A 72,089-nucleotide genomic window follows, 5' to 3' on the forward strand; every position below is an offset into this window, starting at 1 on the left:
ATCTATTCCAAACATGAGAGCACCACCTGACCCTAGAGCTGGAAACAGACATTGACTCATAGAGCTTCTTAATGGAGAAACTTGGAGAATACAACCATTGAGAAGAGTGAAGGGATTATGTGATGGTGTTTTTGACAGAACACACATACTTAACCACCCAACTTGCTGCTGCAGGAGCAAAAAATTCCTCCCATGTTTTGCCTTTAACATAAACTGCATGTACCCATTTCACCCAAAAGTTATCTTGTTTTTTGGCAATTGCCCAAGCCTGTTTGCTAACTGCAGCCTGATTCCATAGCATGATATTCCTGAACCCAAGACCACCATGACTCTTAGGTTGACATAACTTATTCCAGGCTACTGAACCTGGTCTGTTGTCTTCAAAAGTACCATACCAAAGAAAGGTTCTGCAAATGGTATTGATCCTCTTCAGGGCAGCTTTAGGAAAAACAAACAATTGAGACCAATACACACAAATGCTCATGAGTACAGAGTTAATCAACTGAGCCCTTCCTGCAAAAGACAAATGCTTGGAGCTCCAGATCTTAATTCTGTGAGTCATTTTGTCCACCAAGCAGTCACAATCACCAGATTTGAGTTTCCAGGGGCTAACAGGCACCCCCAAGTATTTAAAAGGCAACTTGCCTACTTGAAAACCAGAAAGGTTCACAATATCACTTATAGTATTATCATTCATTCCACAGCAATAGAGAGACGATTTGGCTGAGTTAACTTGCAAACCAGTGGTGTCAGCAAACAGTTTGAACCCTTGGAGCAATATTTGGATTACTGACTTGTCCCCCTTGCAGAACATAAGGAGATCATCAGCAAAGCAAAGGTGATTCAGTTTTAGGCTCCTGCATCTAGAATGGAATTGGAAAAGGGGATGTTCCCCAACTGTGGCCATGGCCCTGGAAAAATATTCCATACATAGTGTAAAAAGAAGGGGAGAGAGGGGGTCTCCTTGCCTTAACCCTCTCTTAGGCTGAATGAGAGCAGTTGGGGCTCCATTAATCAGAATAGAGTACTGAGTTGTAGTAAGGCAGGTCATGATGAGCTGAATGAAGTGAGAAGGGAACCCCAGTTCTTCCATGATTTCACCAATGAAGGCCCATTCTACTGTGTCATAAGCTTTTTTCAAATCCAGCTTCATAAAACAATTGGCCTGTTTTTGCCATTTTCTGTACATTTTAATGATGTCCTGACATACCAGAACATTGTGTAAAATTGATCTACCAGCTACAAAAGCACCCTGGTTTGGAGATATGATATCAGGAAATACTGAGTTGAGTTTGGTACAAAGGAGCTTTGAGATACATTTGTAAACCACAGAGCAGCAGGCAATTGGTCTAAAGTCACTCACTGAAGATGGAACACTCACTTTTGGAGAAGGTGACACGTGCAATTGATGTAATAATGGTTTGAGTTTTTAAATACTACTAGGTATAGATTAGAAAAATGACAAAATAACTGATCCACTTGCTTTTCCTGTACCTTGTTTCTTAATAATGTGAAAAATATGATTTGGGAGCCATGTACGTTTTGGAGACGGAGGAAGTATACAATAAACGAAAATAATAAAGGTTGCAACATGCGACCTTTAAAACGTGTTACAATGATGACATGTCATGCTTATGTGTCATGATTTAAATTGAAAACTAAAATATTTAACTTATATTTCCCCGTCCCAGATTAGTTGCTACACTTTTCTCCGTCCCATATTAGTTGTTACACTTCTAAATTATGAATGATCTCACAATTATTATATTGTCGCTCTTTTCCCACTAATTTTTTTTGTTCCCACACCCTCTCTCATTCAATTAAAAAAATACCCCTCATTAACTCCTATCACATCTACATTTTCAATAAAATAACAATTGATAATCAAACAATCACTTATCACCTAAAACTTTGTGCAAAGGTAAATGTAAAAACTAATCTGGGACGGATGGAGTATATCATATTATACATGTTTCAAATAAAGGTAGGAAAATCTTAATATTCTAATTTGTTTCCTTCTTTATATCGACTATCTTATTTACAAATTTATATTGTAAATATATTGTATTGATAGTAAAAATATTATGATGACGCATAGCCTACATGGCTTATATATGCACCAATTAAACTCTGATATGTAAAATTATGACAACTAAATGTTGTCTCAACTTACAACCTTTATTATTACCGTGCGATAAAACATGAGATGGACTCAAGTCCTATCTAAATCAATGTCATTCGCGCGCTATACTGTTTTTGAAAAAGACATGTTAGAAATGAATAATTGGATGCATGGATAATGCTAGTTGCTGCACTGGTAATCTGGTATGTCCAAATTGAGTGCATGAAATAGTATCTTTGAATTGATGTGCAGATGTCGTCTCGTGTGTTGCTTGCGTCTGTGCATAGAAGTTGCTATAAATTCCATCTTCAGGTGGTGCTTTTCTTGCGCAGAGCACACTCTTTCATTTCATTATTTCGCCATTTCCGCAAAAGTGCTTTCCCACTCAGCTATCCATTTTATTTATTGTTTGTCCCTACCTAGCTACCTTGTTATTATTTCAGTGCTAATTTTTTGTATCCCAACTTGTAACAATATCTCTATCTCAAATTAAATATTCATTTGAATCACTCGTAAACAATATCTTTATCTCAAATTAGATCTCATTTGAATAACCCGTGAACACGCACTACAACATATAAGATCAAAGAGGGCGAAAAAAGTCGCCCTCTTTGATCAAAATATCGCCCTGTTAAGCTAAAAGGGCGACCATAAAATCGCCCTCAAGGTCGCCCTGTTAAAACCGTTGTATTAGCTTTTCAGGGCAAATATTAAAAATCGCCCTCTTTGGTTGAGACCTAACATGGCAGTTTTTGTCGCCCTGTTTGTTATATTCAAGAAAGGCATCCGTACTCGCCCTCTTTGGTAGGAATCAAGGACGGCATAATACATTTGCTCGCCCTCTTAAATCATGTCAACAAGGGCAATTGTTTCGCCCTCTTTGTTCAAAATCAAATACAACAACTACAGTCGCCCTCTTTGATAATTATTTTATTTTTAAAAAAATAATCTGATGGCTAGGCAGGAACGTGAGATAGAACAATAGAAATAATTCAAACCATAAAGTATTACAAATATTGCACATTTCTTTCGAAAGTTTCTTTCACAGCCTCCAAAAAAATCAATTTCCTGACTGCAGCAAGCAATGCCTTTACATCCTGATTACAAAAATATAGTTCTTACAACTTCATAAAATAGTTCTTACAACTTCATAAAACAGTTCTTACAAAATAGTTCCTAAGCGTAACTGAGTATGTGAACCTAGCAGGAAAACCAACTTCCCATGCAATAAAAGATGTACCAATCAGCAGACTCGTCAAGTCCAAAAATAACATATTTCCTGAACAAATATAGAACAATTAGTTTCAGGTATTCACTCTCTGGTAAACACAAATAAAGGGAGACCGTGAAGTCATATGTTTTCATGGACAAAAAACAATAGGGTCGGTGGTTACAGAAAATGTAACTAAAAAGGTAATTTCAATTCCTACAAATTTTTACACCACTACAACAATTTTAAGAAAACATCCAAAACTAAGATTGATGTTCTGAAAATATCCAGAACTAAGATTGATGTTCTGAAAATATCCAGACTAAGATTGATGTTCTGAAAATATCCAGACTTATTTATAGTTGTCCAAAATTTCTCAACAGTGTTCAATTACATTTTAGTAAACCATCAGAATTGCACTTTGCAGCCCCAGCTGCGTCCCTCTGACCTGTTATCATTTCATGTCTACCATTGTACCCTCTATAGTAACCAATAATTGTATGCATTTAGAAGAAACATAGTGCAAGAAGCATATGATTATGTTATACCTGGCCGTCCCGAACCTGAATTTTAACGAGCAACTCGTGAGCTGTGCTTAAAAACCAAAATACCTAAGCTAGTCAAGATCAAACAAGCTAATCAAAAGGTCGGTTGAGCTTAGCTCGAGCTTCAGATTTTCTCTCTAATATATAAAAGTTGATGTATCATTTAACGACCTTTAACGACCTCGCGCATGCATGTACATATTTTTTACATACTACGGAGTAGCTTATGTATATCGCGCGGTATTAAGGTTGGTTGAATTCCACTTGAGCTCGTGAATGAAAATTGATGTATCCTTTTTTCAAGAATAATATATAGCTTACCCATTAACGAGCTCGCCCACGCACATATTTGATGTATATAAGCTGATGTACGGAGTATATCGTAGGGTATTTTAATAACATTGCTTCCAAGTTCATAGGGTTCCTTAATTAGGAGAATAAATGTTGTACTCCCTAACACAAATGTTGTTCTTTTTAACACAAATTTGTGAACTGTTGCATAGAAAAACACAAAATTTAGATTTTTTTTTTTTTTGTTAGTTATAAACTTTTAAATTATATGCAAGCTAGTTTTCCATTGTTATATACTTTCTCCGTCCCGGAATACTCGCAACGTTTTGACTGGACACGCTTGTTAATGCACAACTTTGTCCACCAATATCTTTAACTACATATTATAAAAACCTATAAAATATTAATATTTGAAAATATATATTAAGATGAAGCCAACAATATATATATATATATATATATATATATATATATATATATATATATATATATATATATATATATATATATATATATATATATATATATATATATTAACATTTATTTTCATATACCTAAAATAAAATATATAGGGTCAAAGTGAATTATGTGAATAGTGCAAAAAGTCAAACCGTTTCGAGTATTCCAGGATGGAGGGTGTACAACTCAATTTATATCGTTTTGTTTTAGGAATTTCTTCCCATTTAATAGGTGATAATTGATAATATGACAAGCACTCAAAGTCCTTCATCTATTACATAGATATTTATCAGCGCGTCTCATGTGTGACCAGCCACACTATCAACTTGATGGTGTGACGCGCGTAGCTAATATGGACAAAGTTATTGACAATTGTTACTTGACTTTCTATGCTGGTGTTACTTATACATTCTATTCGCTGTTACGTTTCTTATTTTTCTGCAGTTTCTTGATTTTCAAGTTAGAGGTTTCTTGTATAGACTGGTATTACTTGATTTTCTATGTTGGTGTTACTTTTACATCGTATTCGTTGTTACTTTTCTTGTTTTATTGCAGTTTCATGTTAGAGGTTCCTTGTATATAGACCGGTGTTACTTGACTTTCTATGATAATGTTACTTATATGTTGTATTCGTTGTTATTTTTTTGTTTTACTACAATTTCTGGAATTTCTTGTTCGAGGTTCCTTATATAAACTGGTGTTACTTTACTTTTTATGTTGGTGTTACCTTTTAGTTATTGCAGTTTATTCAATTTCATGTTAGAGGTTTATTATATAACTGATGTTACTTGACTTTTTATGCTAGTGTTACTTATACATTGTTTTCGCTGTTACTTTTCTTGTTTTATTGCAATTTCTTCAATTTCATGTTAAGGTTCTTTGTATATACTGATGTTACTTTATTTTCTATTTATGCTGATGTTACTTTATTTTCTGGGCTTTAAACACGTTGGGCTTATTTATAAGTGTGAACATGTCACACCATCAAGTTGATAGTGTGGCTGGTCAGATATAAGACTTGAGGGATATTTATTTTATTTTTGCACAATAATGATTTATTTATCCTTATTTGTATTTAAAACTTTTGGTGTAAATTAAAGAGAAACATACGCTAGGTCAATCGAGATTCGATTGGTCTTGCCTATGTACCAAGTAACTAGTAGCCATGCATATTATAAGAAAATGTTTGAGACAATACGAGATCGATCTAAAGTATACTTGTATTCTAGCAGCAGATCATGATTTACAAGGATTAGAATATTCATGTGTGATTATACATGAAGAACAAGATAATCACACATGAACAATCGAATATTATTACTGCATTGTGCTTTAGTATTATGGTGATCGGTGCTCAAGAATGAAGATAGTAACTAATAATTAAATTAATGAGACGTTAAGAAGATGTTACCTTGAAACATTGGCTTCACTATTCAAAACCAAACCAATACGTACATAAAATCAACTTTTTCTAAGTAATAATTGATTGATTTTTGACCAAATAAAGCAACTATATATCTATCTTGTTCTTCATGTACAATCACCCATAAATTATTACTTTTGCTTTAATTTCCATAAGACATATAATTAGTGGTTTATCTTGGTGGAAAAATCCCACTAAAATATATCCCTACCACGTACCACCACTGCACCCTTATAAATCCCCCCATGCATGCACCCTTATATTGCAACATAGATTTTACATGAATGTAACTTAATTAATCTATGTTTTTATTATTTAATTATTATGGAAACTAAACAAACAAGTTACACTCCGACCAAGTTGGAAATAGTAAGACCATCAGTTAATGATGAAGAAAGTCAAATTAAGCAATTAGGTGATGATTTAGACTACTCAAAACGTTCACAGTGGCTAAGGGCCGCAGTCTTAGGAGCCAACGATGGGCTTGTTTCAACAGCAGCACTCATGATGGGAATTGGTGCGGTAAAACAAGACGTCAAGGCTATGATCCTTACTGGATTTGCTGGCCTAGTTGCTGGGGCTTGTAGCATGGCTATAGGTGAGTTTGTGTCTGTGTATTCTCAGCTCGATATTGAAGTTGCTCAGATAAAAAGAGAGAAAATGAGGGGAGGAGAAAGGGAGGAAGTAGAGGAGAAGGAGAACTTGCCGAACCCGTTACAAGCAGCTTTTGCCTCAGCCCTTGCCTTTTCTTTAGGGGCTTTGGTACCGCTATCAGCTGCATCATTTATTAAGGATTATAAGGTGAGGCTTGGGGTGGTTGTCGCGGCGGTGACTATGGCTCTAGGAATGTTTGGGTGGTTAGGGGCATTTCTAGGAAAAGCACCCGTTGTAAAGGCTTCTTTAAGGGTTTTGTTGGGTGGTTGGCTTGCTATGGCCATTACCTTTGGCCTAACCAAGTTGATTGGCTCATATGGTTTCTAAATTTTATTACAAATAATGTAAGTAATAAGTATGTTTCTAGTAGTTTGCCGGGTAGGGTTATACGTCTTTATAACTAAACTAGTTACTGTCGTCCTCGGCATTTTGGGTCATAATTTATTGGAAAATTTGAAATGAGATTTTCATCCCTAATCTATGTTATAATAACAAGGGGGGATATATCCACCAAAATATCCTAAACTTTTTTTATATATATATGTTATTTTAAAATTACTACCTACCATTTGTACATATATATAGTTATACCATGTGTACATGTGTATTACCGACTTTAGTCTGCAACTCTAGACCAAGTGTATTATCAATAACATTTGGGTTTTGGATCCTCTAAAATTCTAAAATAACTTTGCTCCAATTTTGAACATTTGAAATATTAGGAATTCAGATGCCCCTATGACTTTGAATATTGTATATATTGAAGGAGTAGCCACTAGCCACCAAATAATTGATAGTTTGTATGGAAATACTATGACACGGGAATAAGACATTAAGACTTGAAACCGATAGAGATACGAGTTCTTAAGAAACACTTATTCAAGGGTGTACGTAAATTCAATGCATGAATCATTTTCGGACAATAATCCGAACATGCATCTAATTAGGAAGGTTGAGCATGCTTGAATTTAGAACATTGTATCTAGAATTCGATGATCACTTTGAATTAGTTAGAGGTTGTTGGAGGTACAATGTTCAAATCTTAGCTTCCTTAATTTTATACTTGGTTTTTTTTTCATTGTTATAAAATTATATGCTACGTTTCGGCCCCCCTAGCCGTCCATAAGGACAGTACCCTTATGCACCTTGATCATCCTACAAGATATAGTGTTATTGTTCAATTGTTTGTTTGCTTGTAGCATCAACATGTTCAAATGGCCGGGATATTCTAAGCAAGATTAATTAAGATATATCTTATCGCAAGTAGGCATTGGGATCATTGTAAACCACCTAATACAAATAATATTACATGTATTTGAGAGATTAATTTAAGTAGATGAGGTAGCAAACGATATTGTACAGACTAATAATTCAAATAATGCTTAGTTGTTTACATTGTTCGCTTATTGTCAATGAGTCACAGTTATGATCGAGTTGTTTAGAATTGATATAAAAAATATCCGCATTCGGCAATATGATCGATGGAGTTGTTTAGAATTGATATCACCACCGGACTTAGTTAGTCCGATAAAAACCATGTGCGCACGATGCCCCCATATTAATGTTTATGAATTCCTAAACTTTTTGCTTTCTCATAAAAGGTAGGGTAAATTTTTCCCTTAAGGCAGTAACAATTGAATCCTAATTGAATCTCTCAGCAGCGCTAAGCCTAACTCTATTCTCTCTCCACCATAAATCGGCTGCATCTTTCAAATACATGACAACTTGATCCACTCTCATATTCTCAGGACAGTTCAAAACCCCAAATAATTTCTCAAACTCTCCAACCCGGTTTTCTAAAAAGATAGGGTCAACTTTTCCGCCAAGAGGCGAATAACAGCAGCTGGGTCATTATTGTTGGCCATTCTATAACACGACCTGAAATTAATATACTCTATCTTAGGTTCTAAACACCACTTACACGTCATTCTATATCAAGCAATATTTGATTTGACCATAGAGATCGCCTCAATAAACAATATTCACATAAAATCATTTACGAAGGTGCAACAATCATTTACGAAAGTGCAATAATTATTGCAAAATAATCCTCCTCGATCATTCGTGAACGACATTCACATAAAGGACATCCAATCGAGGGAAAACAAATCAAATTCAATCATCACAAATAATAATAATAATAATAATAATAATAATAATAATAATAAAAGAAATTATTCCTCTTCGCGTGCCCAAACTAAATCATTGACCACTTGGATATTTAACTTTAATTCCTCAAAAGAAACTTTTATTCCTCAAAAGAATATTAATAACAATTTCTAAACCATAATAACGTATTTGTCCAAAAATAAAATAAAAGCACTATGCAATAAATTTAAACTACCGTTGGGCGACTTGTCCCACCTTATTCCCAACATAAATAAATAATGAAACAATCTTAGAGGGAAACATTATCAATCTTGTTCTTTGATTCCTTATAGCTTTCTGGAATAAATGACTCGTATTTAAACTCATCCTCATCCTCGGTATTAAAATATTAAGCTAGTTTTCTCTGCCTTGTGGATCTTCGTAGACTTTGAGACTGATGTCATCTTCCTCTGGTTCAGTCTCACTACATTATAAATATCAACTCTAGTATGCACTCTAGCACGGTCAAACTCACAAAGGAGTTCTCCATCCCTATCAGGGTCTCCTGTTCTTAATATATGACGCATAGTGCATTCAAAACTGGTGTAACTATTAACGTCAGACTCATAATCCATTTCATTCTCCTTATCACTTAGTACTATTGGGTTGCTCTTGAATCCTAGCAAGATATTCACATCTAAACACCACTTTCTTCACAAAAATATCAGTGGTCTCTATATCGATCTTTCTCGAGAGATCCTATATTGGTGTACTTGAAAAGAAATATTTTATTCAATTCCAGGTCTCACTAATGACTTCCCAACCAAATCATAATCAAAATTCAATAACACGATAAGTTTGGTGGAAGCAAACAATTTCTATTATGCACATATAATTGCAACATTTAAACAATAAACACATGCATGTACATAACAATTAATTTCTTATGCTAGCATTAACTAGCTACTAATGCACATGTAATTCTATCTTATATGCCCTTCTTATACTACCCATCTCTCGTAAACTAAAACATTGAAGTAAGTTAAATAATACAATAAAACGAGAAAAATGATAGAAAAATAAGAAAATCAAATAATAAATAAACAAAAATATAAAATTAATAAAATAAAATAAATTAAGAAAATTCGTAGCGAGTAAAGTCGTAAATGAAGTTATTAATTCGAAAAAAAGAATTTATATTTCCTAAAACAAAGACTTATAACCTCTTAAAGCAACTAAAAATTTCGAACTTCTTTAAAAGAATTGTACCAATTTTTTTGAATAATAAATAATAAGAAAACTAAAAATTTCAAAACTATCACTTTAATTCGAATAAATAAGTTAATGTTATATACTTTCAAACAAGATAAAAGGAATTCGGCCCCCCAAAAAAAGTACCAATTTTTTTAACACTATAATACGTAGGAGCTCGATTTAAGAAATTTATTTTAAATACTAGGTAGTTAGGCGCCTAAAAATTTATTAAAGTAAAACCTTAGCTTCTAGATACCACTTTGTAACACCCAGACAATTCCCTTTTTCTAAAATAACCCTTTTTAAAAATATAACTATAGAGAATTATCAAAGTATTATCGCCCGTGTGAAAACGTAACGGCTTATTAAGAATTTTGCAGCGGAAAACAAAAAACTAACTTTTAGGTTTATAAATAATTAATTACATATTAAATCCAAAAACCAATTAACGAAAATAAGGAAATATAAATAGTACGACAAGTTTCAAGTCTAAATTAACAAAACAAGTCACTTAGCAAAACAAAAATAAATACAAGCTCTCAAATCCCGATCCCAATGATGCATCATTTTCAAACCTGTAGCTGGGCAACGCTTATTGATCCTTAGAGACTGCTCACCAAAATGGGTCATCACAGGATCAATAAGGCATAGCCATGATCAACACACACAAACAAAGCACGTAATCAGCAACGCTGAGTACTACATACTAAAACAATAGCAATCCTAACATGATACTATTAAACGAACAATCCTAACATGATACTAATGAACATAAATAAGGGCAGACCAAACATGTTAATTTGACGACCATACTTGACTAGACTAGGCTAGACTAGACTAGACTTTTATAATAACAATGTTATTTTAATTGAGATAGTCAATGGACCGAGTTTTCCAGCCAGAAACTTTTTCACTAAGGAAGACGAGGTACGGGCGCGACTCCGTAAACCCCAATGACCTGCGATATCGAGGGACTTTTAAATAAAATAGAACACGGTGATCAATCCGGTCCGAGAAAAGGCCATGGGCTACCACCATGAACCCCAACTCATGTTTTTCCGTCACTTCAGACGTGCACAGTCTAAAGCTATTGCTATTCAGTTTCACTTTACATGATTTACATATTAAAACTCTGTTAGACTCAACATTCACATAAGTCATACAATCAACAATTGTTCACAATTATTTTTATCTTGGAATTAAGTAAAGTGATCACAAAGGTATCAATCAAGACTAATTCCAATTAAATTCAACCTTTCCTTTAATACTGATCAACCCCTCTATATGGGTATAAGGTTTCAACTTACTAAACAAGGTCCACGACCCTCATAAAGCAGTGAAAAGCGAAAAGGGAACAACGATCAATCGATCTGAATCAATATATATATAATAATCTAGTGTTCCCAACCAACATGTCTGTATCAATCATCCATACTAACATGCTATAATTCTCATAATGAAATATATGTTCAACATGTCCATCCAACAGTATTAAACATGTAAATTCAACATAACCAAGTTCATCAACAATTTCAACATGTTTTCAACAAATAACACACATTCCAAGCACACAGGTATGTACGTACCTTGTGTAAACAAACTGATAGGCCACTTTAACACTTTCAAAAGTCGCCTAAAGAGAATTCTCCTCCTAAAACAACCAACAAATAATCCCAATCAATTTCTAATCATTGGCAACGATAATAAAGCATTCTAAATGCATCCTAAACATATTTAGAACATTCCTCAATATCAAAACTTAAACCTTTGATTTCCTAGCATCATAATTATTGAATTAGTGATTGAAATTCGTTGAAAACTTTTTGCAAACATCGTACTTTAAATTTTCAGCAATATAAATTCATTTAAAAACTTCACTAAGACCAATTAACGTTCTTAGAACGTTGAAACAATCAATTTCAAAATCCCTAATCATCCCACCATGATTTCCAACCATTAAAGACTTAAAATTCCCGCTTTAACTAATTCAAAATCTCGTTTCAATCAATTTGTGAAATCTGAAAATCGATAATTTAATTATGCAACACTACAATTTGAAATTCATAAATAAGTCATAAAAGTCATAAATTTAATTCAATCCAACATAGATTAAATTAATAACATATAATTAAAATTAGATTAGCTTTAGGTTTTCAAGAATTAACCAACAAGGGATGACGAAGGTGGCAGGCGGTGTGAGGTGCGGCCGGCGGCGGAAGAACTGCTCGGCGACAGCGAAGGAGTGGTTGCACGACTCGGTGGCGGTTGTGCAAAAATCGAAATAGGAGGAGGGTAAGAAATGAAATAACGTGAGAAAGAAGAAAAACGAATGAGAAAAAGAAAAGGAAAAACGACTGAGAGGAAAGAAGGACGAAGGTGTGGAGAGAGTTACCGATGGAGGACGACCGGTGGTCTTGGTCGCTGGCAGTCGAGCTCGGTGGCTGATGTGGTTGCTGTGAGGAAAACGAAATACTCGAGTGAAGAGAAGAGCACGAAAACAACGAAAGACAAAAGAAGAAGACGAAGGAAAGGAGGAGGAGTTACTGTGCAGCGGCGACGACGGAGGAGCGCCGGCGGTGGTGGCGGCGGCGAGGACATCAACATGAGGGAGAAGGGAAGCAACGTGAGAGAAGAAGGGAAACAACGTGAGAGGAGAAGGATTTTGTGTTTTGATTTTTCACGTGAAATTGAAAAGGGGAGAAAGGAGAGAGTTTTGGGTTTGCTATTTTGGGATTCACCCAATTGAGCTAGAATTAGGATTTAGTTTGTTTGAATCCAAAACGGTTAGAATTGTTTTCCAAATTCGATCGAACGTGTTTTCGTAATTCAATTCTTTTCAACATAAAAATTCTAAAATTATTTTTGATTTCATAAACCGTTAAAATACTTAAAATGTAATTAAATAAAATAAATCAACGTTAATTATATATTTATTACTAAAATTCGTAAATTCTATTTAAAATATAAATAACTATACGTTAAAATATATTAATAAAATTTATAAATTTACGGGGGATTACATGTCACTTGCCAAGTCATCGCGACACATGGAGATGGAGAGATGTCATGGAATTCCTTGTATATATAGATGTTACGTGTTACATTTGTATTGTACAGTTAGCTATTTATGTATTAACTAGCTTTTGGCCCATTCTACCCACGGGCTATATTTTAGGAAACTCAATTCAAAAAATGGTAATATGACATACCAAAACGATAAAGGTATAAATGTATGTTACTTCACTAAAAACTTTCACTAATAATTTTGATAGTATGTAGACAAACTAAAATTTTCAAGATTTATTGGGTAAAAGCATTACTTTTATGGAGTATTATGAGCTCTCACAAGACCACAAATACATTATTAGTTTAGGAAGTATATCTTTTTATCCAAGGGGTTTTTTAAAAAAATGAGAATAAGAGAAATATGCTAGTACGGAGTAACTAAGTTAAGCATATCACTACAAGAATTTGTATCTTTAACGACAACCTATTTACGACGGGTCAAAAATCCTGTCGCAAAAGCCTTTTGCGACGGGGCTAACAACCAAACAATGACGGGAATAACCGTCGCAAATGTCTTTTACGACGGGTTTACGACGGTTTTACGACGGGATTTCTATTAACGACGGCCCCCTTTTATGACGGGTTCGCGACAGGAAATCCCGTCGTTAATCAACGATTATTGGCCTTTCGCGACGGGATTTCCCGTCGTTAATAGTACAATTTCTTGTAGTGTATATATTCTTTGGATTAAACCAAAGAGATCCACAAATCTTCAATATGCTAAGAAATTCACCATCGTTGTTTGTTGCATTAAAAACTATGTTTCAGTTGCCAAGTATACATGAAGTTTCGCACCCTATCAATTGCATCACAATCATGAAAACTACCAAAAAGGAAAATGACTTAAGAATTAAGAGTTGATGATCAAGCTAACCAAACCTGATATGTCAAAATTCTGGAAAATACCAAAGACTGGACCATTTTTTTTAAAATTCGAAATTATGCTTATAGAGTTAGGGGTGTGGTAGTAGTAGATGTCATACAGAATTCAAAACAAAAATGCATCCATATTTGTCGAATTCTTGAGTAGTTTGTAAAAGAACTTGAAATATGATGAAGACTGAGGCAAGTCAGGCTACAGGATGCAAAGAAGATGCACCGTAGATTTAAATGGGCTAAAAAAATGAATATAGTGATAACATTAACTAATACCAACATCATTAAAAGAAATATTTTTCCAGAAAACAATGGGGTGGACATGAATTAGAAGTTCATAACATAAATTTAACTTCCATCCACCTATAATTCTTCATAATGAAGAAATTTCGCAAATTAAATAAGTCAAGGAGGAATATCGGTCTATAAAAAACTGTAAACATGTAGGTTTAATAAATAGTTAAATTCATTAACCCGAGAATTATAACTATCTGAAACGTTTCTCATTCTTGATTAACCATAACCGCCAATGTATTAATCTATGTCTCTAATTAAATTATTCTAAATGGTTAAACTAAAATTGAAAAGGGAAGGATGAAAGGTTGAGGTGACTTATTATGTATTAAATGAAGAATTGATTTAGAAGGGAGAAGTGGAAGTGGAAGTGGAAGTGGAAGAAGCAAGACATTGGCAGGAGTATATGTTTTCCATTCGCGTGAAATTAACAATGTTTGGTAAATAAATAACTTATTCACATAAATTTAGAGAATGACACATGACTTTTATAGTTTTTATTTTTTAAATATTAGGTACGTGTCTTCTAAATGGTGATAAATATGTGTACGTTACGTATCTTCTAAATAGTGATAAATATGTGTCCGCCACACGTCTTCAAAATAATGTTGCTTACGTGTCTTTAAAATGAAGTTGGTTTTCTTTTTTAAATACTAGGTATTGATTGATTAAGGCAATGAGCGTTTTTTTTTTTTTTTTACTTACGGTTTTTTCTTTTAATCTCAACTAGGAGATTATTTTCTTTTTTTTTTAATTTATTTTCAACTAGGGGCTTATTTTTATCAATACACGCATTTGATTTTTCACTATCTTTAAGAATGCTTTCAACGTTATGAAAATATAATATTTTGAACTTGAACAAAGAGAGAAGTCCAATAAGATTCCACATGTCTACGTGAATGTATTTTTTTTCTTCTTATACAATATATTTGTGTATAATCATTGTAAAAGTTTCTTTATGTTCAAATGGGACATGTATTCCAAAGCCAAAATTTGTTTTGTTTTTGTTAACACAAGTAGGCATTGTGATAATGGTAAACCACCTAATACATACGCATAATATTACATGTACTTGGAATCTGATTAATTTAAGTAGATGATCGAGGTAGAATACAGATTTATGTATTGTAAAGAGTAATATTACAAATAATGTTTAGTTGTTTACATTGTTCTCTTATTCACAATGAGTCAGAAACTCACAATTATGATCGAGTTGTTTAGAATTGATATAAAAAATATCCGCATTCGGCAATATGATCGATGTTGTTTAGAATTGATATCACCACCGGACTTAGTTAGTCCGATAACAACCATGTGCGCACGATGCCCCGACCCGTGATACGCTCAACATTATTAGATCTTTCTGTAATTTTATACTCATCCAGCTCAATGTCTCACAATATTCCCTCAATAATTATACAAATTATGCCTAGATCGAATTGTATCTATAAATAGCTCAATTCTGATGTTAATTAGTTTCATCATCCAAACAAACAAACTATTTACTTGTTATTTTGAGTTTGCATTTAAGAAGTAAATCAAAGTTTGTAGAAATGGCCGCCTCAAAAAGCACAGCCTCCATCGCCCTCTTTCTTGCATTGAACCTTGTATTGTTGAACATAGCTTTGGCTAATAATTCATATGTAGCCCGACCTCTAAAGTCATGCCCCTTAGATACACTTAAGTTGAATGTGTGTGCAGATGTGCTCGATATAGTTCACCTTCGAATTGGGTCTCCTAAAAAGGCAGAATGTTGTAGTCTTGTTGGTAACCTCATTAACCTCAACGCTGCTGCTTGCCTTTGCACAGCTGTTCATGCTAATATATTAGGTCTTGTTCACCTCAACCTCAAACTTGATCTTACAGCTCTCGTCAACTATTGTGATTGCAAGCTCCCTACTGATTTCATCTGCCATGTCTAATTTGCTTGATTCTGATTTTTAAATTTGTAATTTCTTCAGTGTATGGCATGTGTGTTTTGCATCATATCCTTCAAGTGTTTTTCCGTTTAACCGTACCCTTCGATCTACTGTCATCCACTTTATATATTGGTGAAATCAAGGGTGCGTACATTTTGCTAAATTATGCTTTTTTATATGTGATCTTGTTCGAGTTCATAATAATACGGCTTCTTTTATATCGTCTTACTTTACTACGTAGTACGTAGTATATTATTCATAGCATTCTTATGTGAATTACACTATTTGAATAGTACGTTCAACAAACAGAAACGTGCATTGCGACTAAATCTTAACGTATGGACGGAGTACATTATAATATATTTTAACCATTCATTATATATATTACTTGCTATTAGTCGAGTTGGAACACTTTAAGACGAGGGGTGAATTGTACTAGAAATTTATAGTCAAAATAATTGCAGAATCTAAATGCAAAAGCTCTAGAAACACAATGTACAAGAGAGATTTTCACGAGTAAACTCTAAATGGCTTAACTGGAAAGAAATCTTCGACCCACTAGAGATTAGTACTAAAATTATTAATTATTGTTCTTATATGCACGCAATGCGTGCGATATTAAATTGAAACGTCACATTAATCTAATAAACTCAAATAATAAATAAGAAAATTTGTTCATAAAGTTCCTCTACACAAACATTTCACTATTGTAAATAGAGTGATTGTATTTTTTTATACACATATAAAGCGATGCCACTAATTATATAATGAATATAGTAGGGAAAGCATTATATCTATTTTTAATAATCTCAATATTCCAAGCTAAATATAATCACGACAATCCACATTCGCCTTAACTCATATCCGGCTATCAAGCCGCGTGGTTGATTTCATTTCCCTGTCTTCGGGGCCTTAATTTCTTACTCTTATCATCTAATGGGATAAATAATACGGAGTATTATAAATATATTAAATAAAGAGTGCTTGAGAAACCTAAATCTGTTTAATTAATTGTTGGATAAAATTGAAGATATTATGTGTATAATTTAAGAACCCAGCTCATATTCAATAGGCTTGTAATCACTTTTGCGTATCTTTGCTGTTGAAATGGTGTTTCCGGTAGGGTTGACTAATTGTCATTAACAACGTACTTTCATTTTTATTCCTTTAAAGCATCTTTTCTAGGTAATCAGCCAACTCATATTCAATAATCATTTAGTCACTTTTTTCCCAATGCAAATAAAATGTTTTCGGAGTAGTATTAACTATTAAGATGCTTCGTGCTCATTGTCGTCGATGCCCACCAGAAGTCAGGAGGAACAACACTACCTTTTATGACTTTCGAGTCTCTCTAGACCAACATTTTCTCATATCATACCGCCTGTTACTTGTATTGTTTATCTGTCATACATACCATGTTCAATAGCATGTCAGCTGAGTAGGTGTTGTGTTGTGTAGTTTGTGGTGCAAGTATTTGACGCTGCGTCGCATGTCGTTCCTTCGGTTTCGTCCCCGGCTCGGATAGATACTTCTTTATCCAAGAATCGGGTACTTTACTTTTTGTTTTACTCTTTCTTCTTTGTTCTCCTTTGGGTGCTGATGCTTGCTTTCCTTCTCTAGGAACAGAAGAAGAGGAAGGGTAGCGCCTTGCCGAAGTCTTCTGTGCATCCGAAGAAAACAAAGACTTCCCAAGCTTCGGAAGAGGTATTATTTTCGTCATTTGTAGCATTTTCTTGGGTTTTTTTGTTTGTCTGAAGTTAACCTTCGTTGATTTACTTTTTGTAGAAAACGGCTTCGGAGGATATGCCTCCCCCGAAGAGTCTTCTGGATCTCATGCCTCTGCCTGGGCAACCTGACCAAGGCAAGGGGACGAAGAGACGTCGTGAGACGTTGGGCTCTACTTCCACCTCGGCTTTGGATAGGCTGATCCACGCTGATCCCTGTTCGGAGGTTCCTCTGAAGAGAATCCCTGAGGAAGTGAGGGAGGCGATGGCTCGGTACGCCCAGCCTTCGATCATGGGAGAGGATCCTTCGGCTCACGCAGGCTCTGTGGTAGGTCCCGAAGCTGCGAGGGAGAATATTCTTCGGGCCAACCTTCAGTGGCGAGTTCCCGGGGCCGAGGAGAGACAACCAACCATGATGGCTCAGTACTATCCGAATGAGGTATGTGTCATCATTTGGTCTATATTATTCCATTTCATTTTGTCCGTATCTTGACTTGCTGTCTTTTCAGGCCGTTTTTTGGTCTTCGTTCGCTGCGGAGTGCAGCTCGGTTGAGGAGCGACAACTGAAGAAGTATCAGGAGGCTTATGCTCGTGATATTTTGAAGGAAATATGTCCTTCACCCAAGGTGCATTAAGTCTAATACCAAGGTTCAGATTAATTGCGAACAATTAATTCAGTGAGATCAAGTGATCGGAACAGCTAGCTGGAGCAATGCTTCCGATCAGTGAGTTCTAATGGATATTGAACTCACAACTTACTCTTGACTGAACCTACAAGGTCACACCAATGACACGTAACAGATCACCGGATTAAATGAATCGGAAATTCATTTAATAGCTTTTCGGGAATTAGTTGGAAACGTATTATACGATACGACCTTTGTCGAAATCGTATATCGTATCGTGAATATTCGTAAGCTGGGTGACACGAATAAATCGTATCGTACGACGGTGATTCGCCGTATACCAAACGATAAATAATATATCGGAAATATATTAAATCGCGAATATGAAGGGCATCGGAGTTGCCGGCCCGTCGAGCCAAGCACGTAAGTGTGCAAGGCCCAACGAGCCAGCAAGCTCGCGAGCAAAGGCGAGCAAAGCTAGCCAATTGGGCGCGAGCATGCAACAGCGCACAGCAGCGACGAGCGAGCAAGGCCCACGACCCAGCTGCTCGGCGCGCGCGCTGTGGGCTTCGGCCTGCAGTGTGTCGCTGGGCGCGGGCGTGCAGTCCGTGTGACTTGGCGTGCAAGGCTTGCTAGCCGGCCTTGCCTCTTGGCTTGGTCGGTTAGTAAGGTTATGTAAATAACCTTACAACCTAATTTCCAACTTAACCCAATTCATATTACTCAAACCCTAGAGACACAGAGAACCCTAATTCTCTCTTTGCCTCCAAAGTGAGTTCTTCCCAAAAGCAAAGTATCTTGATCAATTGTCTAAGCTACGATAATCAAGACGGATCTGATCGTGTCGGTGAACCAAGTAGAAGAACGACAAGTGGAGTTCTTTGTTCGTGTTCGTTGACAGATTATTGTGGATAACACGCTTCGAATATAAGTTTGCTTAATCTGTGCTTTATACATGTTTCCTGGCTTTGGGGATTGTTCCGCACATGTTATTATGTTTAACCGTATTCCCCTACAGTGGTATCACAGCCTTATGTATTCAAAGCATGAATTAGCATGATTATTATTGTTTTTGCATTTGTCGAAAATTTGGATTTTTTATTGATTTTTCGGAATTTTTACGAATTATTGGATGAATTGCGTAATAATCAGGTCCGAAATCAAAAATCTTCGCGTTTTCGATTTTTAAAACCTAATCTGATGGAAAACGATTTTCTAAGATCAACTCATGAGAATAGAATTGCGAAAACAGGCCTCGAAGGATCGTTTTTTGGGCGTTTTTGTTAATTTTTCATTAAAAATTAAAACTGTCGGACAGTAATTCAACTAAATGGTCAACCTAAACTACTCTGAATTGCTTGAAATTTTGACACAATGTTGTTGGGTACATGCTTGATCAATGATAAAAATATCAGAATTTTCCGATAAGTATAAACCCTAATTTTGCCTTTCCCCAATTCGTAAAATTTGAAAACCTAATTGAATTTTAATTAATTTTGGTTTAATAATTCGGTTAATTGGGAAAGGGGATATAATTTCATGGGTCAGTGGCTAATTTTAAAAATTATTGGATTAAAATTTTGAATGGTTTCGTTAATTTTAATCGCACTTAAACCAAATTATTAAAAATCTGAAATTTAATTGTTAGGAACGATTTAATACTTCGGATTTTATTAATTAAAAGTTCAAACTTTAATGTTGATTCGTTCGTTCATAAAGAATATTATTAGCCCTTGATTTATTAATTTTACGAAATTGGATTGTCGTTAAAGTTTATTAAATCGTTAAAAATCGTTGTTTTTCGAAAATAAAAATCGTAACTTTTTTGAAAAATAAAATTAATGCAAGTTCGTGAATTAAATTTAATTTTAATTAATTTGGTCCGTATTACGAACCAAAGGCACGAACATGAGCATGGTGGACGTATGGCTCGTCGAGCCATACGAGGCCATTGTGCTTGGACCGAGCCGCATGCGACACGGGCAGCAACAGCTACGCTGCGTGCCTCGTGCGCGCTGGGCGAGGAAGGGCAGGCGGGTGAGCCTGCGGGGCTGCGACGAAGCAAGGCGCAAGCCTTGCGACGTGCAGCACACACACACGATGCACAACACGCACGCAGGGGCAGCATGGCTGCGGGGACGCAGTGCGCGCGCGCGATGGGGCTGGGGTGTGCGAGCCTTGCTCGTGCGCTCTTGCCTCACGCAAGGCAAGGGATGGGCGCAAGCCTAGCCCGACTAAGTAATTGGACATTTTTTGTTAAAAATCGTTTAATTCGTTGGGCTTCGTATGTTTGCATTAATTTGGGCTAACGGGATATTTAATTTAATATTTTATTTGCTTGGGTCGGGCCGCGAGTTTTAATTTAATATTTCATAATTAATTATCCGGAATAATTATTGGTTTGAGTGGGAGCCACTAAATGAAATTAAAATGAAATAATTATTTTAATTATTTTCGTAGGTCGCATTATTTTAATTAAATTCAATTTTAATTAGAATAAAGTCTAAGGATTAATAATTTGGAAATTGATTAATCTTTTAGGACGCGTTTATTTGAACGTGAATTTTAATTAATTCACGTAAATACTTGCATATTAATATGGGCCATTCGTTTTAGCATACGAATGGGTGAATGCATAGAATATATATTTTATGTAATGCAGGTACTCCAAGTGACTAGTATGGCCAATTTAGGATAGTTAAATACGGTCTGCGTATCGTTCTATCTTTGAATGTAAAGTTTTAAATATGGTATGCGTACCATGGAAATTTTGATGTAATTTTATTATTTTCAAGTATTTCTAAGTTTAGAACTTTAAGTTAGCATTTGAACGAAGATTCAAGACGATGCCAAGCTAACAAGGAGGTGATGAAGATTGGATGCTTCAAGACAAGATGTTTTGGGCCATACTAGATCACCATTTATTTATGCACTTCTATATATATATTATGCGTGAATGTATGAATGTATGTATGCTTTGCATGAACAGGTTGTTTCCTATGAATCGATTAGTTTTAAGTTCACTTAATAATCGAACCAACATAGAAACAACTAGGTCCAAGTAATATTGAGTTTAAAAATTGTCTTCCAAATCAACACTTACAAAAATCTAGGGATCTAAGATAGTAGGTTTACGCTAAAGCGAGGTGCTATTTTAGTTGACTTAGGTGGTAAGGCGTCCTAAAGGAGCACGTTGATTGTGGTTACAACTCAAACAACAATGGCATTAAGTTGTGGCAATGGGATAAATTATGGCATTAATTTATTAACCAAGAGTAATTTGGAGATTACTAGCAATAGGTTTTGCTTACCTGAAATCTTAAACTACTTAAGACATGCTAAAGCTGCTTAAGGATTTAGGACTTTTGGGGTCTTGGAATCGTTTCATTCATTTTGGACCATGTTTTTGCTTTTTGCATGAATGAAATGTTTTAATAGCTTTAATGATTGCATGTTTTGCTTTTATTTCAAAGTTATTGAATTGTATGAATGGTTATTTATTGCAAATTCTTTTCGATGGTAGTAATCAATATGGCCGCGATCAAAACAAAACTCAAAGTAACTGAAATTCTGGATGTAAAATTGAACCTATCAAATTTTCTTGATTGGGAGAGGAAGCTTCGGCAAGTCCTCAGGTGGAACAACATTGAATATGTAGTTGACCATCCCATCCCCAGCTATTACTCAAAGGATATGACTCCAGAAAAGCACTATATGTGGGCAAGCCACGTGTCGCTAGTGATGGATCTTATTCTTGGCTCTATCCCCAATGATTGGAGTGAAAGGTTCGTTGCATACGAGCTATGGGCACTCCTAAGGCATCTTAGGGATATATGTCGTGGTAGATTCCAACATGGTGGTCAACATGTCGACCAAAATGTTTTTGAATTGGTAAATTCATTTGAGGATCTAAAGCTTAACGCTTCACTGGGTTGTTGCTTTGACGTCGAAAGACAAAAAGCAAGGGAAAGGGTCATTGATCTTGAAATGACAGAACGGACGCCAAACAGAACTCATACAAAGAAAATGGTTGGGCTTCTCAACCGGCTTGAGTTACTTGGTGATCCATTCCCAGACTCTGCAGCTGCGGGAATACTTTTGAATTCTCTTCACCCTGGTTATAAGAAATTCAAACTACTCTATTTCTCCAAGAAAAGGGAGAATACTCTTAGTGAACTAATATACTTGCTTCATCAGTACGAATTGGACTTTGTAAGTGATAAGCAAGCATCGCTAAAAGTAAAGAGTAAGAAAATCAAGAAAAAGGTTCCGGGGAAGATCCAAAGCAAGGGTGCATCTCCATCTACTTCAGGAAGGCAAGTGGCGCCATCCAAGAAGAAGATGAAGAAGGATCATTCTCCATCTACATCGCAATGCTTCAATTGTAATGAAATTGGTCATTACAAGCGAGATTGCCCCAAACTAAAGGAAGAGAAGAAGGACGGAAACGTTGCTTCTCCTTCAGGTATGTATGTTATACATTGTAATCTTGCTAATTCTACTTCTTGGGTATTAGATACTGGTTGTGGCTCACACTTATGTTCCAATTCACAGGGACTAAGGAGAAGTAGAAGGCTTGATAAAGGCGAGATGGATCTACGCGTGGGAAATGGAGCACGGATTGCTGCATTAGCCGTAGGATCTTATTTTATTTCTTTGTCTAGTGGGTTTGTTTTGGAACTAGAAAACTGTTACTATGTTCCTAGTATCACCAGAAACATCATTTCCGTTTCAAGTTTGGATTCTAAAGGTTTTAGTTTTCAATTTAAAGACAATAGTTGTTCTTTTTCTTTGAATGGAATGTTTTATGGTTCAGCACAACAAGAAAACGGTCTTTATGTGCTAGATACGAGCAAACACATTTATAACCTAAATACCAAAAAGGCTAAAACTGGTGATTCGGATCTCACATTTCTGTGGCATTGTCGATTAGGCCATATAAACATAAAGCGCATGGAATTACTTCAACGGAAAGGAATTCTAGAAGCATTCGACTTAGAAAAGATTGATCAATGCGAGTCTTGTTTACTTGGCAAAATGACAAAGAAACCTTTCTCAAAGGTGGGAGAAAGAGCAAGTGAACTACTAGGGCTAATACATACGGACGTATGTGGGCCTATGAGTACGAAAGCTAGAGGTGAGTTCAGCTATTTCATAACGTTTACGGACGACTTCAGTAGATATGGCTATATTTACTTAATGAAGCACAAGTCTAAATCGTTTGAGAAATTCAGAGAATTTCAAAATGAAGTAGAGAATCAACATGGCAAGAAAATCAAAGCTCTAAGATCGGATCGAGGAGGTGAATATCTGAGCCACGAGTTTGATGACCATCTAAAATAATGCGGTATTCTTTCTGAATTGACTGCTCGGGGGACACCTCAATGGAATGGAGGGTCGGAACGGAGAAACAGGACCTTACTCGATATGGTCAGGTCAATGATGGGTCAGGCCGAACTCCTTTACAGTTCTGGGGACATGCGTTGCAAACTGCACCACTCACACTGAATCGTGCTCCGTCAAAAGCTGTTGAAAAGACTCCATACGAATTATGGACTGGGAAACTTCCAAAGTTGTCTTTTCTGAAGATTTGGGGTTGCGAAGCATATGTCAAGCGATTAATTTCGGACAAGCTACAACCTAAATCTGACAAATGTTTCTTCGTTGGGTATCCAAAAGAAACTATGGGGTATTACTTCTACAACACTTCAGACAACAAGGTATTCGTTGCTCGTGACAGTCTCTTTTTGGAAAGAAATCATATTTCCAAATTGACAAGTGGGAGAATAATAGACCTCGAAGAGATTCGAGACGAACAACGAACTCAGAACTCTTTAGAAGCAGTTCAAGTTGATGAACCTCCAAGGTCTTTAGAAGAGCCAGTGGGAGTAGTTCCTCAAAACGTTGTTGCCCCTCGTAGGTCAAATAGAACTATTTTTCAGCCGGACAGATGGACAGGCGTCCTCTTGACTGAAAACTTAGACGTTCTCATATTGGATAGTGATGAACCTTTGACTTACAATTAGCAAGCTATGACGAGCCCAAGCTCCATTAAATGGTTAGAGGCCATGCAATTTGAAATAGACTCCATGTCTGAAAATCAAGTCTGGGATTTGGTTGATTTGCCGGATGGGTTCACACCTATCGGATGCAAATGGGTCTTCAAGTTGAAGAAAGATAAAGATGGAATTGTATACATATACAAGGCTAGATTGGTAGCAAAAGGTTACAGGCAAGTTCACGGCGTTGACTACGATGTACCCTTTTCTCCAGTCGCGATGCTTAAGTATATTCGGATAATCCTTGCGATTGCCGCTTTTCATGACTATGAAATATGGCAAATGGATGTCAGAACTGCCTTCTTGAACGGTGTTCTTAAAGAGACTGTGTTTATGACACATCTGGAGGGTTTTGTCGATCAAAAGAACCAAGGAAAGGTAAGCAAGCTTAAGAAGTCCATCTACGAACTAAAGCAGGCATCAAGGAGTTGGAATAAATGATTTGATAAAGCAGTCAATAAGTTTGGCTTCATCAAGAATCAGGACGAATCTTGTGTATACAAGAAGGTCAGTGGGAGTAAAATTGCATTCCTAGTCTTGTATGTTGACGACATACTGCTTATTGGAAACGACATTCCTATGTTGGAGTCTGTAAAGACTTGGCTCGGGAAGTGTTTCTCAATGAAGGACTTAGGAGAGGCACAGTACATATTGGGCACCAAGATCTATAGGGATAGATCTAAGAGGATGATTGGACTAAGCCAAAGCACTTACATTGACAAAGTGCTAGCTAGGTTCAATATGATGGAAGTCAAGAGAGGGCATCTACCCATGTCACATGGCATATATCTAAGCAAGAATCAGTGTCCCAAAACATCTGATGAGCGTAGAAAGATGAGTGGGATTCCATACGCTTTGGCTATTGGATCCATCATGTATGCTATCATTTGTACAAGGCCGGATGTTTCGTTCGCACTCAGTGCAAACGAGCAGGTACCAGTCAGAACCAGGTGAGGCGCATTGGACTACTACCAAGAACATCCTAAAGTACCTCAAAAGGACTAAGGATCAGTTTCTGGTTTATGGTGGTACAAATGAGTTGATTGTTAAGGGCTATACGGACGCAAGCTTTCAAACCGACATAGATGATTTCAGATCACAGTCTGGGTTTGTGTTCTGCCTCAATGGCGGAGCAGTAAGCTGGAAAAGTGCTAAGCAAAGCACTATTGCGGATTCTACAACTGAAGCCGAGTACATTGCTGCCTCAGAAGCAGCAAAGGAAGCTGTTTGGATTCGGAAGTTCATCGAAGAACTTGGTGTTGTCCCCTCCATTAAAGGACCAGTGGCTTTGTATTGCGACAATAGCGGAGCCATTGCCCAAGCAAAGGAGCTTAGGAGCCACCAGAAGTCCTAGCACGTACTACGGCGATTTCATATACTTCGAGAGATCGTTGAAAGAAAGGAAATCGAGATTTGCAAGGTTGGAACTGACGACAACGTCGCGGATCCATTGACTAAACCGTTGCCACAAGTGAAACACAACGCACATGTAGCAACCATGGGAATCAAGCATGTTGGAGGATGGCTTTGATTTTCTAAGTATTGTTTTAGAAAATCTGTTAGATCTATGTTTAAAACAATTGGTTTAACCATTTCATATTTATGAAATTTATTTATTTCATATTCATTTAATTGTGGTTTAGAATTAAATGATAAGTCCATGTGATCATTCAAATGGGATGTCAAGATGGATTCTTCGACAAAGAAACACCCATAAGTGAACTTGAATATTGAAGTCACAAAGGATCCCTAATCCAGGTCATTGAAAGGTGGACGACCAATGACTAATGAAGATTAGATTGCAAGTAGATTACTTAGTTCTGTTTCTTGAACTAGAGTGACTGGATGTCAGAATCTTTTGCATAGATACTTATTGGATCTTGTATCGGATTGACCATGAGAACACTTTAAGAGATTAACACTAGTAGAAAAAACCCTTATTGCAGCGGGCTTTTAGACCCCTGTTGCAGCGTACATCGTATGCTGCAACTGGGGGGCCTGCAACAAGTCTGAACTTGTTGCAGCGTACAAGTTCGCTGCAAAAAGTGATTTGTTGCAGCGGGCTTTTAGATGTACGCTGCAACAAGTGCCAATAATTGGCAAAAATTTAGACTTGTTGCAGCGTACATATATATGTACGCTGCAAAAGACTCAACTTTTTGCAGCGTACATTTATTTGTACGCTGCAACAAGTCTGAATTTTTGCGAAATTTTTTTCCCTTGTTGCAGCGTACAATATATATGTACGCTGCAACAAAGCACTTTTGGCGGGAAAATTCTAATTTTGTTTAGGGATACCTAGAGTGCCTTGCACCAAATATAGAAACCTGTCAAAACAATAATAGAATAACGCAACCTGTATAACAAATATAAAAACAACAACTGGAGTTTTGTATACTATATATCCCAAAACCAAATTAAGTGCACATATTACATTTAAATATATGTTCCAATTTCAACATAAACATACATTTTAATATAAAATTTATTCTATAACAACTAAACCAACTCGATCAAGCGCGCTAAAGCCAATAATAAATACTTGCTGGTAAAAAACTTGGCCCATTGCTCACGAACCACATCAAATTCCTCGCATAAGGCGCAATCCTCGGAGTGTAGACCTTTACAAAAACAGAAATTTAAATTAAACATTAGATTAAATACAAATTAAATATCACATTTTAACATTCAAGAAACTAATGACAATGTCCTAATAGTCTAAAATGAGTCCTTAGGTTCTTTAGTTCAAAGTTAGGAGCGAAAATGTCATTTTAGCCTAAATATGACCTATAATGACCCAATGAGCCTATAGGTGCATAAATAGATTGGAACGAGTCTTAGATCGTTAAAATTATGCATATTAAACATGTAATAAGTTTTAAATGAGTCCTTAGGTTCTTTATTTTAAAATTGGGAGCGAAAATGCCTTATTTTAGCCTAGATATGACCTATAACGATCAAACAAGCATTAAATGGGTATAAGTAGATTAGAATAAGTCCTAGAAACTCAAAACTAAGCTTATTAATCATATAATAATTTAAAAATGAGTCCTTAGGTTCTTAAGTTCAAAGTTGGGAGCGAAAATGTCATTTTAGCCTAAATATGACCTAAAACGACACAATGAGCCTTAAATGGGCATAAATGGATTGGAATGAGTCCTAGAAAGTTAAAACTAGAATATAAAACATTTAGTAGGTTTAAAATGAGTCCTTAGGTTCTTTAGTTCATAGTTGGGAGCGAAAATGTCATTTTAGCCTAAATATGACCTACAACGACCTAATGAGCCTTAAAGGTGCATAAATAGATTGGAACGAGTCTTATAAAGTTAAAATTATGCATATTAAACATGTATTAAGTTTAAAATGAGTACTTAGGTTCTTTATTTTAAAGTTGGGAGCGAAAATGCCTTATTTTAGCCTAGATATGACCTATAACGATCAAACAAGCATTAAATGGGTATAAGTAGATTAGAATAAGTCCTAGAAACTCAAAAATAAGCTTATTAATCATATAATAATTTAAAAATGAGTCCTTAGGTTCTTAAGTTCAAAGTTGGGAGCGAAAATGTCATTTTAGCCTAAATATGACCTAAAACGACACAATGAGCCTTAAATGGGCATAAATGGATTGGAATGAGTCCTAGAAAGTTAAAACTAGAATATAAAACATTTAGTAGGTTTAAAATGAGTCCTTAGGTTCTTTAGTTCATAGTTGGGAGCGAAAATGTCATTTTAGCCTAAATATGACCTACAACGACCTAATGAGCCTTAAAGGTGCATAAATAGATTGGAACGAGTCTTATAAAGTTAAAATTATGCATATTAAACATGTATTAAGTTTAAAATGAGTGCTTAGGTTCTTTATTTTAAAGTTAGGAGCGAAAATGCCTCATTTTAGCCTAAATATGACCTATAACTATCAAACAAGCATTAAATGTGCATAAATAGATTAGAATAAGTCTTAGAAACTTAAAACTAAGCATATTAATCATATAATAAGTTTAAAATGAGTCATTAGGTTCTTAAGTTCAAAGTTGGGAGCGAAAATGGCACTTTAGCCTAAATATGACCTACAACGACCTAATGAGCCTTAAAGGTGCATAAATAGATTGGAACGAGTCTTATAAAGTTAAAATTATGCATATTAAACATGTATTAAGTTTAAAATGAGTGCTTAGGTTCTTTATTTTAAAGTTGGGAGTGAAAATGCCTCATTTTAGCCTAAATATGACCTATAACGATAAAACAAACATTAAATGTGCATAAATAGATTAAAATTAGTCTTAGAAACTTAAAACTAAGCATATTTATCATATAATAAGTTAAAAATGAGTCATTAGGTTCTTAAGTTCAAAGTTGGGAGCGAAAATGTCATTTTAGCCTAAATATGATCTATAACGACACAATGAGCCTTAAATGTGCATAAATGGATTGGAATGAGTCCTAGAAAGTTAAAAATAAGCATATAAAACATTTAGTAAGTTTAAAATGAGTCCTTAGGTTCTTTGGTTCATAGTTGGGAGCGAAAATGTCATTTTAGCCTAAATATGTCCTATAACGACCAAACAAGCCTTAAATGTGTATAAGTAGTTAAAATAAGTCTTAGAAACTTAAAACTAAGCATATTAAACATGTAATAAGTTTAAAATAAGTCCTTAGGTTCTTTATTTTAAAGTTGGGAGCGAAAATACCTTATTTTATCCTAAATATGACCTACAACGATAAAACAAGCATTAAATGTGCATAAATAGATTATAATAAGTCTAAGAAACTTAAAACTAAGCATATTTATCATATAATAAGTTTAAAATGAGCTATTAGGTTCTTAAGTTCAAAGTTGGGAGCGAAAATGTCATTTTAGCCTGGGGTTGGATAATTTTAAACACATACTAATTCCAAAATATGCTAAACCAAATAGATTGGATTAAGTCTTGGAAAGTTGAAACTAATCATATGAATCATGTATTTAAGTTTGACATGAGTTTTTAGGTTCGTTAGTTCAAAGTTGGGAACGAAAGTGACATTTTAGCCTATATATGACCTATAACGGCAAAAGAAGTCTCGAATGTGCAGAGATAGATTGGAACGAGTGTTGGAAATTTAAAACTAATCATATTAATCATGTAATAAGTTTGAAATGAATCCTTAGGTTATCTAGTTATGAATTGGGAGCGAAAATGACTTATTTTAGCCTAACTATGACCTATAACGACCAAAGTCTCAAATGTGCATACATAGATTAGAATGAGTTTTATAAAGTTAATACTATGCATATTAATCATGTAATAAGAATAAAATGAGTCATTAGGTTCGTTAGTTCAAAGTTGGGAGCGAAAAATGTCATTTTACCCTAATTATGACCTATAATGGCCAAACAAGTCTCAAATGTGCATAAATAGATTGGATTGAGTCTTGGAAAGTTAAAGCTAATCATATAAATCATATAGTAAGTTTGAAATGAGTTCTTAGGTTCATTAGTTCAAAGTTGGGAGCGAAAATGTCATTTTAGCCTAAATATGACCTATATAGCCAAACAAGTCTCAAATGTACATAAATAGATTGGATTGAGTCTTGGAAAGTTACAACTAATCATATGCCTATTTCCACCCAAATCCAAGAACAACCTATGCCTATTTCCAAAAAAGAAAAAGGGAGGGAAAGAAAAAGAAAGATAATACAAGAGCATGTTAAAGACCAAAAAATAAAAACAAGTAGAAACTTAGCCGATTTTCATATTAGCTTTATGACTTATTTTTTCCCCACATGGAATCCTTCTTCAGCTAATTCCATTAATTAATTAAATGAGAAAACAAATTAAATAATTAACCAACACCAAAGTACATGCAAGAAACAAAATTATATGTCTTACTTTTTTCCTCAACCGGCTTTTCCTTGCTGCCTCACGGTTCTGAGCAAGCCTTCGTAGAGTCTATAATAATAAATCTTTAAAGATGTTACAAAAATGAAGCTACAAGATGTCAAATAGCATGAAAAGAGAAGAGTGAACAACTTCTAACCTTATGATCAGTCTACTTCGATCTGTCACTCGAATGATAATGACATTGCTTCTGCCCCCACCGTCTCTGAGCTTCCACCGTCACGAAATACAACCAGGCCTTTATTGAGTTTGTCGTCCCAAGATTCAAGTTCAGCCTCTCTCCAAATGCTAGCTCCATTCCCTGAAACTGCCAAAATGCTAGCTCCTACAAATGGTTGCCCCCAACTAGGTGACACATACTTCTTCAGGGAAGACAGGGACATTAGTGTTCCTGTAGCAGATAACAATACAATATTTAGGTAAGATAACAGCTGGAATTACCAAAATGGCCTGCAATATATATATATGGGGATTTTGAACTACATATTGGAAATCTACAAGTAAAGAATCTGGAAACAGATGCAGAGATTGTACTTTTATATCACAAAAGAAGATTAGTACGTAAACCTGGAAAATCTAGATTGGTCAAATAGACAAAACAAATCACTGATGACTGAAATAAGACACTAAAACAAGAATAAACAGAGGTTTACATTATTATCTTGGTCGATTATACGAAATGCTTTCATTAATTCTTCCTTAGTGTCTCTTTCTCCGATTTTAGCAGTCATCATGTGACAAAATTCATCGAAATCAATGGCACCACTTCCATCCTTGTCAACATCCGCAATCATTTGATTGATTTGCTGAAATAACACAAAAAGTCAAGCACAGTAGCTGTTATAACAAACCGCAGTCCCCTTAATCAATTACCTTTCCCTTCCTTTATTGCAACCAGAGCAAAAATGGTGAGTAAATATAATCTATAAAAAGGATACCTTAAAATAAATTTCAGGTGGCCCATATATGATATATGGGAACTATGAGAGAGGCTGGATGTACTGTAATTTGTCGCTGACATAATTAAATAAGCTCAGAGAAAGGGGCTGGCACTAGCAGTTACTGCACTCAAGATAGTTTCAGGAGGTGGCCTAAAAACTTAAATGATGCATTTGAATCTCAAGTAAAACATGAACATTTTATAAGAGTATAATCATCTATGTTACTTGGACATGGGTACGAGTGTCGAGTACAAGTGTACATGTCCAAGTGCCAGGGCAAGATAGGTGTCATAAAATTAAACACGGGGATGGGGACATGACATAACAAGTATAAGAAACATATCCTCACTCTAAAATACCTTTTCTTTTTCAGATCCGGTTGTAATTGTAGATACATAAATACACAACACAATTCAGGTTGACTTGTTTGCTAATTCTTGTATGAAGTCTCATTTCAAGCTCATTTGTGAGTATACATATGCACAACTTTCTCTTCATTATCCCTCTCTTGTTTTATTTTTCTAATTTTCTCTATGAATATGTGGTTCGAGATGGTTGAGCCGTTGAGGTATTATGAGACTCTGGGTAAATATTGAAGTGTCAGTTAAGGAGGCCACACCCTTGTCTGAGTGTCTTAGAACCCAGAGAAGAAAAAGAATAGTGGAAGGAACATAGGTTATCTTTTTGCAAGTATTCAGAGAAGAAATATTTCAATCGTAATCAACAAAAAACCAACAAAATGACAGATTTTCACTACTAAAAAAGTTAGAATAAGTGACACTGAATAGAGAACGCTTAAGTGTGGTAGGCGTTTCTCAGGAGAATATAGAACGCATTTCCCTGATAACTGTTCCATGGAAAAAGAATATAGAGCGCTTGCCTTACTTAACAGTTTCGTATTTTTTACCATGATAAAAAAAAAATTAAAATAAATAAATACATATATGCGACTAATAACATATAAAGCGGTGTTTGTAATTACTGCCAAAAAAAAAAAAAAAAAAAAAAAAACATATAAAGCGGTAATGATAGATGCGTACTATCAACCTTGACGGCAGAATGAAATTAAAACCAAATCTAATTAACTGAACAAAAATTTAAATTTTAGGGTTAACCCAAAACCAAATACAAATGAAACTCGAATCAGTAAAACTCAACTACTCGTATTACTAGTGTTTCACATAATACAAACCCCAAAATCCATCTCCCGCAAAACCAAATCCCAAAACCGTGCACCACTACCCGTTCTCCCTCGCTGTGCCGCTGTACTGCCGTACTGCAATACCGCCGCCGCTCCTTTTCAACATCCGGTGAACGCCGATCGACTCCCCACCACTCCAAATTTTAAGGTTGGTATCCTTAATTTTGTTCTGCATATTTATCCTTCAACTAATAACCCTAGGGATTATGAATATTGTTAATTATCAAATTGCAATGTCAAAGTATGGAATTTTATATGTGGAAGAAACTTTCATTCAAGTTTTAGATCGAATCATTGATGCTTGATTAATAATTAAGCCGAACAATTCATGATTTTTTGCCGAATAAATCTGATAAACTAAGTCCTTTAAACTGATTTTGTTTTAAGTTAATATGATTTAAGTCGAGTTATATTGAAATTCCCAGTTAAAGAAAGAAAGAGGAGGAGGGGGAAATACTTTTTTGGAATAAATTTTATATTTGATCAGATGATTTGTTTATCTGAAGTTTTAGGCATTAACGAAGAAATTTGTGTAATTCTAGCAACATATTACGAAAATTAGTTTGTGTAGATGATGATGATGATGCAAGCTTGTCATTTTACCATAACTATGCTTATAGATGAAACTGTAGCCTTGAGGTTCACAAGGGATTTTGAATCTGCATTTTTCATTTTACAAACTCCTGTCAAATTAGTTCTGTAAACCTAAAGGTGGGATTTATTTGTCTTTTGTTTTCATCTGTTTCAATTAAGGCACCTAGTTGTTTTCATCTGTTTCAATTAAGACACCTGGTTATTATACAAAATGTGTTAGGCGGGAAAGTAACCAGTTTGGTTGATGAAAGGGAATGCACGTATCCAATCCTCATAACCCTTTTTCTGCCCTTGCCTTGAGTTGAGGTGGTCTGTTATAAAGGTGGTTGTCTTGTTGAGGTTAATATGATGTTTACAAATTACAATGTTGGTTGCTCCCAGGTTCTAATACTGCAATGTGCTAGGATCATTGTAATTTGCATTCTTGCTATTTACAGTGATGAGAATAATGTGCTCGGAGAGAACATTGTTGGTCCAGAGAAGAAAAACGCAGATGTTTCCGAGGAGACGAAGCATTTAGTAGCATATCATGGTGGGTTAAGATAAGATGATCAAGCCTAGTAAACTTCTCGCCTGATAGTGCTAACCTATAGGTTGTAACTGTTTTAAGCTTTCCTTTTTGTGTAGAGGCCGGCCATGCCTTAGTGGGCGCTCTCATGCCTGAATATGATCGTGTACCCAAAATTTCAATCTGATTTTTCTTTCTTAAATTTACAGCAAGTGATATTTTCTGCTGATAAAACAAAACTCACATTGGTAAATCACGACCTCCTTTGTTTTTTACGCTTCTCCAATGGTTAGTTGCCTTAAATTTTCTATTATTGTGAATTATTTGGGTTCAGGTTAACATTTACAAATAACAGATAAGTTATGGTAAATTCATGTTATGATTATTGTACTTATTCAAGTTGTGCTTTGAGATGTGTTTGGAGGCATGGTTGCCTGTAGTGGACTAATACGAGTACTTGCTATTTTTTCTGGTGATTAGATTATATCCTAGCAATCAATCATTGTAGTCTTGTTCTTTTTGTAAAGAGTTCTTTGCTTGAACAAAATTGTGATGGTCCTTTCTCTTTTAGTTTTTACTTTCTCCTCTATAAGTAGATGTTTTTAACTTACAGTATATTTGATATCTTTTTACCTTCTATAATGGTTCAGGTCAACGATACAGTTGGAACCCTAGCTAGAGGTAGGTACCATAAAGATGTAATTGCTGCTGTTATATTGGGTACTGGAATAAACGCAGCTTATGTCGAACGTGCTAGTGAAATTCACAAGTGGCATATTGGCATGGTCCTTTTCCCAAATCAGGGGAGATGGTGAGTCTTTTCTGCTATCCTTGATTCTTTGTTTCCCCCTCAACGTTCCAAATTTATCCTCTTCTTTTTCTGTCCTCTTTATTTCTCTCGTGACCCTCAAATCTGCGTATTCCTTTTATCTTACAAACTCTAAACAATATCCACATATTGTGACAGATATTTGAGAAAATGATATCAGGAATGTACTTGGGTGAGATTGTGCGAAGAGTCTTGTATAGGATGGCAGATGAGGCCAGCCTTTTTGGTGATACAGTCCCATCAAAATTGAAAACTCCATTCATCTTAAGGTGCATTTTCTATCTTATGTTAGGTTTAGTAATTACTAATTAGTATATTTGATATCCTTTTTGACGATGATCTAGTGTGACTTAAGCTAGCTCAAGGAGATGGTTAATTACCTCAGTTCATTCCTGCAGACGAACTGCCAAGCTAGTCTACCACCAGTAGACAATTGCACCGATATTGTCCCTACTGTTGCTGCAGAAGCTGTTGTTGCTGCAGAAGTTGTTCTTGCTTCAGAAGCTGCTATTGTTGCTGCTACACCATCCCCAGTTGCTGCTGCTATACAATCCCCAATACGTTGTTGCTGCTACCATTCTACCAAAGCTCTTCCGCTACAATTTTTTTATTTTTTTATTTTTTTATTGATATTGGATTTTGTTTTTGCCGTACTTGTGTAGATCATTTATATTTTGTCAATGAATAATAGGATTTTTTTATTGAATGAACAATATTATTTTATTATTGAATGAAATTATTTTCAGAAAGATCGCGTGGATATCATTTCTATTTTATCTATTAAGATTTGGTTTACATATAGGACCTAGAATCGTAATATCCTATTTTAGGGACGCGTGTGCAGCTATAATATAAAAAAAAGGGTAGAATATAGAACGGTTGTGTAGGGAAACTGCTTTTTATTTTTATATTAAACAGGAAGTATATAATACGCCTATGTACGCAAGGTGTTATGTATCTCAATATTTAACAGGAAGAATAGAGGACGGTTATGTACGGAAGGCGCGCATTATTATAGAGTATAAGAGACGGTTATGTACGTTAACCGTTCTATATTTCTTCTTTATTTTCTGATTTTAGGAAGGGAATAGAGGACGCTTATCTCTTATCACTGTACTTTATGACTAGCTATATAAAACGCTTCTTTTACCCGTTTTATAAACTTTATAGCGCGTTAAGTTGGAGAACGCCTCTAAGGCGTCCTATAAAGTGTATTTCAACAGTACTCTATGCCCTTTTTTGTATTAGTGTTTATACCTCTTCGGTCATCTCAAAACCCAGAGCCCTGCAATGATGCAGTTTTAGGTCAGGTAACTGTGTTAAGTGTGTAGTGGTATATCAAAACCTTAGGATTTACAAAGAATAATACCTCATAGCAACATTCAACTCCTTGGCATCAATAGTTCCTGAAAATAACAATTTGAATCAAACATGCGAGATTGCGAGAACAAACTAAATGGTTTGACATATAAAATTCGAAACACTAAACAGATTCAAAACCTGAGCCATCAGTGTCAAACAGTTCAAAAGCTTCCTTTATCTCTTGCCTCTTCTGTTGAGTGAGACCATGATGACGCCCACGTGGCTTATCTTTCCTCACCGTCCTAGCACTTGACTGATAGTATTTACCAAATCAAGAAAATCAAAGTCAACAAAATTCACTAGAAAAATACACACCAACATCTAACAGATATTTCACTACTTAGAGCACACTATTGGCCGGTGTCTCAGTTCCTATCCAAACAGTTCGAACTCAAGACGGTCTAATAACTCAATTAATTCTTACACACTAACAGGAAACTAACCAGCTATATATCGTGCCAGTAAGAATAGAAACAGATACATAAACAAAACACAAATAAAGCAGAACCATAGTAAGAGCATATACTAAATAGAAAATCATCAAAGTGATATAGTAATTCATAGGGTACCAAATATTATCCACTTTAGGGTTGACATTCAAAATCGGAAAAAAATCGGAAAAAAATAAAACCCTAACAATCAAAATCGGAAAAAATGTATCAATTAACACAAAAAATAAGAATAATTTATATAATCAAACCCTAAAAATACGAAATTAGGGGAAAAATCAAGAATTGACTGAAAGCAAACCCTAAAAATACGAAATTAGGGGGAGATGAGGCGAGAACACAGACCCATCGGCGAAGACAGCGACGCAGGGCCGAGCAACGCCTGAGTTGCTGAGTTCGACGGCGGCTGAGTTCGAAGGCTGAGGTCGAAGGCCAGATGCTTGGAGAGAAGGAGTCGAGCAAATTTTCACAAAAACCAAGACGAATTGTCACCCAATTTCAACAATTACTTGCAAAAAACCCAAAAAAACCACGAATTAGAGAGAGAAAGAGAGCAGATGAAGAAGAAGAAGAATGAGGAGGTGAGAGAGTACGCAGGGAAAGCTGAGGGAAGAAGAGGGAGTACTGAGCGTGGAAATGGTCCTTAGGTTTGAGATGAAATGTTTTTCTTAATTAATTAGCTTTGCAGCGAAATTTTTTTATTGCAGGGGGCTTTTATCTGTACGCTGCAAAATAAATGGGCTATTGCAGGGGGCTTTTACTTTGTACGCTGCAAAAAACTCTCTTGCTGCGGGCAATTAATTTGTACGCTGCAACAACCCTTTATAAAGTTTGACCCGCGTTGACCTACTGGTTGTTGAAGCGTATTATTACATGTACGCTGCAACAAGGGGGTTGCAACAGGGGTTTTTTCTACTAGTGTAAAGTCATGTCATAGGTAGTTCTCATTAATGGTGATTAGAAACCGTTCCTCAGAACATGAGCGATTATGTCTGCTCGTTTGAGAATTAGTTCGCTTTGATACTAGCTAAACGTCGCACCGTAAAAGGAGGCTATAAAAGCAGTTATTGGGCGTACTATGAATCAAAGTGAGTGTTCATAGATTGCAAGAATGGATTGTCCTCCTATCTTTGATAGGATATGGTGTTGTTTTGTAACAAGTTTGACAGTTGAACTCTGTAATCCGAGAAACACTTCTGGACCTAATAAGGATGGCTTGGATCTTACCTTATGTTCAGTAAGTAACACTAAGTGACAAACGAATGTGGATGCACACTTGTCTGAATGACAAGTGGGAGATTGAAGGAAATATGTCCTTCACCCAAGGTGCATTAAGTCTAATACCAAGGTTCAGATTAATTGCGAACAACTAATTCAGTGAGATCAAGTGATCGAAACAGCTAGCTGGAGCAATGCTTCCGATAAGTGAGTTCTACTGGATATTGAACTCACAACTTACTCTTGACTGAACCTACAAGGTCACACCAATGACACGTAACATATCACCGGATTAAATGAATCGGAAATTCATTTAATAGCTTTTCGGGAATTAGTTGGAAACGTATTATACGATACGACCTTTGTCGAAATCGTATATCGTATCGCGAATATTCGTAAGCTAGGCGACACGAATAAATCGTATTGTCCGACGGTGATTCTTCGTATACGAAACGATAAATAATATATCGGAAATATATTAAATCGCGAATACGAAGGGCATCGGAGTTGCCGGCCCATCGAGCCAAGCACGTAAGCGTGCAAGGCCCAACGAGCCAGCAAGCTCGCGAGCAAAGGCGAGCAAGGCCAGCGCATTGGGAGCGAGCATGCAACAGCACGCAACAGCGCACAACAGCGACGAGCGAGCAAGGCCCATGTCCCAGCTGCTCGGCGCGCGCGCTGTGGGCTTCGGCCTGCAGTGTGTCGCTGGGCGCGGGCGTGCGGTCCGTGTGACTTGGCGTGCAAGCTTGCTAGCCGGCCTTGCCTCTTGGCTTGGTCGGTTAGTAAGGTTATGTAAATAACCTTACAACCTAATTTCCAACTTAACACAATTCATATTACTCAAACCCTAGAGACACAGAGAACCCTAATTCTCTCTGTGCCTCCAAAGTGAGTTCTTCCCAAAAGCAAAGTATCTTGATCAATTGTCTAAGCTACGATAATCAAGACGGATTTGATCGTGTCGGTGAACCAAGTAGAGGAACGACAAGTGGAGTTCTTTGTTCGTGTTCGTTGACAGATTATTGTGGAAAACACGCTTCGAATGTAAGTTTGCTTAATCTGTGCTTTATACATGTTTCTGGCTTTGGGGATTGTTCCGCACATGTTATTATGTTTAACTGTATTCCCCTACATATGTTTAACTGTATTCCCCTACATATTTCTACCTTGGATCAGAAAAATTGTAAACAACAAGAACATGTATTTAAATCTTCACAACTCACTGTGGAGAAAAATTCATTCTCATAAGAGAAACTATCCAAATTTCAAAATCTACAAAATTCAATTACGAATAACAAAATAGCAGCATAACTTTCAAATCAATTGAAGACTAACGAACAAGATTGAAGAAAATAATCACCCGAAAACTATGCGGACTTGTGATAATCTAAGCCCTTGAGATGAATGAAATCAAAATGAAACACCACCAGAGTTATCAAACCATTTCCTGTTGTTAACGAGTAAGAGCTCTCTCGCTAGGATTTCGAGTGAGAATTGGGTTCAGAATTTGGGGAGAATCAAGTTGAGTTCCTAAACCTAGATCCAGAAGAAATGGCGCTGAAATAGGTAAGCGAAGAGGGAAATGAATTTTTTGAGCGAAATTCGCCTAAGAGAAGGGCGGGTAGTATAATTGGGTATTAGTTTTGAGTTAAATTCGTGAAAAGTGGGCGGGTAGTCTAATTGGATTTTATTCGATCTCTATTATTGGAGCTTAATATGACAATTTCAAACTAATATGATTTTTAATATTATATTTATTATCTTTTCTTTATTTAGAAATAGTTGTATTATTTTAATTTTTATATTTGTCGATATAGAACTTTTGTTGTTAATATCTTATCTTTTTTTTTTTTTATCAATTTATGTACATGTAAAAAGAGAATCAAAGTTAATATATGAATAGTGCACAATGTCAAAACGGGCTATTGAAATGAATTCCAGCGGCATTAGCGAGCTCCTTAAAACTAATTACGGTGTTTTGTGGAGTATATGATTTATTATAGCTAGAAGAAAATTTCCGCTTAAATTTTATCTAAAAGAGTACGACTTGCGGACGTATTATTTAGGGTTAACATATACCACTTGTGGTCATCTTTTTTCTATTTGTTTATTACGTACTCTCATGTCCAGAGCAAAATCGATATGTCTAGATCATATCATCCAGGTCATGTCAAAATCAGAATCAATTTGTCCATATCATGTCCAGACCAAAACCAATATCTCCATATCATATCATCTAAGTCATGTCAAAATCAGAACTAGTATGTCCAGATCATGTCCACACAAGAACCGATATGTCCAAACCAGGAAAAAAATTGTCTACATCAGAACTGTTATATTCATCTCAATTTTACGTGTTGCCTATACTGGTTTATTTGTAGGAAGTTGAACAAAGAGAAGAGTATGAGGAGAGAAAAAGAAATGTACGAGAATAGAGAAGAAAATGTGGCGTTTATGTTCATAATGTTATGTTTTGGAAACGCGAAATGTGTTTGAAAACATCTCAAACGTGTCTTATCGATCTTTGAAAATAAACATTATGCAATTGTGTCCTATATTATAATTTTATTTTTCTCTCCGATCATAATGTTATTTTTATGATTGAAACATTTATTGAAGGTTTTGTTTGTGTGTTTTTTTGATAAAATTGTTATTTAGGCATCCTATTGAGATAATCGACAATAAACTATAGAATGAATGTAAGTCCTGCAGCCTCTTGTTGAAGCTTTCAAGGAACTCTTCAACTTATGAGATTATGTTAGACGCTTGGTATATGAAAGCATCAAGTAATTATTGCAAAAATAGGAACCTTATGTGTGAAGTACTTAATTAAACCTTGTATTGAGCATATAGGGAAACATCAAAATTATCCATTCTGTTTTTTCTCAATGTTAATGTTGCTTAAGTTGAGTATTTATTAGATGAGAAAATTATGTGTTTGCTTAATTGAGTAATGTTGTTCAGAAATTGAACTTTTTCCAGAAACAGAAACATGATTCATGACGGAAATACAAATATTATCGAAGTCGAAAATACTGCCGCAAACGGAAAAATAATTCATTTCGGAAAATATTAAACGGAAATAGAAATATTGTCAGAATTAGAAATATTACCGGAATCGGAAATATTGTGTAAATATTGTTCGAACCGAAAATAAATTTCGGAATCAGAAAACTAATCGGGAGCACGACGAGCGACAGGCCGCCAAGTGAGTTAGCCCATCACTCGACGAGCCAGCGCCGAGCAAAAGGCCTAGAGCCAGGGCCAGGCCCAACGCCCATCGCATGGCTTGCGATCATTAGCGTGGGCGGCAAGCCAACGAGCAGCCCGCAATAGTGGCGTGGGCGGCAAACCAGCGAGCAGCCAATAGCCTTGGCGTGTGCGGCAAGCTACGCTTGGGCACCAAGAGTACTTGCGCGACAAGTAGCTTGGGCCACAAGCTATCCGTTTTCCTTATCCTACATGATTAAGAGTTTTATGATTATCCTAATACTTAAGTGTTTGGATTATCCTAAAGTCTACAAATTTTTGATTAACCTAAATCCTAATTCTAAGGGTTTTGGTTATCTTAATTCTAGTAGGATACGACTATCTATTCTCCTATAAATATATGACAATAGTTATGAGATAACAATCAATAGTCATGAGATAAATACATAACCTCATAGAATGGGTCGAGATTAATAATCTAATGTGAGTTGTTATACCTTGCACGTTAGCTTGTAATATGTTGAGTTATTGTGAGCAGTTCAGTAGATTATCATGTAGTGGTTGTTTCATTTATATTCCTACAACAAATTTTAATTTGCCAAACTTTTTTAGTTTACAGAGATAAGACTCATAGTTTTCAAACCCTGTTAATCCATTAATCTACATTAAAATTTCCATGAACTTTTACCGGTAAGAATTAAAGCGAAGTGAACCTATAGAGCAGGCATATTAACAATCATTGATCTGCATATTGTTGCAATTTTTCCGACTGTTTTCAGTTTTCAGTAGTACTAGACTTATAGTTCTCCTACCCTACAAATTTCACCAGATGAATGTTTCCGACTTAAGTATGGAAAATTCACAAGTTTGTTATACAATCATATGAGTTTGGGTAGAACTTGTATAATCACTAGTTGAAAAATCGTCGAGTACGACTCATTTAGTAAAATTACAGTACTTGAAAACACTTTTAAAATAAAATAAAAATGCATTTTCACATTTAAAAACTCATTTTGAAAAATGGTTAGTAATTGAGTTCAAGTACGGGCTTTGATCTCGAGTGTTGCTCGTTTAGAAACGAGTCGCACAAAGTTCTCTAAAAATAGAGGCATCACAAACTTGGTTTCTAAACAAAGTAAGAGGCGATTTTTTCTCATTTTCCCGCTCCTCCTTCCTTCACATTCTTTCTTTTCTAGAGCGCGACCTTGAAGAAAAATCACAGCCTACACTAACCCTTATCTGCCTCGCCGCCCTCCTCTGTCGTGACTCCGCTGCTCTCTGCTCCTCCTCCCCCACCGCCGCCGCGCTCTACTCTCCCCTTATCGCTTCAAGGTTTGTAATTTTAAACCTAACTTTTATTGATTTGCATTAGTTTCAAGTTTATATCATAGGTTTTCTAAATTAGTATCTGATTACGGTGTAGATCTTAGGTTTTATACGTTCTTAATTTTGTTTGACAAGATATATGTTCTTAATTCAGGTGGGTTTTTCAGACCTTACCTGTAATTGCAGAACTCAAAATTGATGATGGGAGACGATTAATAACCGGCGATGGTGATGGGAATAGCAGTAGAAAAACAGATCCGGAGTTCTCATATCAACATTGACTCTTCCGGCATCCATGACAATTCTGCTAAATCTAGCCCTTTCGTTTATTCTTCCCACCATTATGGGTGAGAGGTCATTCTTTTTCTCTCCTTTTTGTTCGATTTATCTGGGAATTTCTTAAATCTTACTGGTTTTTATTCAATTTGTCATTTGCCTTCGGGAAATTTAATGTATTTGGATTTTCTGAAGCAAAAAAGCTCTGTGAAGGGTGACTCGAGTCCACAATCGAGTCCCTTTCCTTACCCAGGTAAGTTTTCTAACCCTTTTTTAATTGAGCAATTCTCCAATTTGGTCGATCTTTGAGGGCATTTTTTATGACTCCAATGTTTTTTGTGAGACTTTTCCTTATCTAAATTGGAATTTATCATATGTTTTTCATCTGAATGATTTCAATTTTCTTTCTGGTTGGTAAAACTGCAAAACCTAAAACAAAGAAGCAAAATTTAAGCAGTTAATATGGCTAATATTGATAATTAATGTTAAAATTGACTTGATTTGGCTGTAAATCTGTAATCCTACTAGTCTTGCACCTCTCTAGGTTAATTTTATGTTGTTTTGGAATGGAAATCATTTAATTTGAAGTTACTGGAGAATTTAATTATGGTACCAGTTATTGTATCAAATGTCCAATTGTTTCCAAGAACATTTCAAATTTAATTTGGCTCTGTGTTGTTGGATTATAATAGTTGGCTGAATTACTTGAATAGCGGACCAATTTTGATGTCAACTGTGAGTAAGTAAGTTTGTTAGTAGTTAGACTCCAGTTGCATAACATACCGTCCTCGACATATCATTACAACAATTTTTTGCTAACTTATGCTTGTGCACTGCAGAGTTCAAGAAAAACGAAGCGCTCAAGTATGGTGTATATAGAGTCCGACAAGTCCAGGAACCTCGTCCTCTAAAGGTTGGCGTATCAATAAGCAGCCAACCTTATGAATTGATTTGGTGTTCAGATATGCTACTTTTTCTTTATACTTAGTCTCTTTCCCACTTCTTTTTAGTACTACTTTTGGTTTTATTGCAGATTTATACTTGTTTTAGCTTATTTAGTGTATTTGAATGCTTTCTTTTTTAATTTAATTTACGAGCAAGTAATTTTGGTGGGGTTAGCTGTTGGTATTTGGGTTTTCTTTGTTTTTTTAATTGTTTTTGTCCCCTCTTGTAAATTGAATTTATATGAATTTGGGTTTGCTCATTTTGTTCGAATTGATATCATGGTTTAGACGCTAGTTGGATTTGTAGCTTAATTGCATTGTCAAATTTGTCATTTTGGCACAACTTGGTTATTAATTCTGTTTGTCATGCCCGTTGATTTTTGGGTTTTACCAGTTTTGTGTTCAGCTTATCCAGCAAGATCTAGCAATCATGTGGCTGCAGTTTGGTTGACTTTTTGCTGAGTTTTTATGACTTTAGTTGACTTGTGTGTTAGATGGGTCTACTTTGCTGAGTTAGGCTAGTGCTTTGTTGCATCTATCTTGTTTTGGTGGCAAGGGAGTCTGGCTGCACCATGCCTCAAGGTATTCGATACTTCAAGGTAAATGTTATGTCAACTTCCTCCTAACAGTAGTTGTTGATTATATTTTGGTAAGGGTTGGGTGAGTGCTTCTATTTCTCTTAGTCATAGAGGACATTCACACCAGAGACTCCATGAACTACATATCACAACATTTTCTTCTAATTGGTTTCTAACGTACCTTACTTTTCTAGTTCGATCACATCAATGGTATTTGTTGACTTTTTCTGCTATATGGACCTTGTCTTTGCAGTCTACAGTGTTGCATTCCCAATCGAAATATGCATAAATAACTGATGTTTCCTGAAATTTCCCTGGAATTCTTCATAGATTCAACCCTTCACATTGGATGTAAAATCTCGTATGTTGACTATCCTCCTTTATTCAGTCACCCAAGAATTTTTCTTTTCTCTGCAATGAACAATCATTAACTTTCTCATTAGGTTGATTGATGGCTGTTCTTTTATGGCTGAATGAGACTGTAATTTCAGCATATACCAGAATAAGATTAGCTATGTAATAACCTTGTGTTTCTCATGTCAGATGCTCACAACTCTTTTCTGTAAAGGTGTAAAGATAAAGACATGAAGCTGGTCACCAAACATGAAGCGGGTGAAGAAAATAACATCTTATTTTAGATCTATAATTCTAAATGAGAACTTATTTCCTATTTTCTTTGGTTTTAATAATTAGTCATGTACTTATCTCGATATTAAGCGATGTACATAGTTCGTGGTTTGTCCGTGACAGTTTTTTAGGGTACTAATTATGTAATGACTTCATATATTTGTTAATAAAACAATTGATTTTCATGAAATTTGTTTATTTACTTTTGCTATTTTTATTATGGTTACTTCTTTTAGGTGATTGTACTTGAAAATGTATGAAATAATATGCAGAATATATTTCTTATTTTAGTGCCTCTAAAAACATTTCATGACAAAATCTCATATTGCACCTAAAAGATAATTTATTTGCAATATAATAAATTGCCTCTAATAATTTTTTGAGGCAAAATTATATGGTTGCCCCTAAATATGTGGTTTTTAGAACAACATTTTATATTGCCTCTAATTATATTTCGAGGCAAACTTATAGAGTTGCCCCTAAATATGTGGTTTTCAGAAGCATTTTTTATATTGCCTCTAATTATATTTTGAGGCAAATTTATATGGTTGCCCCTAAAAACATGTGGTTTTTAGAAGCTACTTTTTATATTGCCTCTAATTATATTTTGAGGCAAGATTATACGCTTGCCTCTAAATGTATGTGTTTTTAGAAGCAACTTATTAAATTGCCTCAAAAAGGGTCTTTAGAGGCAACCATTAATTAGCGACGGACTTATTAGAGGCATCCACTTTTTTGCTTCAAAAACTCATTAGAGGCTACATCCCCGTTTTTAGAGGCAACTTTGACTTGCCCCTGTATGCAATTTTTCTAGTAGTGATGTGTTTCTTGGACCTCCATCCTATAATACATGTTAGGAGAACTAACCTTTAGACCAGACATTGATTCAATCAACTCATTGACGTTTAGGTCCCTGTCCTTCGTGCTTCCACGACAGATATCCCTCAGATTCTTGATGAGCGTAAAAGGTTCGTAAGCTACAAACCTTCTAGCCCATTCATCAGGGATATTGTTCAGCATGAACCTCATAACCTTTTTGAGATCCGCATCCCAGGCGGCAAATCTTTCAGGGGTCATGTCTCTGACATAGTAGCTTGGCATGGGATGTAACAGTACATACCCAAGTCCATTGAGTCTGACTATTTCAACTAGCTTAGCTTCCCATTCAAGAAAAATTTTTAGGTTCAGCTTGACCATAAGCTCAGAACCCATGATGATGTTTTGATTGTTGTTTTCCATAGTAAAACTACAATAGAACAAGAATAAACAAATAAATAATCATTCACAGTTTCTCTTAATAAACTTAAATTCTAGCATACATGCATAATTTAATGTTCATTAAGCATTTTCTTCAAGTTATGTGTTCCGGCAGGTGTGAATAAAATGATTCCAAGACCCTAAAACCCATTGAAGAATTAAGCACATAATGTATTTTGACTCAATTCTAAAATCTTATAGGTAAGCAAAAGCCTTTTGCTAATAGTCTAGAAACTACTCTTGGTTGATAGGTACGTCTAAGAACTTATTAGGTAAACCTATCGATTTTGCCACGACATAAAAGGACTCCTTACTTATATCGTTGAGTTTCACCAAAACTAACATGTACTCACAATTGTTTGTGTACCTTACCCCTTTAGGATCAATAAGTAACACCTCGCTGAGCGTAAAACTATTACTAGATAGATGTAAAGGTTATCCAAGTAAGTGTTATTTTGGCCTGGCACCTTTTAACTCAATTTTTAAGTTTGGAACTTAAGTCTCTTACTATGTTGGTTAGATTTTAAGTGAACTAAAATCCTTAATCATGCAACATAATCAAGCCATAATCTCATGCATATTTAAGACATATTTAAAGCAATAAATAACTTAAAGCATGCATAAGATAAATGTGATCTAGTATGGCCCGACTTCATCTTGAAGCTTCAACTTCAAAGTCCGTCTTGAAAATGGATTGGAAACTCTGTCTTGAATTTCACTGTTGGAGGCGCCATTTTCTTCAAATAGGATCAGCTATAATTAAACTAATTACAACTATTTGATGGTACGCAGACCATATTTGAATTGAAAAAACAAACTTTGGCGCATTAGACCAATTACATTCAAATTAATGGTACGCAGACCATATTTTCTATCCTATTTGGGCCATACTAGTCACTTCATAACCTGCAAAATAGTACATATACAATATATACCATTCACCCATTCATTATCATGAATGGCCCACATGGCTGGTTAATAAAACACATTGTTATGCATCACATAAATATTTGCAGCAATTAATCAAGGGCACCAATAATATACCAATTATTCAGTCCTTATTAATTCTAATCAAGTTGTTTTAACCTTAAAGGATTTGTAGACCTAATCAAGAGTTTATGACTAAAAATGCTCCCACTTAAACCAATATTTTATATGCTTTACTAATTTTAAACATAAAAATGTATTTCTAGTCTAACCGGAAACATACAAGTTTAATTAAAATTTAAAGCTCATATAAAATTATAATCGAATCCATTAATTTATTTTCATTTGAATTAAACGAATTTAAATTAATTCAAGGTTTAATTTTAGTAAAATAATTAGTATAAATTAAAATTTATAATAATTATAATAATTAAATCCCGAGAAAACAATTTAAATCATTAATTTTAAAATTAATTAAAATTATTTCCGAACTGAAAATTCAAAATTAAAAACAAAACGTATCAATCGTCGCAAGACGAGGCACTTGGTCTTGCGCCCAAGCCCCATCGAGCCACGAGGCAGCTACGCCTCGCTCGATCGATCGTTGCACAAGGCACACACAGTCGTACGCCACACGCAGCCACACGCCACACGCACACGCAGCCATCGCTGGCCACGCTGCGTGCAGCCTCTGTGCTGTGTCACGTCTGCTGCTGCTTTCCCTCGCGAGGCATCGCTCGCTGCACGCGAGCCATCGCTCGTTGCGCGAGCCATTGCTCGCTGGCGCGAGGCAGTGCGCGCTGTGGCGCAGCACGCTTGTTGCCCACACGCGACTGCTCGCAGTGCCTTGCCTATTGCCCACGCCCATCGCATAGCACACACGGCCAGCACCTTTTCCTCGCGCGCGCGCCATGCTATGTTGCTCGCTGCATTCGTACCGCACGGGCGACGAGCTCCCTTGCTCGTCGTCGCGTGCCCGCACTATACAACACCCCTTAAGGGTAACACGTAGCGTCCTTTGCTTTGTGCGTGCAACATTTATGAGCGATTTTCATAAAAATTTAAAATTTTTAATTCAAAATTAATGACAAATTAATAAATCATATTAATTTCATAATTTTAGGGCGAAAAATCGAAAATTTATTTATCAATTAATTTCCGATTAACTTGGATTCAAATCTAGGTCATAAAAATTTAAAATTTATCATAAACTAACAATTTTTATGGTTGGTTTTAATCATTGATACCTAATTAAATCATTAATTAATTTTGAAAATCAAATCAATTCTAAATTATTCGAATTTCAACAAATTAATCATAATTACAAATCAGGTTGTATAATTAACAAGTCTAGGCATTCAAATTTGTTAAACATATACAGTAGGTCAATCAAAAATTCAAGATTTATCAACAAGAATCGCAAATATTCAATTCAAGTGTTTGGCTGATTTTTTGTTTAAAAATCCTAGCTTTGAATACTTGAAAACTTCTATATAAATTTGTGAACCTAGGCACATATTTATAGAGTCATGGAAAAGGATTTAGAATCCTATTAGGATACCAATTTGTTTAATTAGAATCTTATCAAAACTCTATTAATCAAATTCTATCTTTATTAGGATTAGGATTTAATCATAGAACAAATTCCATTAGCTTTAGGATTTGTATTGAACACAAGCGTTGCACGAGCACGAGCACGAGCCGCACAGCCCGCGCAAGCCTTGCGGCCCACGCGAGCAGCACAGCCCGCAGCCCACGAGCTCGCGCGCGCGTCATGGCCTTGATGGGCCTGGCCTTGCGCTGGGCCTGGCGAGGCTTTGCTGCGTTGTGTTGATGCGCATGGCTTGCTGGACGCAGGCCTGGCTTCGTGCTGGGCCTTCGTCTAGCAAGTCTCGTCCGATGCTAATTCGTACGATGCGCTTCCGATTAAATTCCCGATTCCGGAATTCATTTCCGATACGAACAATATTTAACATTTCCGATTCCGAAATTAATTTCCGTTTCGAACAAATATTTAATATTTCCGTTTCCGAAATTATTTTCCGATTCCAATAATATTTCCGATTCTGACAATATTCCGTTTCCGGCAATATTTCCGATTCCGGCAATATTTCCATTTCCGATAATATGTTCCGATACATACCATGTTTCCGTTTCCGGCAACATCTACGACTTGGATAATATTTATATTTCCGATACGATCCATATTTACGTTTCCGGCAATATCATCGTTTCCGGAGTATTCATTTACTTGCCTTTGACGATCTCAGCTCCCACTGAAATCAAGATCCGTCGATTCCGAATATCGATAGATGGAGTATTTAATGCCATTAAATACTTGATCCGTTTACGTACTATTTGTGTGACCCTACGGGTTCAGTCAATAGTAAGCTTTGGATTAATATCATTAATTCCACTTGAACTGAAGCGGCCTCTAGCTAGGCATTCAGCTCACTTGATCTCACTGAATTATTAACTTGTTAATTAATACTGAACCGCATTTATTAGACTTAACATTAAATGCATACTTGGACCAAGGGCATTATTTCCTTCAGGGAACAGTACTGGAATGGCATCCTGGGCGCTCGGCGGATGTTCGCGAAGCAAATGCCTCATTTCCCTTGGAATGATAAGATTCCGATCTGGATGAGGGCCAAGGATCAGTTGGAGGAGTGCCAGGCCGACCGTGACGAAGCCGAAGTTGAGCGTCAAAGGGATCTTGAAGAAGTTCGGCTTCGGAAGGTGGACTCCGAAGGTGACACCAATGTTGGAGGCTCCTCCAAAGATGCTCCTCGGGGGACTGACGTTGACGCTCCGAAGAATTAGGGATTCGGGCAGTTGTCTTCTTTGAGTCGGTTGGTTCCAGTTGAGGACTTCCGAATATGTGCTTGACCTTCCCCCTTTTGCCTCGGTGCTGCGTTGTACTTTAATAATTTCTTTTTTCTTTCTTTGTACTTCGGTAGGCCGAAATCTTTTGTTGATGGCTGCCGTTTTTAGCTGTATTTTCATTTTGCTTTCAATTTTTGAGGGTCCTCGGGCTTGTGCCGAGCTGACTGATGTACTCGTATTTTTCCCCCAAATATTGAATGAAAAATAATGTTTTGCTATGTAGCTGCATCTTTTTAACTTTCTGTGCTTCCGAAGATTTTATATTTTACTGAGTTTCTTTGCCTTTGAATCCGTAGATTTGCTAATACACTCCTTGTTTGCGAGTTCTTCAAATCCGAGGATCTGCTAAGAGCCTCTTTTATTTTGAGTTCTTTAGATCCGTAGATCTGCTAAGAGACTCATTTTATTTTTGAGTTCTTCAAATCCGTAGATCTGCTAAGCGACTCATTTTATTTTGAGTTGTTTAGATCCGTAGATCTGCTAAGAGACTCATTTTATTTTTGAGTTCTTCAAATCCGTAGATCTGCTAAGAGACTCATTTTTAGATTTGAGTTTTTCAAATCCGTAGATCTTCTAAGAGACTCATTTTGTTTTCGGACTCTTTAAATCCGTCGATCTGCTAAAAGACCCGAATTGTTCTTCCGATCTTTGTGGTTCGGAAACCTGGGCAAGAGATCGTTAGTCTGCCTCTTAGTTATGACTTTGGCGATCCATGGATTTGAGACGAAGTTTTATAACTTGATTTGAGCGACTGTTTCTATTCTTTACTCTGTTTCTATTTCATGGCGTAAATTTATAAACTCTCCTCTTTTCCCTTCCTTTTTATCTCTCTACACTCTCCTCATTCCCAATAATATTATCAAAAACTCTCCCAATTCAATTCCAATTCCAAAACGATTTCTCACTCCTATTTCCTTTTACAGTTATGATCGCGTTTCGTGTCAATGGCAACGACTTCCTCTGCCCGGTAATGTCAGGGGCACAAAGAAAAGTCAGGGGCTCAAAATGTCAATAACACCGGTAACCCTAAAACGAAAATCTCTCAACCGCTCTCTTCAATCCCACAAACTTTTCACTTATTTTTCATAATAAAATTCAGTGTCTAATCACCCCAAAAATCTGGTTGAATATAGGGTAATGGGGTAATATGGTAATGGGGTTGAATTTGGTTGAATATAGGGTAATGGGGTTGAATCTGGTTTAATATAGAGTAATGGGGTTGAAAACTCAGTGTCTAATCACCCCAAAAATCTGGTTGAATATAGTTAAGCAGATAGCCATTTCTGTTTGTTTTTTTATTAATAATTTTTTTTAATTACCAAGGGTATAATAGTCTATTTTAAGGGGACACCAAAAGTAGTGTTATCCAATTAACATCAGCTCTTCACTTATATAGTAGAGAAGATAATAGGACAATAACAACTGTTTTCCTAGAATTTGAAAGAAATAAAGTCTAGCATCCAACTTACTCAATGAGAAGAACTGTGGAATTCCAAGCCATAAACATTTTTGGCATTTAATTTGTTGTTCAATTGTTTAAAGTTGTCGATCAAATAATAAAACAACGAACTAACATAATAGTTTACTGAATCGTTCGTTATCAATTTTTGTTTCTAGTTTTTTATAAAATATAAAAATCATAAAAAAACAAAAAAAACAAATATAGTTTTCAGCTTTTGTCGTTTTTCAAAATCAATATGATTATTAATACAAATCAGACATTATTCATTTATTCTGTAATAAGTTTAAGTTCATTCTTAAACCCAAATCATACGTGAGTTATTTAGGTAAAATAACTTTATAAGGAGTATTGTTTAATTAACTTCGAACACTAATAGTTGAGTTGATTTGTGTTTCAAATTATTATTTTTTTCCAAAGAATAAAATGAACTTATCAAGACCTCTCTGACCCAACCAACTTGGTTAACCCAAAAGTAATAGCCATAGCAACCCAACCACCCAACAAAACCCTCAAAAAAGCCTTAAACCTTGACGCTTTCCCCAAAATTTCTTCTAACCACCCGAACACCACTAGCGACAACGTCACAGCCGCTGCCACCACCCCAGCCACACCTTATAATCCTTAATGAAGGATGCCGCCAAGAGTGGAACCATAGTACCCACCGAAAAGCGAAAACCGAGGCAAACGCCGCTTGCAATGGATTAGGAAAATCCTCATCCTCCCCCACATGACCTTCCTCTTTCACTATTTCTCCTTTATTCATATTCTCCCTTTTCTTCTTAGCTAGCTAGATATCGAGCTGCGAGTACACGGATATGAACTCTCCGATGGCCATACTACAAGCCCCGCCAACGAGGACCGCAAAAATGGTAAGGATCATATGAAGGAAATATGTCCTTCACCCGAGGTGCATTAAGTCTAATACCAAAATTCAGATTAACTGCGAACAATTAATTCAGTAAGATCAAGTGATCGGAACAGCTAGCTGGAGCAATGCTTCCAATCAGTGAGTTCTAATGGATATTAAGCTCACAACTTACTCTTGACTGAACCTATAAGGTCACACCAATGACATGTAACAGATCACCGGATTAAATGAATCGGAAATTCATTTAATAGATTTTCGGTAATTAGTTTTGGAAAACGTATTATACGATACGACCTTGCGTTGGAATCGTATATTGTATCGCCAATATTCGTAAGCTGGGCGAAACGAATAATCGTATCGTACGACGGTGATTCGTCGTATACGATACGATAAATAATAACCTCTAAAGTCTTGCCCCTTGGATACCCTTAAGTTGAACGTGTGTGCAGATGTGCTAAATGTAGTTCACCTTCGTATTGGGTCTCCTAAAAAGGCTGAATGTTGTAGTCTTGTTGGTAACCTCATTAACCTCAACGCTGCTGCTTGTCTTTGCACTGCTGTTCATGCCAATATATTAGGACTTGTTCACCTCAACCTCAAACTTGATCTTACGGCTCTCGTCAACTATTGTAATTGCAAGCTCCCTACTGATTTCATTTGCCCTTCCCACTGATCCATCCATTTCATCTTCCCTCCACGCTATATATATATATATATATATATATATATTTAACATTCCACTTCTTTATAAGTTAGATCTCTTCTGCCTAAAAAGTTATCAACTACGTCACCGAATATCGTATCTTTTTGATATTTTTATCATAATTTATTACACCCATTACCCTAGAGATCACTCCAGGAAAATGTCCCATATTTTTCAATGTAATTTTTCTATTTGGCCCATTAGGAGCATCTATGATGAGCTACTTCGTGTCAAAACATAAGTCATAGGGTTGGAGGTTGATTTTTTCTTTGGTTGAGAATGTAGTTATAGTATTCCTTTTATTGTCACTTCTCCTTACCTAAAGTTCAATTTTCAGGTTGGAGAAAAATAATAAAGATAAGGTCATACAAATTCTTTAAAGAGTAAATGGAGAAGATCATATGGAGGAATTAGAATATTGGATGCAAAAAGTCGAGACTTCTTCATCCAAACAAATAATGAAACCGTTAAGTCATCATCCACGCCATCATGGATTTGGAAATTTTAACTTGAGGTTTTGAACATAGATCTTGAGGTTCGAATTGAAAATCCGGCACTATGATATCGTTGGATTGGAATTTGAAATTTGGAATTTGTAATTGGACTAGAAAATCCGGCATTATGACGCCGTTGGATTGGAATTTGAAATTTTTCATTGGACTAGAAAATCCAGCATTATGACGCCGTTGGATTGGAATTTGAAATTTTGAATTTTGAATTTAACTAGAAAATGCATCGTGGGCTAGGCAAGCACCCAGCCCATCGAGGCGCAGTGCAACGCACCAACGCACCCACTCGAAGGCACAAGTACCAATGCGCAGGCACGAAGGTCTCGCAGCGCATAGGCACCCGTGCCCATGATGTTGTTGCTGCTCTCGTCGCTGCTTAGCGCACTCGGCCCAGCGCTCGCTCCCTCGCGAGATCCCCCGCTGGAGCAGTGTTGGTCGCTGCTTGTGGCTTGCCGCGAGCTCGCCCGAAGTCTTCGCCCAGCTCTGTGCACTTGCCATGCTCATCGCACGCCCCTGCAGGCACAACGCGCAAGGCCAACGCCCATGGCTTGCCTTTGTGCGCGTGCCTTACGTGTTGTATGCTATGAGCTCACCCGTAGGCTTCGCTCATCCACTTGCACACTTCCACACACGGCAGGCAGCAAGCCAAGCCACATGCGTGTGTCAGCGCGGGCTTATTGCCCTACCCTTGTCTCGTTGCCTTGTGTGTGCTCAAAGCGAGGCACGAAGCCAAGCCACACGCACACACCGCACATGGACAGCAACCATCGAGTGGCTCGCTCATCCAATGAACATCAAAATCCAATTAAATGTTATCAAAAAAAATTTGCACGATTAAATTTTCATAATTTCAACAATTCCAATCGTTTTAGATTACGAAAAAAATAATTAAAATGAGCGATTTATGTAATTACAAACAATCCAATTAATGAAATATAATAAATCTAGGCTAGCAATATTCAAATTTAACGAACGATACGATGAACATCAAAAAAAATTTGAATAACTTTGATAATCCAATCTAAAACTTTAAATCGTTCTAAACATTTAAATTTCAGATTTTATCAAATTTGGTTTAGGTGAACAATTAAAATTAACGAATCCAATCAAAATTTTAATCCATGAATTTTTAAATATGCCATTTAAACTTGAAATAATATTCCCCTTCTCACCTAACTAAAATTTCAGATCTAACCAATTAATAAAATTAATTTTCGATCTAAAATTCATTAATTTAGGTAAAATTAAAATTAGGGTTTTTTTTTATCAATATTCATGGACCAAAAAATACCATATGTTCATATTATACCAAACAACAATAAGGAAAGTTTTCAATTAATTCCGAGTTCTTTAGGTCGAACAATTAATTGAAAAAATTTCCAAAATTAATGTTTTAATTCATTAATTAACAACAACGTCCAAAAAATCACACTTTGGGGCATGTTTTTGAGATTCTATTCTGAAGAATTGATCTTAAAATGCTGTTTCCAATCATAATATGGTCAGAAAAATCGAAATTTTGACACTTTACGAACACAACAACTTTTCAACGATTCATCGATCCAATAATCAAGAAAAACGTTAGAAAAGTTACGAATTAATTCTGAAATTTCGACATAATCATAAACATAATAACATGCTAATAATTACTTTAAATACATATAGATCATGATACCACTGTAGGGGTTTACGGTTAATTATATAACATGATATCTGAATAACCCCAAAGCTAGGAAGCATGTATAAAGTACAAGTCAAGCATTACTTACGTTTGTAACGTGTTTTCCCTTAGTTCGACGAACACGAACACGAACAAGAACTCCAAATGTCGTTCCTCTACTTGGTTCACTGACATGTTCAGATCCGTCTTGAAATTGATGTCTTAGACCTCCTTCAAGATATTTTTGCCTTTTGGGAAGAAGACGCTCATGGAGGCAAAGAGAGAATTAGGGTTTCTCTTTTCTCCTAGGGTTGTGTATTATTCATTAGATTGGAAAACCGCATGTTTAGGATTAATGTTATAACCTTTAGGTTATAACACAAACCGGCTAAGCCACAAAGGCCAAGAGTCGGCCAACAACTCACGCAAGCCCATACGCGCAACCACACAGGAGCTGGGCCTTGGTCCCTGCTGTGTGCGCTGTTGTTGCTGATCCGTGCATGCTTGCACGCCCAGTCAAAGGCTTGGGCCTTGCTTGTGCGTGCTGGCGCGCTACTGCGCCTAGTGCGCCTTGCGCGCTTGGCTCGTTGGACCGACAACGTTGTCTTCTCGTATTTGCGTCCAATGCCTTACGACGATTATTTATCGTATAGTACTTGACGATCCAATGTTGCACTATAGGATTATCCGTTTTGCCTAGCTTACAAATATACGCAATACAATATACGATTCTGATCCAACGTCATATCGTATATTTATGTTTTCCGAACTAGTTTTCCGAAAAGCTATTAAATGAATTTCCGATTCATTTAATCCGGTGATCTGTTATATGCCAATGATGTGACCTTATAGGTTTAGTCAAGAGTAAGTTGTGAGCCTAATATAGATTAGAACTCATTGATCGGAAGCTTTGTTCCGGCCAGCCGTTCCGATCACTTGATCTCACTGAATTAATTGTTCGTAATTAATCTGAACCTTGGTATTGGATCAATGCACTTTGGGTGAAGGACATATTTCCTTCAAAAGGATACAATCAATAAATCATGGTCACCGCATACAACTTCTAGCAATTGTTATTTTTAACCGGGTTAATTTTTATCTTTATTCTTTATACAATATGAGTCCGGTGAGAATTTTGAGCAAAAATCTTTGTAAATATGCTCAAAAATAATATTACAAACTGTAAAATAGTCGTCGTTGCGTAATTCATCATTATCCATCGATTTGCAGCACACTGTAAAAGTTAAAAGCTTTTAGAGTTATTCATTTACAAGTTATTGAATATTAGAGTGATTATATAGCTTTCGGATGGCAAAAAGAAACGATCAGGACAAGGGCAACGTAGGAATACTAATATTTAAGTAATTTTCAGTTATTCTGCATTTAGGTAAAATGCTACTTGCATTTAGTACCACTCTAAGAATTGGGGAAAATACAAAAATTAAACGACTACCAGAGGTAAGAAACGACTGCCAGTTAGAACTGTCGGCGGTAGGAAGAGACTACCGGTAAATGTTTTCGGCATTTGGTTAAGGCCGCTGGGTTATATGTTTGAGGCTTATTAATGCAGTCGAGTTATATGTCCGGAGGTTTACTTAAGCTGTCGAAAAATATCGCCGAATGTATGGTTTTTATAGTTTTCTTAGTTTCATTCGTTCTACAGTAATATTCCGGTAAGAAAAAATTGGACAAGAAAAAAATTCTGACTGCAAATATTAGGTACCATAAAGTAATCATCATTGCGTTGTTCATTATTACTGTCCATTGATTCGTAGAGTATGCTGAATGTTGAACACTTTTTAGAGTTGTTAAATTATAAGTCAATACAAGAGTGATAATAATTTTTGGCTAGGAATATTTTTAGCTCTGAATAAGGATAATTTAGGAAAAAGAATATTTAAGTGATATTAAGTTATTTACATTCAGAGAAAATACTACGTGCATTTAGTACTCCCCAGAAAAGAAAAAGTGCATTGAAAACCCCCCATGTACTATGTTTCCCTTCCTCATGTACTTTATTTCTTTTTACATGTACTATATAGTATATTTCAATTTTCCGCACACTATATTCCACTTTTCTCAAAATCTGTGTTTTTAATTTGGGACGGAGGGAGTAATAGAGTAAGATGATATAAAAGACGTTGTGTTATTATTATGTCGTACAAAATGATACACCAAATAATAACAAAACATAATACAAAAATCATAACTCGATCAGCAAAACATACCCTTCATTTTCTATGACCAATAAACTGGTTGCAGTAGATTGAAAGGTTAAACAGAATATCAAGGATGAGAAATTATGAAATATAACAATTAAACATCAGAATCACAAGATATAAATTAGACACACACACACACACATATATATATAAAATATAATATATATATATATATATATATATATATATATATATATATATATATATATATATATATATATATATATATATATATATATATATATATATATATATATATATATAACAAGACCTAATATATTGGCATGAACAGCTGTGCAAAGGCAAGCAGCAGCGTTGAGGTTAATATATATATATATATATATATATATATATATATATATATTATAAAAATATTGCACAAATAATCACATGTTATGTTTCTCATTTTAGCCAGGTTAAATAAGACATCATATATTCATATTCAAATTTTACAAACGTTTAAAGGATTAAGTTAACTGGTATCAATTTATCTCTTTTATTTAAATATAACACTACCCATGTCTCAAAATATAAATATAGCTTTTATTTGAGAAAAAACTAAAAATCTAGTTATTAATATGCTTGTTGTACATTTGGCTCACCTAATATAAAAATGTTGGATCTGCATGGATACATAATCTTATAACATATAAGATTCATTTTGGAACTAAAAAGTTCTTTGAAGTTCGTGTTATTCTTCATCATGAATCCGTATACAACTTTTAGCGAAAATTTATTTTGATACATACCTTAGATGTTATTTCTACTACTGCACTTTGTACTACGAGTCTAAAACACATTATTTGAGTGTTCAAGAACCACATTATGAGAATGATGTCATTGAATATTAGAATATATTATATTATCATGGTTGGCTTCCTTCCTCACCAAGCGCTTGTACACATGTGAAATCCAACTACAGATATTTGAAGGCTCATGTACAATAGAAAATTAAAGAAATTTTTTTTGTGCAATGATCGAGTTATCTTGGAAAGTTCTTAATATAAGGGTCGATATATAGAGATGATTCAAGTCATTCTCCATGTTGAAAAGTACCTCAAAATATTATACTAAGGTCATTAATTCTTGTATATTTAGTAATTATATTGTTAAGACTCAACTCCATATATCCAAACAGACAATAAGAGAAAAGTAAAAAATACTATGAGTTCGAATTTACCTCTAAAAACTTTCTCATTGAGATGGCAAAAAGTGTAGCTTTCTTTACCACAGAGTTCTACGACACCCAAGCTTAGAAGACGACAAAATATTTGGATTAAAGGTATGCCTATTGGAGGCGAATAAAGATTTTGTTGGAGATATTGGTTGATTTGAACAATAATGGGGCCGTAAAAATGGATGGTGCCAACCTCCACAAAGATAGGTACGATGGAAAAAAAAATAGGGTAACAATAATAAACGGTGGTCGACTTAGTGATTTTATTAGTAGTTTAAGAGAAGATATCTTGGTATTTTGTACCTAAAATTCCAATATTGAAAGGCTCTCCTTTATATCATTCTTTCCATTCACTTTTTGGACAATTGTTTGTGCTTCGCCGTTTTTGTTTATCTCCAACATAATGCTGGACTTTCGGTGACAAAAAGTGATAATAAAAGGATAATCATAACTATACCTCCTACAATGCCATAGGATACCCTCCAATCCCATGATTTTTGATTTGATACAATAAGTTCACTACATTAGCTCCTAAAGAGCCAAACATTAATGCTACATTCGACAACATGGGGCATGTATATGGAGTGATGTCTTCTGCAATAGTTGGAATGACCTAAGAACAAAAATACCAAAAAACATGTTGTAAGAAATTGTATATAAGCTGGTGTGAAGATTACAACACACAAACTTCTTATATTGACATATGAAGATAATCCAAAAATGCTTCAGCAAAATAAGATACATATTACATTTTAGCAACCGCGTTAGTTTAGTTTAGCTTCCCTAAACGCAATCTGATTTTACTTGACGCAATCATTTTATACATATATATTACACATATTGCACATATATTATAAAAATATTGCACAAAATCACATGTTATATTTCTCATTTTATCCAGGTTAAATAAGACATCATATATTCATATTCAAATTTCACAAACGTTTAAAGGATTAAATTAACTGATGTCAATTGACCTCTTTTATTTAAACATAACACTACCCATGTCTCAAAATATAAATTTAGCTTTCATTTGAGAAAAACTAAAAATCTAATTATTAATATGCTTGTTGTACATTTGGCTCACCTAATATAAAAATGTAGGATCTTTATGGATACATAATCTTATACGGAGTAACATATAAAATTCATTTTGGAACCAAAAAATTCTTTGAAGGTCGTGTTATTCTTCATCATGAATCCGTATACAACTTTTAGCGAATACTAATTTTGATACATACCTTAGATGTTATTCCTACTCATGCACTTTGTACTACGAGTCTAAAGCACATTATTTGAGTGTTCATTAACCACATTATGAGAATGATGTCATTAAATATTAGAATATATGATATTATCATTGTTGACTTCCTTCCCCACCAAGCGCTTGTACAAATGTGAAATCCAACTACAGATATTTAAAGGCTCATATACAATAGAAAATTAAACAAAGTTATTTTGTGCAATGATCGAGTTATCTTGGAAAATTCTTAATAGAAGGGTGGATACATAGAGATGATTCAAGTCATTCCCCATGTTGAAAAGTACCTCATAATATTATAGTAAGGTCATTAATTCTTGTATATTTAGTAATTATATGGTTAAGACTCAACTCCATATATCCAAACAGACAATAAGAGAAAAGTAAAAAATACAATGAGTTCGAATTTACCTCTAAAACCTTTCTCATTGAGATGACAAAAAGTAGTAGCTTTTTTTAACAAAGATTTCTACCACCCCCAAGCTTAGAAGACGACAAAATATTTGGATTGAGGGTATGCCAATTGGAGGCGAATAAAGATTTTGTTGGAGATATTGGCTGATTTGAATAATAATGGGGCCGTAAAAATGGATGGTGCCAACTTCCACAAAGCTAGATAGGTATGATGGAAAAAAATAGGGTAACAATAATTAACGGTGGTCGACTTAATGATTTTATTAGTAGTTAAAGAGAAGTTATCTTGGTATTTTGTACCCAAAATTCCAATATTGAAAGGCTCTCCTTTATATCATTCTTTCCATTCACTTTTCAGAGAATTGTTTGTGCTTCACCTTTTTTGTTTATCTCCAACATAAATGCTGGACTTTCGGTGACAAAAAGTGATAATAAAAGGATAATCATAACTACACCTCCTACAATGCCATAAGATACCCTCCAATCCCATGATTGTTGATTTGATACAATATGTTCACTACATTAGCTCCTAAAGAGCCAAACATTAATGCTACATTCGACAACATGGGGCATGTATATGGAGTGATGTCTTCTGCAATAGTTGGAATGACCTAAGAAAAAAAATACCAAAAAAAATATTGTAAGAAATTGTATATAAGTTGGTGTGAAGGTTACAACACACAAAACTTCCTATATTGACATATGACGATAATCCAAAAATGCTTCAGCAAAATAAGATATATATTACATTTTAGCAACCGTGTTAGTTTAGTTTAGCTTCCTTAAACGCAATCTGATTTTACTTGACGCAATCCTTTTATACATATATATTACACATATTACACATATGTTATAAAAATATTGCACAAATAATCACATGTTATATTTCTCATTTTAGCCGGGTTAAATAAGACATCATATATTCATATTCATATTCAAATTTTACAAACGTTTAAAGGATTAAGTTAACTGATGTCAATTGACCTCTTTTATTTAAACATAACACCACCCATGTCTCAAAATATAAATTAAGCTTTTATTTGAGAAAAAACTAAAAATCTAGTTATTAATGTGGTTGTTATACATTTGGCTTACCTAATATAAAAATGTTGGATTTGCATGGATACATAATCTTATAACATATAAGATTCATTTTGAAACCAAAAAAATCTTTGAATTTTGTGTTATTCTTCATCATGAATCCGTATACAACTTTTCGCGAAAATTTATTTTGATACATACCTTAGATGTTATTCATACTCCTGCACTTTGTACTACGAGTCTAAAACACATTATTTTAGTGTTCATGAACCACATTATGAGAATGATGTCATTGAATATTAGAATATATGATATTATCATTGTTGGCTTTCTTCCCCACCAAGCGCTTGTACAAATGTGAAATCCAACTACAGATATTTGAAGGCTTATGTACAATAGAAAATTAAACAAAGTTTTTTTGTGCAATGATCGAGTTATCTTGAAAACTTCTTAATAGAAGGGTGGATATATAGAGATGATTCAAGTCATTCCCCGTGTTGAAAAGTACCTCATAATATTATACTAAGGTCATTAATTCTTGTATATTTAGTAATTATATGGTTAAGACTCAACTCTATGTATCCAAACAGACAATAAGGGAAAATTTGTAACACTCTGACAATTCTCCCTTTTCTAGAATAACCTTTTTAATAATTATAAATATAGAGAATTATCAAAGTATTGTCGCCCGTGTGAAAACGTATCGGCATATTCTGAATTTTGCAGCATAAAAAAAACTAACTTTAAGTTTATAAATAATCAACTATAGAGTTAATCCCAAAAACTATCAACGAAAATAAAGTCAATGTAACTAGAAAGTCCAATTAAACAAACCAAAGTCAACTTACCAAATCAAGACAAAATACAAGGTCTCTAGTCCCGAACCCAACAATGCATCATCTTCAAACCTGTAGATGGACAATGCTTATTGACCCTTAGAGACTGCTCACCAAAATGGGTCATCATAGGATCAATAAGGCATAGCCATGATCAACACACACAAACAAAGCACATAATAAGTAAAGCTGAGTACTACATACTAAATCAATGAATAAATATTCCTTGAATGATACTAATAAAGCATAAGTAAGGACACCCAACCATATTAACTTGAAAACCCCATTTGACTAGACTAGGCTAGACCTTTATATCATTAATATTATTTTAATTGAAATAGTCAATGGACCGAGTTGTCCAACCAGAAGTCTTCCTTAACGAAGACGAGGTACGGGGGCGACTCCGTAACCTCAGTGACCTGCGATATTAAGGACCTTTTGAATTAAATAGAACACGGTGATCAATCCGGTCCCAGAAAAAGCCATGATCTACCACCATGAACCCCAACTCCTGTTTGTCCGTCATTTCAGACGTGAACAGTCTAAAGCCATTGCTATTCAATTTCACTTTACATGATTTACGAATTAATACTTTGTTATGACTCGTCAATCACATATAAATCACATAATCAACAAGTATTCACAACTGTTTTTATCTTGGAATTAAGTAAGCGATCACAGAGTTATCAATTGATATATTAAAAAGTGATACCGCAAGTGCACGGTGTCTGTTGTTAGCATATACTTAGCAAATACGGGTCGATCCCACAGGGAGACAAGTTCTATTAGTTTTTGCCCAATTATACGAACTATTTCAATAACGAAAGTTGATTTTGAGTGTTAACTAGTAAAACTAAAGCAGTAATAAAAACGCGTAATTTATCAATGAATTAAAGGTCTAGGGCGTCTGTTCGGTTCACCATGCTTATACCAGTCCAAGAACACAAATCAATTCGACAATAAATAGGCTAGGCCGATTAATTAAAGTATATGTTAATCCTACGGTCGGGTCTTAACACTTTCAATCCAACATATGCAGTACGGTCGCTAACATAATCAGAATTGCCAATTGCACAAAGCCTCTAAGAATATGATTTTTCAATTCTAATTCCTATTTTCTAGATAATCAATCCACGATATTGGCCAATTACATGAATCAACAATTAAAACAAATCAATTGGAATCACTCAAGCAATAATCTATAAATTAACAAACTTTAATGCGTATCAATCATGGTATAAACATGGCTTCCCTTACTTAGCCCTAGAATAAAACTACTCGCTCATAATTGAATTAACAAGCATGAAATACGAATCAACAATGAATTTCATAATGAACAATAATAAGAAATGATAATTCAAAGCAAGAAAAGCAAGAAGAATTATGAAAATACCTCTATATTGATTAATTGAATGGAATGAACTAGGGCTCAATAATGTGAAGAGAGAAAAAATAAAACTAAGCGTTTAAAAGGATTCTAAGGAAAATATAACATGAGGGAAATAAATTAGTTCCCTTGAGTATTTATATGCACCTATTTTCTAAAATAAAATAAATAAATAAATAAGAAAATAAAAAATAAAAGTCGTCGATGGAGCGATGACGTGGCAGCCAAACCCGAGAACGAGCCGGCACACGGCAAGAGAGATGGCGAGGCATGGGCAGCGAGGGATCTCGCGCACCATCCCTTGCTGGCATGATGATGATCGACTAGCAAGAAAGTAGAGCAGCAAGGGAGCTAGCGAGCCATCCCTCGCTGCCATGCGCGTGTGTGTAGCAAGCTAAGCGACGAAGCTATAGGCAGCGAGGGAGCTAGCGAGCCATCCCTCGCTGGCCTAGTGAAGTGCAGCAAGACAAGCAGCGGAGCAACGAGGCAGCGAGGGATCTCGCGCACCATCCCTCGCTGACCTAGTGAAGCAAGCAACTATGAAGCGATGAGGCACGACGATTAGATGTAGCGAGCCAACGATAGATGTAGCGAGCCAACGAGAGATCTTGCGAGCCAACGAGAGATCTTGCGAGCCAACAAGGGATCTTGCGAGCCAACGAGGGATCTTGCGAGGCTACGAGGGATCTCGCGCACCATCCCTCGCTGGCCTAGTGAAGCAAGCAACTATGAAGAGATGAGGCACGACGATTAGATGTAGCGAGCCAACGATAGATGTAGCGAGCCAACGAGAGATCTTGCGAGCCAACGAGAGATCTTACGAGCCAACGAGAGATCTTGCGAGCCAACGAGGGATCTTGCGAGCCAACGAGGAATCTTGCGAGGCTATGCACAAGCGATACATCGAGCTAATCAACCCCGGAAAGCTCAATTCTCCGATCAAACACTTCGTCTCCGACTCAAACCATCGGTGATCATTCGATTCACCTCCAAACACTTCGAAAGCACCCAAATGATTGTAAAATCACCTGAAATATCAAAGAAAACACAAACGGAGCGTAATAGAGTACAATAACAACGACTTATGCAATTATGACTCTAAATGCAACTAAAATGAGATAAATGCCTAGAAATGCAACCTAAATGAGCCTAGAATACCCTATATAAATATGATTCATCATCAATAAAGAACTCATTCCAATTAACTTAACCTTTCCTTTAACAATGGTTAACCACCTTTATACAGGTGTAAAGTATCAAGTTACTAAACAAGGTCCCCGACCCTCATAAAGTAGTGAAATGCTAAAAGAGAACAACGATCAATCGATCTAAACCAATATATATATATATATATATATATATATATATATATATATATATATATATATATATATATATATATATATATATATATATATATATATAAAGTTTCCAATCGACATGCTTGCATCAATCATCCATGCTAACATGTTATAATTCCCATAATAAATTATATGTTCAACATGTTCATCCAACGGCATTAAACATGTAAATTTCAACACAACCAAGTTCATAGACATATTCAACATGGTTTCAAGAACACATCCACAATCACACAAGTATGTACGTACCTTGTGTAAACAAACTGATAGGCCACCTTAACACTTTCAAAAGTCGCCTACAGAGAATTCTCTGCCTAAAACAACCAACAAAGATTCCCAATCAACTGCTAATAATTCACATCAATAATAAAGTATTCTAAATACATCCTAAACATATTTAGAACCTTCCCCAATATCAAAACTTGGATATGAAATCTCCTAGCATAATAATTATTGAATTAATGATTGAAATTCATTGAAAACTCTATAAAACACTGTTCTTTAAATTTCCAGCAATATGAAATCGTTTAAAGGTTTACCCAAAACCAAATTATCATGCTTAGAACATAAAATAATAGTTTTTATAATTCTTAAGCATTCTACCATGATTTAAAACCATTAAAAGCTTAGAATTCCTGCTTTAATTATTCAAATTCTCGTTTCAATCGATTTATGAAATCTGAAAATTTATAATTCAATTATGCAAACATTAAAATCTGAAATTCGTAAATAAATCATAAAAATCATCAACTTAATTCAATCAAAACATAAATTAAATTAATTAAATATAATTAAAACATTACATTAGCTTTAGGGTTTTTAAGAAATTACCCAAAAAGGAAGGGAGAAAGTTGGACGGCGGAGCAGGGACGCGGCAGAAGCGGTGGTGGTTGTCGATCGTGGCTATGGGGTTGCGCGGGTCGCTGCTGAGAATAAGAAGAGACACGAAGTGAGGAGGAGTTAACGAAAACCAAATAGAAAAGAAGAACGAAAGAGAAAAGAAAGGGGGATAAGAAGACTACCGTGCAAAGGGGTCGGCGATTAGGCGACGACAAGGTGAAGCAAAGCCACGAACACTGGTTGCAGCCTGGTGGTGATGCTGCGCAAAAATAGGAACAATTAAGGAGGGAGCAAGGAACCGAAACCAAAGAGAGAAAGAAGAAACACGAGGGATAGTCGTGCAGGTGGCTGTTGGTGGTGGCGGCGTGAGCAGCAGCAATGGAGGTTGAGGGTTATTCACGTGAATTGCAGCAGGGAGAGAGAGGTGTTTGAGGTTTTATGTGAATGTTGAAACAAGTAAAGGGAGTGATGGGTTTATTTGTTTTGGGATTCACAAATTTGGGCTAGGATTAGGATTTAGTTTTAGTATTTGAATCCAAAATCGATTAGGATTGTTTTCCAAGTTCAATCGTGTTTCGTAATTCAAATTCTTTTCAACATAAAATTCTAAAAATATTTTTGATTTCATAAGTCGTTAAAATATTTAGAATGTAATAAAATAAATATACCTTAATTATATATTTATTTCTAAAATTCGTAAATTCTATTTAAATATAATTAACTATACGTTAAAATGTATTAATAACTATTATAAATTTACGGGGGATTACAATCTACCCCTCTTAAAAGAAGTTTCGTCCCGAAACTTGACAGGAAAATTCACATATTTTTCGAAACTTTTCAACTTATTCTTACTGGAGAAGTACTTGTGCCACTCATGTGCACTCTTTTGCCACCTTAAAGTTGCTTGTGTTATTCATGAACACATTTTTCTTATGCGGGGAATCTATTACTTGCATCAACACGTATAAGTTGCTAAAAATGAGCATAAATGCATAAAATTGCCCTAAAAATAGGTAAAAGCGCGAATTTCTATCGCATTCTACCCCCCTTACGCCCTCATAACTCACCTCAGAAAATAACTCTGGAAATTTAATCTTCATTTCGGCTTCGGCTTCCCATGTTGCCTCTTCGTACTCATGGTTCGACCAAAGCACTTTCACGATGTTGACGTCCTTATTGCGTGTACTACGCACTTTCCTATCGAGGATTTTCACAGGCCTTTCCTCGTATGTGAGGCTACTATCAATATGGATTCTCTCAGGGTCTAAGATATGACGATCGTCAGGGATATAGCGCTTGACTTGGGAAATGTGAAACACATGGTGCATCTTTTCGAACTCCATTGGTAAAGCCAACTTATATGCTACTTTCCCTACTCGTTGCAGAATCTCATATGGGCCTACATATTTGGCACTTAGATTGCCCTTTTTCCCAAATCTCATCACGCCTTTGGTTGGTGATACTTTCAAGAACACTTTGTCATGTACTGCGAACTCATCATCTCTCCTCTACAAATCTGCATAGCTCTTTTGCCTATCCTGGGCAGCCTGAATCATTTTTTCATTCTTGACAGTCTCCTCGATGAATTCCGTTCCCAAAACTATGTTTTCACTGAAATCATTCCAGCAAGTGGACTTCTACACTTTCTTCCATATAATGCCTCAAAAGGTGTCATCTTAATACTCTTATGATAACTATTGTTGTATGAATATTCAATAAAGTCTAGATGGTGTTCCCAACTACCCTTAAAGTCAATAGCACAAGCCCTCAACATATCTTCCATAGTCTGGTTAGTTCTCTCAGTCTGACCATCGGTTGCAGGGTGGAAAGCAGTGCTCATTTTCAATGTTGTCCAAGGTTTAGCTGGACCTTTTGCCAAATTTTCGAGAGGAATTTCGAATCACGGTCTGAAATAATATCGGCTGGGACCCCATGCAACCTCACTACATGCTTAATGTAAGTATTTGCAAGTTGTTTCTTCTTCCACGTCTCTTTAATCGGAATAAACACGGCCGACTTTGTTAGACGGTCCACAATCACCCAAATAGTGTCATTTCCGTTCTTTGATCTAGGCAAGGCAGTAACAAAATCCATAGAAAAGGAATCCCACTTCCATCCCAGAACTTCTAAAGGTTGAACTTTCCCCATGGGTCTTTTGTGGTCTATTTTGAATTTCTTACAGGTTAGGCATTTAGAAACAAATTCAGCAACTTCTCGCTTCATACGGCCACCAATAGATCTGCTTAAGGTCTTTGTACAGCTTGTCACCCCCAAGGTGCACAGAATATGGAGTATTAGGCCCCTCATCCATAAGATGTCTCTTAAGCTCTTCACACTTCTGCGGTACACACCATCTCCCCTTGAACCTCAAACTACCATCATCATGAATCTTGAAATCTACTTCCTTTACTTACCCCATATTTTCCTTAATCTTCTCTAAATGTTCATCCCCAACTTGACTTTCTTTGATTTCATCGAATATGGACAACCCCAATGACAATGCACTCAGTCTTGCTTTGATCTCCCCATAATTTACTATTTCCAGGCTAAGTCTTTGCATATCTTGACACAACTCCTCAGTAACTACCAAGACATTCATACTATGGCTCAATTTTCTACTCAATGCATTGGCAACCACATTTGCTTTCCCCTCATGGTACAGAATGTTCAAGTCATAATCCTTAATCAGCTCTAACCATCTTCTTTGTCTCATATTGAGGTCTTTTGGGTGAAAATGTATTTCAGGCTTTTGTGGTCGGTAAAGATCTTACATGTTGCCCCATAGAGGTAATGTCTCCAAATTTTCAAAGTGAATACAATAGCAGCTAGCTCGAGGTCATGGGTAGGGTAGTTAGACTCATAAGGTTTCAATTGACACGACGCATATGCAATCACCCTCCCATTCTGCTGCAACACACACCCCAAACCATTTTTCAAAGCATCACTATACACCTCAAATCCCTCATTCCCATCAGGCAATGTCAAAACAGGTGCGGAGGTTAAAAGCTCTTTTAGAATCTGGAAAGCTTCCTCACATTTTTCACTCCACTCAAATTTTGATTCCTTTTTCATCAAATTGGTCATTGGTCTTGCTATCTTCGAAAAATCCCTCACAAATCTCCTCTAATAACCAGTTGGGCCTAGGAAACTTCGGATATCAGACACATTCTTTGGAGTAGGTCACTCGCTCACAGCTTGAATCTTAGCAGGATCCACAGAGACTCCTTCCTTTGACACATAATGACCCCAAAATGCTACTTTCACCAGACGAAAAGCACACTTAGAGAACTTTGCATACAACTGGTTCTTCCTAAATGTCTCCGATATAACCCTCAAGTGTTCATCATGTTCTTTTTCACTCCTCGAAAAGATCAGGATATCATCAATGAATACCACAAAAAATTTATCTAGGAATTCGTGAAAAATCCTATTTATCAAATCCATAATTATGGCAGGTGCATTAGTTAACCCAAAAGGCATTACTGTAAACTTGTAATGACCATAACGAGTCCTAAATGCAGTCTTAGGTATGTCTTTCTCAGCTACTCTCAACTGGTGATACCCCGAACGTAAATCGATCTTTGAGAACACACTCGCCCCATTCAATTGATCAAATAGGTCATCTATCTTAGAAAAATGATATTTGTTTTTTATGGTTACATTGTTCAGCTCCCTATAATCGATACATAACCTCATACTCCCATCTTTCTTCTTGACAAACAATACGAAGCTCCCCACGGTGATGCATCAGGCCTAATATACCCCTTATCGAAATACTTTTGCAATTGGGTCTTCAATTCACTCATTTCTAGAGGTACCACTCAATAAGGTGCCTTGGATATAGGTGTCGTTCCAGGATTTAACTTTGTAGTGAACTCAAGGGCTCTAGCATGTGGCATACCCGAAATCTCACTCGGAAATACATCCATGAATTCATTCACAATTGGGACATCCTCTATCTTCACCCCAACTTCTTTACTTAAATCCTGGACACTACACAAAAATAATTCACACCCCTTCTTGACCAATTTCCTCACTTGCATCGCAGAGATCACCCCAAAGTTCTTGGACTTCTCAAAACGCCTATATGATATCAATTTCCCAGTAGGGTTCCTTAGACTTACTTTCTGAATTTCACAGTCTATATTGGCCTTGTACAAACTTAGCCAATCCATCCCTAGAATCACATCTAGGTCCCCCAAACTAAATTCTATCAGATTAGAAGGAAAGTGCAGTCTTTTATTTTGAAAGGCAAGTTCTTAAATAATTGAGTACACCTTATGGTTACACTAATAGGCATACTAACAGGTAAATCAATCACCTCAAAATCTACTAACTTCAAACTTTTAACAATATAGGATGAAACAAAAGAATAATTTTCCCTCGAATCAAACAATGTTTTAACTAGTAAGGAGTTAATAGAGAAAGTACCCGAAACTACGTCTGCAGAACGCTCAGCCTCATTTCTACTCATCACGAACAGTTTGCCCGGAGCCTTGTTGTGATTGTTGTTCTCGTTGGCAGACTTATTGTGGTTTCCCTGGTTATTTTGTGCCCTTACAGGCTTTGAACCTTGGTTCCTTGAATGGTTAAACCCTGATTTCCCCTGGTTACCACTCCCACTACTATTCTGCTCCGTCTTCTTCTTAGTGAAGCACTCAAACTCTCTATGCCCTTTTTTCTGACAATAGTTGCAAGTCACCAAGTCTCCCTTACAGTCCTTCCCAGGGTGTTTATTGTTGCACCTCTTGCTGTGGTACGCTCTCTCAGATTGGTTCCTATTGTTGTAGCTATTTCCTTGGTTGTTTCTCCCCTGGAAATTCCCATTTCCATTCCCATATCCATTCCTATTCCTTTTGAATTTTCCTTGACTTCCCCCAGCATTAAACTCTTTTCTTTTCTCCCCAATAACAACATTTTTCTTGTCCCTTCTGGACTGCAGGCCATAAATATGAGCAGCTCTCCCATACAAAATATCTAAGGATGTAAAGGTTTCCCCACCTAATCCCAGTTGGATCTCATCGGTCAACCGTTGCTCAAACCTCTGAGCCTTTAGCTCCTCCGTGGCAACAACCTCAGGTGCAAACCTCGACAGTGCTATCAATCTGCGATGGTCATATTCCCCATCCTAAAGTTTATGAATTCTTGTGCCTTTTGCTTTCTCATAAAAGGAGGTTAAAACTTCCCCCTCAATGCAACAACAAATGAGTCCCAATTAAACCCCTCAGCAGTACTTAGCCTAGTTCCATTCTCTCTCCACCACAAATCAGCCTCATTTTTCATGTAAAGGACAGCTTGGCCTACTTTCATGTTTTCAGGACAATTTACCGCCCCAAAGAGTTTTTTGAACTCCCTAATCCAGTTTTCCAAGAAGGTCGGATCTGCTTGCCCCTTAAAGTATGGTGGCTTAACTTTCGCAAGCCTTTCAAACATGTCTCCTGCAAAATCGGGGCGGTCAGTTCTTTCCTGGGTTAACTTTTCCGCCAAGAGGCGAATAGCAGCAGCTAGGTCATTATTGTTGGCCATCCTAGAGCGGGACCTGAAATTAATATATTCTACTTTAGGTTCGAAACATCACTTAATAGTATCCTAGCAACGTAATATCACCTCAACAGCTAGAATTGACGTAAAAATAAACAATCATTTACCAATGTGCAACAGTTATTTACGAAGGTAATCCCCTCGATCATTTATGAATGGTATTCAGAAAAAGGACATTCAATTGAGGAACAAGGAACAAAATTCTATCATCACGAATAATAAGGTAGAATAAAAGAAGAAAACATTCCCCTTCGCGTCCCAAAATAAACTCTTGATCCATTGGATAATCAATTATCTAACCTTTATTCCTCAGAAGAGTGTTAGCAACAATTTCTAAACCACAATAACGCACTTGTCTTCAAAATAAAGTAAAGGTTCTATGATATAAACACAAACTGTGGTTGGGCGAATTGTCCAACATTATTCTCAAATATAATTAAATAAGTAAACAAGGCTAGAGGGAGACATTATCAGTCTTGTCATTTGTTCGTTATAACTTTCTAGGGTAAATAACTCGTATTTAAGTTCATCATCATCTTCCATATTAAAATAATAAACTTGTTTTCTTGGCCTTGTGGATCTTCGTGGTCTTTGAGGTTGATGATTATCTTCCTCTAGCTCAGGCTCAGTATCACCATCAGGTCTCAAAATAGCATGATAAATATCGACCCTAGTTTGCCCCCTAGCATGATCAAACTCACGAAGAGCTTCATCATCATTATCAGGTTCTCCTGTTCTTAAAACATGATGCAGAGTAAGTTCGTAGCTGGTGTAACTATTAATATTAGACTCGTAATCCATTTCACTTTCATCATCGCTCAGAACGATAGGGTTGGAGTGACTCCCTACTCTATTTTCTTCTATGTCAGACATGGTTAGTGATCTATACAATTTAACATAGTTTTTATGTTAGTAATAAGTACTCTCACTTACCGTACGATCCCATAATATAATAAGTAAGAACAATGGAAATCATAAAGCATAGGGGAAAAAAATACAATCATGTTGAACTAACTATTTAATGCAGACATAATGTTTATATTCTATATGCCCTTTCCTACACTACCCATCTCTCATAATAAATCAGAATAAGTAAAGCATTGAAGCATTTAAATAATAAAACAAGAATGATTAGTTAGTAGGAAAGAATAAATAATAAACGAATAAATAATAAACGAAC

The 72,089-nt window shown here is 35.8% G+C and overlaps 2 protein-coding genes and 1 pseudogene across 2 annotated transcripts; 1 reads left to right on the forward strand and 2 right to left on the reverse strand.

The window, feature by feature from the left end:
• Window positions 1–6,298: 6,298 nt before the first annotated feature.
• On the forward strand, window positions 6,299–7,320 carry LOC110780836 (vacuolar iron transporter homolog 4-like). Its single transcript, XM_021985137.2, has one exon. It carries the CDS (start codon window positions 6,375–6,377, stop codon window positions 7,029–7,031), a length of 657 nt encoding a protein of 218 aa, XP_021840829.1. The 5' UTR covers window positions 6,299–6,374; the 3' UTR covers window positions 7,032–7,320.
• A 19,660-nt stretch (window positions 7,321–26,980) lies between these two features.
• On the reverse strand, window positions 26,981–40,464 carry LOC130472058 (caltractin-like). The gene is made up of 8 exons (XM_056842473.1): window positions 40,426–40,464; window positions 36,062–36,176; window positions 35,931–35,967; window positions 35,819–35,846; window positions 31,142–31,294; window positions 30,628–30,879; window positions 30,480–30,539; window positions 26,981–27,231 (listed from the first exon to the last, which is right to left on the reverse strand). Exons 1-6 carry the CDS (start codon window positions 40,462–40,464, stop codon window positions 30,871–30,873), a joined length of 381 nt encoding a protein of 126 aa, XP_056698451.1. The 3' UTR covers window positions 26,981–27,231; window positions 30,480–30,539; window positions 30,628–30,870.
• Window positions 40,465–51,518: 11,054 nt separating this feature from the next.
• LOC130472059 (vacuolar iron transporter homolog 3-like) lies at window positions 51,519–51,966 on the reverse strand (annotated as a pseudogene).
• Window positions 51,967–72,089: the final 20,123 nt, after the last annotated feature.

This window comes from Spinacia oleracea, chromosome 4 (genome assembly GCF_020520425.1).
Source record: "Spinacia oleracea cultivar Varoflay chromosome 4, BTI_SOV_V1, whole genome shotgun sequence".
NCBI lineage: Eukaryota > Viridiplantae > Streptophyta > Magnoliopsida > Caryophyllales > Amaranthaceae > Spinacia > Spinacia oleracea.

Bases quoted from the DNA above. Each gene is read 5' to 3' on its own strand.
- LOC110780836 (XM_021985137.2), top strand. From the start codon at position 6,375: ATGGAAACTAAACAAACAAGTTACACTCCGACCAAGTTGGAAATAGTA.
- LOC130472058 (XM_056842473.1), bottom strand. From the start codon at position 40,464: ATGGATAATTTTGATGTTTCCCTATATGCTCAATACAAG. The intron at 36,177-40,425 runs GTTTAATTAAGT...AAATACTATCAG, and splicing joins CCCTATATGCTCAATACAAG to TCAAGTGCTAGGACGGTGAG. The intron at 35,968-36,061 runs GTTTTGAATCTG...TGTTATTTTCAG, and splicing joins GTTTGACACTGATGGCTCAG to GAACTATTGATGCCAAGGAG.